The 70,387-nt window shown below is 47.2% G+C and overlaps 2 protein-coding genes across 2 annotated transcripts; both read left to right on the forward strand.

Annotated features, from left to right (window-relative positions):
• The first annotated feature begins 8,432 nt into the window (after window positions 1-8,432).
• On the forward strand, window positions 8,433-49,707 carry MRPS6 (mitochondrial ribosomal protein S6). The gene is made up of 3 exons (XM_085075344.1): window positions 8,433-8,568; window positions 36,042-36,181; window positions 49,070-49,707. The coding sequence occupies exons 1-3, from the start codon at window positions 8,524-8,526 to the stop codon at window positions 49,245-49,247; spliced, it is 363 nt and encodes a 120-aa protein (XP_084931470.1). The 5' UTR covers window positions 8,433-8,523; the 3' UTR covers window positions 49,248-49,707.
• SLC5A3 (solute carrier family 5 member 3) lies at window positions 8,440-29,555 on the forward strand. The gene is made up of 2 exons (XM_085075224.1): window positions 8,440-8,568; window positions 21,918-29,555. The coding sequence occupies exon 2, from the start codon at window positions 22,212-22,214 to the stop codon at window positions 24,357-24,359; it is 2,148 nt and encodes a 715-aa protein (XP_084931350.1). The 5' UTR covers window positions 8,440-8,568; window positions 21,918-22,211; the 3' UTR covers window positions 24,360-29,555.
• Window positions 49,708-70,387: the final 20,680 nt, after the last annotated feature.

Below are 70,387 nucleotides of genomic sequence, written 5' to 3' on the forward strand. Positions count from 1 at the left end.
TTCATTTTGCACTTTCAGACCTCCCCAGGGCTGAGTGGGAGGGCAGAAATCATTCCTCACATCCCAACCAGCCCGTTTAGACATCTCAGGACAATCCTTGCTTTCCCACATCATTAGTTCTCAGGGATCTTAAGCTCTTCCAAAATCCCCATGGATTTTTGTCCAGGTTTTTTTGCCTTGTTGGCTCCTTTCACTGGGGGTGTTTATTCTTATCTAAAACTGAGTTTACACCTGCACTGAATCCTGCTGTTTTCACACCATTTCCTCAATGGATCAAGATGTTAATCCTGGTAGAACTTTCCCACTCGATCCAAAACACAAGGAAAACAGGGAACAGCACAAACCCCGGGCAGAGCATCTGCAGAAGTCCTTCCCATAATTTTGCCATGCCAACAACAACCCTTCTCAGAGGATTTTTGATGTTTCAAACAGCTGAGTCCACCTCACAATGGTTTCATTTCTGTTCCCTCACAGAAGGCTGTGCTGAAATCTCACCAAAGTCAAGATATGCAATATCTATTGTCCATAAGAGCTGCTACTTGTCAGGGGAGGAAATGAGCCTGGCTCGGCAGGGTTTGTTCCTGGCAAATCATTCTTGGCCTCCACTTATCATTTCATTATTTCCCATGCACAAAAGAAAACTTTGTTTCATTATTTGTTTCCATAAATTTCCAGGAATTCAAGCTGGGCTGTTTTCTCCTCTGACATTCGCCAAGCTGCTTTGTTTTCTTGTTTTCCAAGCAGGTGCTGCAATCACCTGTCTCTGCTCTTCCCTTGCCCAGGTGTGGGAAAGGATTCCTTGTGGATTGCTCTAGGATTGCTTCAGCCTGGGTTGGTTTCTGTCAGGTCTGGCTGACTGGAAAAACCCCAACCCACTGAAATGTTCTGCTCTGCTCCCTCTGTTCTTTAGGTTGCTCAATGGACCATTGTTCATTCTCCTCGCTGAGGAGTGAGGGGGAAAAGCCATCAGTCCTTTTGGCATTCCCTGGGTCACCTCTTCCCATCCTGCCAGCCTTGGGGAAGAGCAGATCAGTTCTTCACTGCTGTCTTGCTCTAATTCCTAAAGGACAGAAACACCTTCCTGGTACTTTCTCTTTCCTTGGCTGATTATATTGATTTTACTTGTTTTCACTCTTCCAGGCTCCTGCTTTATTCCCCTCCCCAGTTTGCTGCAGTGTCTGGTCACACTGGAAGGTTAATGAGCCACTTTTTGGGATTGACTCAAGTTGTGGCCTGAAGATGGTGAAGATGTGACACAGGAACTGACATTGTGCCCGTGGTGGCTCTGCAGCTTCTCCTGCAGTCTCCCTCTGCCTGCTCTGCATTTGAAGCTGTTTAATCACCATGGAATCATGGAGTGGTTTGGGTTGGAGGGATTTTAAAGCTCATCCAGTGCCACCCCCTGTCATGGACAAGGAACATTCCACAAGGTTCCATATCCAAGCTGGCCTTGGACACTGCCAGGGATCCAGGGGCAGCCACAGCTTCTCTGGGAATTCCATCCCAGGGCCTCCCCACCCTCCCAGCGAACAATTCGTTCCCAATATCCATCCAATCTTATTTTGTATCTTTCTAATCTTATCTTGTATTCCCCATCAGCTACACTTTGTTACAATTACTTTTGGACTCCATCATTGCCTCTCTCCTTATTTAAAGCTTTTCTTAGTTGAGAGCTCTTTTTTCCTGAGGTCCCCCTGGCACTCAGCATTTTGGGATAACCCAGCTGAGCCTCCTGGTGACTGCACTTCCCAAACCACACTTCATTCCCAGTGTGCCAGAGCTTCATCTGGAAGAACTGGGCCCTGTCAGATCTCTCCACAGTCATTCCCACCACCACCCAGCCATATTTCCCAGAATCCCAGGATCCCTGAGGTTGGCAAAGCCCTCCCAGCCCATGCAGTCCCAGCTGTGCCCAATGGGCACCTTGTCCCCAGCCCAGAGCACTGAGTGCCACAGCCAGGCCTTCCTGGGACACCTGCAGGGATGGGGACTGCAAACCTCCCTGGGCAGCTCCTGCCAAGGCCTGAGCACCCTTTCCATGCAGAAATTCCTGCTGCTGGCCAAGCTGAGCCTCCCCTGGCCCAGCCTGAGGCTGTTCCCTCTCCTGCTGTCCCTGTTCCCTGGAGCACAGCCTGACCCCCCGGCTGTCCCCTCCTGGCAGGGAATTGTGGAGACTCCTGGTCCTCCCTGGCAGAGCCATTAACACACAGGGTTCCTCTCAGAGGGCCAGGGGGATCACAACAACTTTCCTGACCACCCTGGGTTTAGGTTTTTGGAGGGTAGGACACTTTTGGGATACCAGGATAAACAGCAGGAAGATGCCCCTACTTCCCCTTTCCATAGAAAAGAACAATCAGCCATAAACACATTTTGTTTCCTCTTAGGTGTGATGGGTTTGGGATGGGCTGGAATTACCTGCAGTTGAAGATTCTTTAGATTCTGGTGCCTCAGTTTGAGACAGTCAAGAGTTCAAGTGAATATTTCAAGAAGTTGCTGTGCTCCCCATTCAGAGCACTTCACATGTGTAGCACCAATTGAATTCAATCCATCTGGGATCATTCAGCACTTCTGCAAATGAGACCACAAAATGTCAATTCAGACACTCAGAAACTGAGAGAGTGAAATTCATGGCCACCTGCAAGAAGTGTGGTTTAACTGACTTAGCCAGCCTCGCCCAAGTAGGGAAGGAGGATTCAATCCCTTCCTAAGGCACTTCCCAGCTGGTTTAAACCCAACAGCTCATCCTTGTCCACATGATCCTGTGCAAATTTGCTGCTCAGCTTCCGTCTGCTGAAACAAACGGGGAAAAAACTTCTGGAGACAGCAGCCTCCTCCAACTCTGTCATCCTGACACAGCTCCAGAGTGGCTCCACCCTGAAAAATAAATGTGGCACTGAGCCCATGGAAGAGAAAAGTAGGCAATTATCTACTTTGCATATGCAGATGCAAAGGAGAGGAAGGAGAAATAACGCTCCTCATTATGTGGTATTGATTTTGCAACCTAGTCCTCATGTAAAGCAGATTGGATGTGTGCAATTATGCAGCTTTTTAAAAAGTAAACAGCGAAAAGAATCCCAACTCTGCATCGCCCAGCATCACATTGTGGCAGATGGACCTGGAGCTGCTGGAGTAATTCCAGAATTCCAGAGGAGGCAGCAGGATGAGCAGAGGGATGGAGCAGCTCTGCTGGGAGGAAAGGCTGGCAGAGCTGGGATTGTTCAGCCTGGAGAGGAGAAGCTTTGGGGTGACCTAAAGGAAATGCCTGAAGGGAGCTGACTAGAAAGATCACAGATCCATGGAATGGATTGAGTTGGGAGGGACCTTAGATCCCATCCAGTGCCACCCCAGCCATGGCAGGGACACCTTCCACTGTCCCAGGCTGCTCCAAGCCCCAATGTCCAGCCTGGCCTTGGACACTGCCAGGGATCCAGGGGCAGCCACAGCTTCTCTGGGAATTCCATCCCAGGGCCTCCCCACCCTGCCAGGGAACAATTCCTAATTCCCAAGATCCAATCTAAATCTATAATTGTTCAGTTTGCAGCCATTCCCTGTGTCCTGTCCCTGCAGCCCTTGGCAATTGTCTCTCTCCATGTTTCCTGCAGCTCCTTCAGGCACCAAAAGGCCACAATGAGGTCACCCCAAAGCTTCTCCTCTCCAGGCTGAACAATCCCAGCTCTGCCAGCCTTTCCTCCCAGCAGAGCTGCTCCATCCCTCTGCTCATCCTGCTGCCTCCTCTGGACACATAAATCCATGATTTTTCCTGTTCCCTTTTAGCTCATTCATCTTCCTACTACCCCGTCTTTCCCTGTCCTAATCTTCAAATCCATCCTTTCTTCATCCCAGTCTTTTTCCATCTATTCCCCTCCCTTTCCCTTTTCCCTCTCTTATACATCTTCTTATTAGGTCCTAGTCCTAAATCCTAAACCCACCTGAAGTGTGTGGTGTTCAGGGACAAAGCTCCTGGAGAAGGTGAGGAATAAAAGGGAGAACAGGTCTGGACCTGCACTACACCCCTGCCTCTACCCAGACAAACAAAACCTCACCTGGCAGGGCAATTCTTCATTCTACAGGCAATCCCTGTGTTCCACCAACACCTCTCAAAATCTCTCCTGATCTGGAGCTGGAGATAACCAACATCTCCTTTCTAAACCTGTGATAAATTTTATTTTTATATTGAGGAACATTTCATAGGTAGAAATTAAAGTATTTAATAAAAGGAGAGAATTGGCTCTTCTGTGGTGCACAGAGGACCTGGTGCAAAACAAGGTTTAGTCCAGCCTAATCAAGAGATTACTGAACCCCAAAATAGCTGTGGTTAGAGAGGCTCTGAATGGTGATTTTGAGCTTTTAAAAGTGCTATTTTTTTTCTTTCATTTTCCCACTTAACCATGCCATGCTGGGCCAGCTTCTTTGTCAAGGGTTCTGTGAGATATTGCAATACATTTTTTCATAGAAACCCAGAATTATTTAGGTTGGAAAAACCCTCCCAGATCATCAAGTCCAAACTGTGACCTCTTTCCAAGGCCTGAGCACCCTTTCCATGCAGAAATTCCTGCTTCTGGCCAAGCTGAGCCTCCCCTGGCCCAGCCTGAGGCTGCTCCCTCTCCTGCTGTCCCTGTTCCCTGGAGCACAGCCTGACCCCCACATTCCCACAACCCTAAAACTTTCCCAACCTCTTTTCCAAAGAAAACCTGTCTTTCCATGTGTAAATAGAATGCACGAGGACATATTTTTGTCTTTTGCTTTATTACAAAGGGTGATTTATTAAGGGTGAAATTATTCATCCCTGCTCTCTGGGATAGAGATGGGTGGGAAAGACACCAGGATGCAGAGAGGATGGTTTGCCCAAATTCCAGCATTAAAAAATCAGGACATTTTTCAAGACACTTATTACTTAAATAAAGTAAATCAGATCTCTATTAGAGGAGTTTATATTTCCTTACTGAGTACTCAGGGCATGGCCACAACCTGTTGTTCAGATCTCCTTCTCTAACCCTGTGCTTTGAAATATTAAATATCCTACAGTCTTTGGATGCTTTTGGAGTAAAACCAAGCTTGTGAGATTCAAGGTAGCTTGGACCTACATCAGTGGTGAAAGATTTGGGGATTGTCCAGAGCTGCCACAAAGGGATGGACAGGGCAGGAGTGGGCAGGGCTGCAGAGTGTCCAGGGCAGGGAACAGAGCTGGGAAGGGGCTGGAAAACTGCTGAGGGAGCTGGGAAAGACCTGAGGCTGGAGCAAAGGAGGTTCAGGGGAACCTTGTGGCTCTGCACAGCTGCTGCCAGGAGGGGACAGCCGGGGGGGTCAGGCTCTTCTGCCACATCCCAAGTGACAAATGAGAGGAAATGGCCTCAAATTGCACCAGGAGAGGTTCAGGTTGGAGACTGGAAGATATTTTTTTGGACTGAGCTGCCCAGGGAGGTTTGCAGTCCCTGTCTCTGGCAGTGTTCAGGAGCAGTCTGGATGTGGCCCTTGGGGACATGGTTTGGGTGATGCTGGTGCTGCTGGGGTGGCACTGGGTGATCCTGAAGGGCTTTCCCACCTCAGTGATTCTGGGATGCTCCATGAGATGCTCACACACATGTGACATTCCCACAGGTGTAGTCACTGCCTGTGCTGCTGATGTGCACAGCAGACCCTCAGGCACACAGATCTCATTCCAGTATTATCAAAAATCCACCTGGGAATGGGTTTGTGAGGTCTCAGGATCAAGTGTTTCTGCTGGGAGCAAATGGACAAAAAGCAGACTCAGGCTGATGTTTGGGGGGTCTTGAGACAGCTTTAAATACAGCTGTGAGTGGGATTAACAAATAGGGGGGGAGTTGGCCACATGCAGATGTGTGTTTTGAAGGAATTTCCATGTGGAATGGAGTCAGAAGTGAGTATGAACAGTGACTGTAAATTTATATCCAACTGGGAATCCAATATTGGCATTTGAAAGCAGCACTGAGAAGACAACAGGGACAGGGACTGAGTGTTTCCTTTTCTTCTGCCAGAGGAGTGTTTGAAGGAGGTACAGCACTGGAAGAACTGGGAATTAGAGCTCTCCTCACTCCTTTCTGCCCCTGGCCAAAATCTGACAGGTCCAAATGTGACAAAGAGAACATCATGGGTCACCTGGGGCTGTGCAAGGAGCACCTGGAGGGTGGGAATGGCTGGTGTGGGCACGGCAGGGATACCTGGGCATTCCCACCTCACCTGGATTTCCTTCAGAACTTGCCAGGCACATGTTCAGAATAAGGAAGAAGCTCAGGCCAGACAACACTGTATTAAAAAAAAAAAACCAAACAAAAAACCCAGGAAGCAAAGTAAAAGGAAGCAAACCCAGGGAGAGTTTGCACTGTGAGCACCAACAGGCAGTAAATTACCCCTGTCAGCTGCCTGGCAATTACTGCCTGAGCACGGAGGGGTGGGAGCTTGGGAATACCTGTAAACACTTCTGCACAGGCCATTTGTCTTGTAGCACTACCGAAAACAGCTCCCAGGGCTCCCCCAGCCCTCGTGCCTGGAGGGCACAGGACGTGTTGGGAGCCACGGGGAGCTCACACCTGCCTGGGCTGAGGAAGGCCCAGAGCAGCACCAGGGCTGGCTGAGCTGCAAGTCCTGCAGAAAGTGCTGGGAGAAGTTGTCCATTCCCACACCTGCCCTCAGGATCCGTGGCACCTCCCCGTGCAGCCAGAGCAAAACCAAACGACCCTGGCTAGGGAAAGAGCATGACTGGCTTCCCATGGGAGCTGTTGAGACCTTTCTGGGTGGGCTGGGATTCCAGAGATATCCCACTAAAGCTTTTTAATCTCGAAATCTGCTGCCTACTCTGCTTCCCCTTGAACATGGTGGGGCTGCTCTCTCATCCTTCTCTCCTGAGGACAAGGCTGAGCAATGATGGCTTCAACAGCCTGGACAGAAACTTGTCTCTCCTCAAAGCCACACTTGTTGGGCACAGGTGTGAGGGAAAGGGACATCCCGGAGGGACAAATCTCTGGTGTGGATGAGACAAAGAGTGTTCAAACAAACCCCCAGATGTCTTCCTCAGTGGGAGCAAGCAGTTCAGCTTCCAGCAGAGCCCCAGCCGCACAGCGGTGTCGGATGTGCTGCAGCCGGAGGTATCTGTGTCACTGACCTTGGTGGCTGCACGTGAGCACAACGCCAGGGCTGGGTGCCAGCCTGGGGAATGCGAGCCCAGAGCCTCCCTCGCTGGGAGGACACGGGCAGCAAGGCCAGACACACGGCTTTACCTCCATCCTGTCCTCCTCAGGCCTCCAGACCTGGGCACATCCACCCCAGAGCCTGTCACCCCAGGGGTGTGACTGGGGTGCTCTGAGTTTGGGGAAAGTCCTGGGGGTGTCCTGAGGAGCACTAAGGATCGGGAAGGTCCTCAGGGTGCTCGGAATTTGGGGAAAGTCCTGGGTGTACTCTGAGTTTGGGGAAGGTCCTAAGGGTGCCCTGAGGACAGGGAATGTCCTGAGTTGTGCATTGGGGAGTTCTGAGGATGAAGTTCTGGTGCTGCTCTGAGTTTGGGGAAGGTCCTGGAGGTGCCCTGAGAAGCTCTGAGGATGAGGAATGCCCTGTGTGTTCCTTGGGAAGTTCTGGGGCTTGGGCAGTTCTGGGGCTGCACTGACGGACTCTACAGACGGGGAAGGTCCCTGTGTGCCCTGCGCAGCTCTGAGAACGGGCGAGTCCCGGCGGTGCACCGAGGTGTGCCGAGGCCGAGGAAGGTTCTGGAAGGGGCCAGGCTGGCAGGGGCAGTGAGCAGCCCGCCCCGGGATGTGTCGGTGCCCAGGGCCGGAGCGCTGCTCCCCAGCCCCGGGAGGTGTCGGTGCCCAGCGCTGCTCCCCAGCCCGGCCAGCCCCGGTCGGTGTCGGTGCCCGTAGCGCTGCTCCCCAGCCCCGGGAAGCTGTCGGTGCCCGTAGCGCTGCTCCCCAGCCCCGGGAAGCTGTCGGTGCCCGTAGCGCTGCTCTCCCGCCCGCCCAGCCCCACACGCGCAGCCCCAGCCCGCCCGGCACGCGCGGGGCGCACGCGGCCATCCCGCCCCTCCTCAGGCTAGCGCGGCCCGGAGCGCGGCGGGGGGAGCGCGGGGCGGCGCAGTGGAAATTTCCACTCCCTGCAGCAGCGGCGGCTCGGCGGCTCGGCGGGGCCGGGGGCGGCGCCGGCCGCGGGGGCAGCGCGGGGTGGGCCCGGCTCGGCTCGGCTCGGCGCGGCTCGGAGCGGCGCTGCCCGCCCGGGGGTCCCGGCCCTCAGGCCGCCGAGCGGGGCGGCCCGGCCCGGCGGGGGCGGCGCCTGGAGCGGGCAGGGCCGGGCCGGTCGAGCGTGCGCAGCTCCTGCGCCCTTTAAGCCGCGCCGCCCCTGCCCGCCCGGGCGTCTGAGCCGCGGGAGCCGCGCGGGAAGGAGCCGCCACAGCGCCGGGACGCGCCTCGCTGCTTCTCCTCCTCCTCCTCCCGTCCCTCTGCTCCTCCTCTCCGGCCTCGCCGCAGCCCCCTCCTCCCCAGCCCGTGCCCCGCTCCTCCCGGCTCTGCCAGCTCTAAGATGCCCCGCTATGAACTGGCTTTGATCGTGAAAGCCATGCAGAGGGTGAGTGAGGGAGAGGAGACGGGAGGAAGGGAGGGAGGCAGGTGGGACTCGCAGACTCCCCTTTGCCCTGTGGTGTCGCCGCGGTGTCCCCTCTGTGTCCCCTCTGTGTCCCCTCGGTGCCCGCTGTCCCCGCCGCACCGCGTGGCCCGGCCTGCCGTGTCGCCCGCAGTGTCGCAGCGTGTCCCCAGCTCCGCGGGGCTCCTCCGTGCCCATCGCCCCTTCCCTGCCCATCGCCCTTCCCTGCCCGCGCCCTCGGAGCCTTGGCTCACTCGCTCCCCGCCAGCCGCAGTCCCCTCTCCCCCTCCCCTCCGGTCCGCAGGTAAGCAGATCCCACGCTTTCCGAGCCAAAGAGATGCGGTTTTCCTTGCCCATCCGCTCGCTCCGTGCTGGAGCAGGCGATCCCGGCCCTTGCCGTGCCCTGCCGGCGCATCCCCCTCTCCCTCTGCAGCACCAGCGCTCTCCATCCCCCTCCCCGCACCTGCGCTGCCATCCCCGGCTGCCCTCCGCTCGGCGAGCCTTGGGGCGAGGGAGAGCGGGGAGAGCAAAGACCTGCTCCAGCCAGCTCCCCCCGTGTGCCAGGGCAGTGCCAGGGCATTGCCAGGGCTGGGTTTCAGCCCGCACCAGTTGAGCGGGGCCGATAGGCTGGGCCGTATCGCCCCCGGGAAGGGGCGCTGGGGGTGGCAGCAGCCGTTGCCGCTGTTTTTTGGCAGCGCGGTGATAACAGAGCTCGGTTAGATGATGCTCTTCCCATTCGGCAGGAGCTGAGTCAATACGCGGGGGGGGAGGGAATGGGGGATGTGTGTGCGTGTGCGTAAAAATAATAATAAAATAGGGCCATCTCCGTGTGGATGGGAGGTTTATTTGGTAAATAGCAGCTGATGCTGGCCCTTCTCTAGTACCTTCTATAGCCTTTGTTTATCTGCTGCTTTCCAGCTTAATATGCAGTGCTGGTGTTGGAATGTAGCAGCACTTGTGCTGGGCTGGAGCCCTCTGATCCAGCCCGGCGTGGATACTCTGGGATTTACCCTTCCTTCCAGCCAGCACCGTTTCCCACCGAGCAGCAGGAGCTCCGCAGCGTGGCCGTGGTTTTTTGGGAATTACGGGAGCACGTCTGGTGTGCCGCATGCACTAGTACATTTCCATTCATTTTACATGGACCATCCACATGTCGGGGCTGGTTTCTCTCTCTTTTTTTTTTTTTTTTTTTTTTTAAATATATTTTTCCCCGTGTTTTAGCTGCAGAAGCTGTAGTAGAGACATCTCACCTGGGTCCTCTAGTGGAGAAATACAGCAGCAGGGAGAAAGCCTGGTGACATTGCTGCACCAGCTCGCCCGGGCAAAAAACGCTGCTTTTCCACCTGCTTGTCAACATGACATTTTGTTTTTCCGATTTTTTTTTTTTTTTTTCCCTTTCCACACCCCTCGCCATGGGTGGATAAGGCAGAGATGTTTTTTGCAGCCCTGCTGTTGGTGTGGGAGATGCTTTAAGCTGGGCAGGCACTGGGAATGCAGGGCAGGACAGAAAGCATAGCAAATCTGCCATCATACTGAGGCAGGAATAAACTGACTTCTCTGAAAGGATGCCATGGAGTGCTCTCTGCTGGAAAGGCTCTCTGGTTTCTAGGATCTGAGCACGGAGATGCAGGGATAAGCTTTTAGCTGTAAGATGCTTCTAATGAGCATCAGTGCACTGGGGATTTAACATCTGCAACCTTTGCCTCTTTGAAGTTGGACTCTCCAGCATGTTCTTTCCAGATGGATGTACCTTTAAGAGGTTTTTTTAGCTCTGTGATTGTGTCCAAACATTTCAGTTTGTGCTGGTGTTTTTAACCCCCCCTTGTTGTAACTCTAAAATTTACAGTCTGTCTGTAGGTGCTGCTATTCTTGTGCTGTTTTCAGTACACCAGGTCTGGGTGCTTTTTGGTGTCCCAATATCGTGCTGCTCCTGCTTTTCTTGTGCCATGAGAACACTTGGAAGTATTTTCTCTAGTGGTTTTATGCTCCGTGGTGCTGCTGGATCCTGGCAGGGGGAGTTGCTCTAATGACCCCTGTAAGCTGTGCATAATCCTGGCTGTAATACTGAGTTACAGAGTTAAGTGATACTGTTACAGAGTTAAGTGAGGCAAAATATGGGGCTAATAAGCCCCTCTGAAATAGTGGAGTGATTCCCTAACTCCTTCCTGTGGATGTTGGGGAGATCACACACAGAGGAATAAAGGAAAGCACCTGGGCAGGTGTTCCCTGTCCCGTCCTGTCAGTCCCTCTGTGGTGGCTGTGTGTCCTGGTGCTGTCTGAGCAAGTGCTGACTCTTCTCTTGGTGTCTGTGATGTCCTTCCTCACCTGTGGCAGCTCCTCTGCCCTCCAAAAAAAAAGCAAACCATTGTCACTTGGCTTCCCTGTGCTTTAAGGCTTGTCCTGAACTTCTCAGAGCTCACTGGCAGCTTGGTGCAAACCTCAGCCTGGAACTTTCCTGCCTCTCTCAGAGGCAAACTTGGTGCTTCTGTGGGGTTTTCCCCACCCACAACTATTCTTTTAATAGTTCCCTTGGCATCCTCAGGGATGCAGGCAGAACAAGTTTTTGTTACTTTCAACCCTGTTGCTCCCTAGCCCTGCTCGTCTCCAAGTTGGGGATCCTTTCCCGTTCTTTCCCTGTGTGTGGCTTCTGTTTGGAGTCTGTTGGGAGGATCCTGGGGCCAGCACATCCCATCCATCCTGCCCGATGCTCTCCTCAGGCTTGGCAGACTCCAGAGCCTCTTCAGCTCTCCTTTTGTGCCTTGAAAATGCAATCCCCAAGAGCTTTGGGAATGGTGGGGGCACGAGGGAAAACTTTCGCTTTGCACTGGTTTCACTTTCCAGCCTTTGTCACTGACTGTCTGCATGTACTTTCCACAAAAAGTCAGGATTTTGTTCTGAAGTCAAAGCTGAGCAGCCTTTCCTTGTCCTCATTTGTGAAAGGTAATGGACTTGGACTAAAATACTGTATTTTTTTATATACTAAAACACAGGATATTTTATACATTGTATATATATGTATAGACACAATCTTTTGTGGGCAGAGACCCCTGTTAGTGACTTTTAGGAAAACAATAATAAAAGTCCTAAAACCAGCCCCCAAATAAATAACCCCCACTACTCTGTGGTGTGTTTGGAGGGTGAGGGGCTTGTGTTGCTGTGTGTGAGTTCATGGAGGAGATGCTTTGGGCAAAGGAAAGCTTGAGTTCCGTGAAACGAAATGATGCATTTTGCCCACACGTGTTGCTTTCCACACTGCAGCATGGAAAGAGCAAATCCTGAGGGGAGCTGGAGGAGTTGGGTGGCAGATTTTTAAGGAAATTCTTATCAGCAGTGTCCAGGTGTTGGCAGACAAAACCTTACCTGCCCTCAGCAGCTCCAGCCAAACCTTGCAGCTGTGCTGGAGGTAAAGGTGCAAAATGAAGACACAGCTGTCCATGGCCTGAATTCCCTGCTCACAACAAAAGCTGAGTTTCTAATGATTCCTGATTTTCTCCCAGGAGAGTCACCTTTGGCTCTGAGTGGGGGGATTGTGGCAGGGCAGCACCTTCAGCAGGGAAGGGCAGTGAATCCTCAGCAGTGAATCCTCAAGAATTATCTGTCACTGGCTGGGAGAGGGGAGCTCTGCAGGGAGGATTCCCATTCCTGCTGAAATTCCCTGGGAGTCCAGGGAAGGGGAAGGAAGGAAAAGCTGGAAATGGCTTCCTGCTGCTCCGAGGATGCTGTGCAGAGTGACCATGGGGTGGCAATGCCAGACCTCTGAGGGCACTGGGCACAGTGTGGGAATCCCACGGTGCTTGAGCATGGAAAAGACCTCCAGGATTGAGTCCAACCTTTCACTGAAGATCCCCACCTTGTCACCCAGAGCACAGCACAGGGACATCTCCCCTCAACAGCACCACTTGGAAACTGGATCTGAATGGGCACTTTGCAAATACCTCCGAGTATTTCACCAAAAATGAGGAAGTTTATAAATATTTTGTTAGCAGTGTGCCCATCTCCCTCACTTCACCTGTAACAAAGATCAAATACAGTCAACCATACAACCCAATTACCTTTTTTTCAGCAAATACCTGGACTAGATCCATCCATCCACCTCTGTAATTAGTTTGGGTTGGAAGGGGCCTTAAAAATCCCCTTGTTCCACCCCCTGCCATGGGCAGGGACACCTTCCACTAGCCCAGCTTGCTCCAAGCCCCTTCCAACCTGGCCTTGGACACCTCCAAATAATAACAACAATAATAATAATCCTGCAGTGAATGTGGGCTCTCATTTCTACAGCCATGTTCTCCCAACACAACTTGTCTTCAGCTGCTGTTTGTTGCTTTTGGAGTGGGTTGCCGTGTTTCCAAAATTCCCTACCTGCTGTGTGGAGATTGTTGGCTATTTTGGGAAAGCCAAAGTAAATGGGCAGTAGTGTTGCCTGACATCTTGACTATTCCACTTAATTGCTGTGTAGGCAGCTGCAGCAATTGGACTTTTGATGTCTGGGTTGCCAGGAAGGAGGGGGGAGAAAGAAGCAGGAAGATACTGTGTTTATTTTATTTTCTTTCCTTTCTGGTGAACCACCTGTTCTTCCAGTGCATCTTCCCCACCCCTCTTCCCAACTGAGCAGGTTAAAATTACACTAAAGTTTTTTGCTCTGCTCCCACTGGCATTTTTAGTAGACTGTAGCAGGCCTGGCAGGGAGGGCTCCTGGAATCAGGGGTGGTGCTGGAAAGGAGACCAAAGCCTGGGAACTAAAAGACACGATCAGAAAACAAGTTCCAGTGTTGACTCTCCCAATGGAGTCACCTTTTTGTTTTCTGCCTTGAGCATTCCAGAAGAAGAACTGGATTTTGAAGCCTGGGAATGATACCCTCTTCCCTGATCTTTGCCATTCTCTGTCTTGGAAAAGCCTGAATTATTGCCAAGTGTGGGATATGTGCCAGGGGCTGAGGGGACACAGAGGGTTATTCTCTTGTACAAAATAATTTCAGTTCATTGCAGGCCTCTGGTGGGATTTCAGTGGGATTTGGCCAATCCCTCTTCAGGGGCAGAGTGGGGTTAACCTTTGAGGTACAACTTCCCTGCTACCTCCTCAGCCATGAACTCTTTGCTCCTGGTTGGGTTTTGTTCCTGAGGTGTTCCCTGGCTCTGGGAACTTCAGCATGGAGCAGATTCTGCCCCTCAACTCTTGGAAGGGAAGGCAGGAGAACCTGTTGTGCTCAAACAGCATTACTGCTCTCCATTGTTGGAAACCCCTCAGACGTGACTGACTCCTGGAAAAGTTGTCCATTGGATCAGTGAGAAAAAGCTGCTCATTCAGCTCCTGTGTGTTTGTGTTTGCTGTCTCCTGATATTCATACATTCCATACTTTGTAACGATGGAAGTTCTGATTTTCTCTGTGTGTTTTTTCAGGAGCTGATTTCTCCAGTTCCCTTGTCCCACAACCACAATTGCCACACCAAAATGCTTTGGTAGTTGTTACATTTTTGCTCAAGTAATTTATCTTTGTTTTTTTTTTTCTTTGCCCGGAGAAGCTGTGGCTGCCCCATCCCTGGAAGTGTTCAAAGTCAGGTTGAAGCAGCCTGAGACAGTGCAAGGTGTCCCTTCCCATGGCAGGGGTGGCACTGGATGAGCTTTAAGGTCCCTTCAACCCAAACCATTCCACGGTTCTGTGATTTATCAGGCTCCATCCATGGCAGGCTGATAATTCCTGGAGCCACAGGCACCCACATCTCCCTGGGTGCAAATCTGGGATGATGGAAGAGTTGTTCATGTGGAAGCAGTTACTTGATGGAGTGTCAAATCCCACCCTCTGTGTCCCTTGCAGGAATCTCTGGGCATCAGGTTGTTCCCTAGAAAAATTCCTGCCCAATGGAGCAGCAGGAATATCCCCAGTGTGCAGTGAGAAGCTGAAAAGCAGGGAAAAATAAAAACACAGAGACAGAGATGCAAAATCAAACTAATCTGGAGAAATGGAATGGGAAAGATGGGAAGTCAATATGTGAAAGTAAGGCAAGGTGTGAGGGATCTGTGCTGTGGCAGCACTGGTGCAAATATTGGTGCTAAAAATGAGATTCTACAGAAAATTCATCAGCCTGGTGAGAAGGGCAGGAAGGAAGTGGATGGTGTAAGTGGCAGGGTCATAAACCCAAGAAATAGGATTGAGGAACTGCATAAGAACTGTTCTGCTATTTTTTAAATCCTGGTTTGACCACCTGCAAGCCAATCCTTGTGTTCAGTTCTGCAGATATCTCAGGAATAGTAAAAAAATGGATACAGGGAGGGAATGTGTTCAATGGAGTTAGTTTTTTAGAAAAATAAATCAATGTTTGGTAGCTTTCAATACACATAATTACAAAGCTTGATGTAGAATATAATTAGTTGTTTTATAACCAACAGAACTTTATTTAACCCTTGTTTTGGTGCCTTGAAATCTCCAAGAAGGATCAGAAGTCTTGCAGTAGCACCAGTCTTGCAGCTGACTGGGAAGCCTGGAGACCCTCAAATTCTTGGATTATTTTTGGATTATCTGATTATCTTGGATTATCATATCAGATCCTGAATTTCTGTCTCACTTTTTCCATCATCCTTGTGACGCTTTATATTCTTCCAAAGATTGTGGGCAGCCATCAATGTGATGGGAATTTGGGGAAGTCCTAAAGAAGCTTAATGAGTCTGGTTTTATTTTTTTTTTCTGTTCTTCCTAGAAATTTGCAGAAGCATTTCCTCCTGGTATTTTGCCCAGTTTCATGGGGACTGACACTGCCATTGCTTCTTTCTCATTTCCCAAGTCACTTCTGCACCCTCCCAGCCAACATCCTCCTCAAGTGGGATGAAGCAGCACATTTTTTAGGCTGGGATTATCCAGTTCCTGCTGCCTGGTGATAACCACCAGCTGGATCACATCTTTGAACCTCCAGCTGAACTAAAGGGGCATCTTCAGCAGTGGCACAGATTTTGCAGCTCTTCTGATATTTGCTTCTAATAAGGTGCAAACTTTGTCCAGAGAACCAAAGTGCTCCCAGATCCACTCCAGAAATCAAATTCTTGGCTGTTCAGGTTTGTTTGACCCATTCTTTAGCTGCTGCTCTGGTGACTAAATACTTCATCTCCTTCATTCCTGCTAGAGGCAGCAAAATGTTTGTGCTGCTGGGTTTTGGGTTGCCAAGAGAAGGGATTGGAGCCTTGGGGCTCAGTGTCCCCCTGCACCTCCCAGAGCAGTGTGACCTGCCTGGGAACTCCTGCCTGCTGCTGTGTGATGCCAGAACCTTCCAGTTCCTGCCAGCCTCTTCCCACTTCTTGAGAATGTCTGCCTTTCCCTATTTGCCCTTGGTTTTGCTGCTGGCCACGTGTGTTGAGCACGTGTCTGCTCCCCTTTTGCTTTCAGTTCCTGTGGAAAAGCACTGTGTCCCGTGGAGGGGTGAACGTCACCTCTCTGTGGTTTCCTGGCTGGGCTTTGTGGTGACAAACGGAGCTCAGGAGGGCCCTGCTGGAGCCACAGCACGGGCAAGATGGCTTCTGCTGATTTCCCAGGGAAGAGTGGCTCAAGTCCTCGCCAGTTTGGGCTCCTTTCACAGAATTCCAGGCTCATTAAGGTTGGCAAAGCCCTCCCAGCCCATGCAGTCCCAGCTGTGCCCAATGGGCACCTTGTCCCCAGCCCAGAGCACTGAGTGCCACAGCCAGGCCTTCCTGGGACACCTGCAGGGATGGGGACTGCAAACCTCCCTGGGCAGCTCCTGCCAGCTCCTTTCCATGGAGAAATTCCTCCAGACAACATTTGTCACCCATGGAAACATAAACCAATTCTTTGGGCTGACAAGGGAAAAAGGAAGCTATTAACTCCTTATTTTCTTTAAATTGATTAAGTGATGGATTAATGTCAAGACCTGGCTAAGATGCTACATCATGTCTAGGTAGGTCTGGGGAAGACAGAAATTCTATCTGGTATCTCTGTATTTTAACAGCTAAAAAGGGACTTTGAGTCTCCTTCCTTCTGTCCCCAGCTTACCCCCCTTCCCCTGCAGGTGTTGGAGTTTTGGGAAGAACAGTGGAAGCAAATCAGTTCCTTATTCCTGGCTCTTGGCAAAGGGAACCAGCCAAGTGTGAATGTCACAGGCAGTGGCATGAAGTGGCTCGGGGAGGGTGATGCAAATTTAGAAAAAAATCCATCTTTTCTTGCTTTGCAAGACTTCTCTTGTGTTCACAGAGTGCAGGAATGTCCTTCCTCTGCCTTCTCCCCCCTCCTTCATTTGAACTTGTGGGACACAGGAATAGGTGTGTTTGCTTGGGATGAGGGGGAAAATGGTTAAAAAAGCCCAGAATGACAACTAAATGATCTCCTGTTCTAACAGTGTCACTCCCAGTGCCCTTGAGCTCCAGTTGGCATCGCATCATTCCAGTTTCTGCTCTGTAATTGTCCACTGAACATCCCATTGCTGACTGGCAAATGCAGTGAGTTCTCTGGGTTTTTTTGGCTCTGGGGTTACTTATTTCTCTCATGTCTCCCTCAGCAGTTGTGTAGAAAAGAATCAAGAAGAATTTCTGGTGGAACAAGCTGCTTTTTTCTGATGCTGCAGTAAAATGAAGACCAGAGCTGGAGTGATTCCTGCCCAAAACAAAAGCTCATTACGTGTTCATAACAACTCCTCTGAGTGAGTGACTCGGTCCTTGCACCTCAAATTGGATTTTTGTGGCAGTGATGATTTATGGAGTTGGCTACTGGGTTTGCCAGGCCAGCAGGAGGTTGATGTGACCATGCAGAGTGTGACCAACAGGTTTAGTCAGGTTGGCTCAGGTAACTGGGAAACGTGGCTCTGTGCTGCTGCAGCCTCCTGAGTTCAGCTCTGGCCTGGCATCAGCAGCTCAACTTATTTATTGGATGCTCCAGGTCAGCCTCTGCCTCTGCTGTCTGTCCCAGGGGGGTTCCTGGCATGTTCCTCTGCCCCAGCTCCTGGTTTGCAGGGAAAAGCCTGGAACTGCTGCCCTGGATGCTGAGGGCTCTGTTGAGCAGCTGCCAAGCATAGCCAAGGATAGCCCCTGCTTCCTCAAGGGCATGTGCTACATAATTTATGTATCACTTACTCCATGAAGAGCTTCAGTGCTCCTTTTTTGTGTTCTGGAGTGCTGCAGTAAATGGAACGAAGCTTTTCCTCCTTTACTTTTTTTTTCCCCTGAGATTTCTTTTTTCCCCTGAGGCTGCCCTGTGTTTATTGTGAAGGACTAGACAGGTAGGAACTCACAGATGTGTCCATGGCAGGAGTGTGAGGAGTCTGGAAAACACACACTGTACAGACCCTGCTCAAGGCACGAGACTTCTGTTGCTTATTAATTTTTTCTCTGGCAGAGAGTTAATATTTTCCATGATCCTGGCAATCTGGACAGATTTCTTCCACACAACAGAGTTGTTCAGTAGGTAAATGCTACAGGTTTGAGTTAAAATACTGCTTGAAGGTGGAGAGGGATAATGTTGTTTCCAAGAAAGACTCAAAGCTACTTGGAAATCTGTGAATTTGTACTTCATTTGCTTACAGCAGTAGCAGTGGATACTAGGTGGGGATAAACTTTTGGGATCTGCATCCCCAAATTAACCCTTAAAACACTGGGATTGGTGAGGAGAAAAGGGAAGTCAGCTCAGAAACTTCCATCTGCCGAAAAGCCGACAGAGCTGAGAACAAATAGTGGCTTCAGGGCTGGAGCAGTTGGGTTCTGGCATGTTTTAAACACCCTTTTTATTAGAAAAGCACTGTGGAGAAAGTTTTCCTTTAGAACGATCATACAAATTTCTCCTCAAAATCCCACCCTGGGTCTGCTTCACATTATGAAATCTCTCTTCAGGGACTTGCTTGGGGTTTTTTTTTCCCCCTTAAGGAGCAGGCTGGGTGTTGTAGAGACATATGCATTGTTTCACCAGAGCTGCAGCCTCTATCTCCAGACAAGAGGGAAGCACATTGTTTTGTGTCTTTGATATGATCCAGCCAGAAAACAGCCTCAGGGAAGAAAATTCCCAGTCCTTGGCAGCAGCTCTGTCTTTCTGTCTTTTTTTTTCTTCCCCCCTGTCAGTGCCATAATGTTCACTGTTCTAATAACTCAGGATTAAACTCACATGGGGCATCTCAAAAGTCCTTTGTAAGACTTGAGGTCAGAACTTGCTGAAAGTTCAGAGGGACGAGTCTCATTTTCCTAATGAAGAAAAAAGTTCCAGGGTTATTTTGGAATTAGGTCTTAAGAAACTGGTACAAGAAGCTACTTCAGTGCTGTAATTTAGTGACAGTGCAGCAAATTTGTGGTGTGGCTGCTGGAAACTTTCCACCTTCCAGCTCAGGCCAACTGAGCCCTGCAAAACTCAGGTGTTGGTCAAATCTGGAATTGGATTATTTCAGGTGCATGGTCTGGCTGTATCTTCCTATAGAAAACGCTCCAGGAACTTCACATGTTGTTTATTTTGGTTGGAGTGACTTAATTGAGGAATGTCACAATTTATTTGAGGGCAGCTGCATCTAATACTGACCCACTTGTCAGAGGGTTTGGATGCTGGAATTACAGGAGGTTTGGATTCCCAGGGACCTTCAGGCCCATCCAGTCTCACTCCCAGGAATGGTGCAGCCACAGCTTCCCTGTTAACATCCTGTTTATAGAAACACTGAACTGAATACTTTTGGGATCAAATAGAATTGGTTTTAGCAAATATTTTTGTGGTTTCTCCATATTACTCCATAGGATACCTGTGGAAGGTCATTGATGAACCTACAGGGAAGATGGTGGGGGTGAATTGAAGTTGAAATCAAACATTTTTCAGTAATGAGAAGGACAACAGAAGAAGGAAAATATAGATTATTACCACTTCTTTACCTTGCTGTTCTTGGGTTTTATGTAGAGTAGTTTTTCTTCTTTTTATCATGTCTGAGTAAAATCTCTTCTTCCCTTTCCCTTCAAATATTTGTAGTTTTGGTATAAACATACCGTAGTTGAAAATTTAGCTGAATATAGCAAAAGACACAACACTATTAAAGTGTTGCTCCAAAGTGCTTAAAACTAAGAATAGTCCATTAAACTTGGCTCTGACTGCGTCATCTGATGTGAAGTGTTTATAATTTTGGGTTGGATTAAGCTATTAGACCATTTAACTACTCCTGTATTTGCGGGTGGGGAGAAATGTGAATTCTTTTGTGGAAGAATTGAAAATACATCTGTGGTTTGAGGCTTCTGAGGAATGATAAATTTAGCCCAGTGCTGTAATCAGTCTGTTTTGTGCCATGTCTCCTTAGTCTCTCATTATTGGCTGTAATTCCAGCAGAAGGAATATCTCTATTCTCAAGTGGGTTTGTGGTGCTGGGGGGAACCCTTATTATTTTCTTTTTTTTTGTAAAATTATTCTCCTGAAAAACAGCTGGATCATGCAAATGACACGATGGTGGATATTTCTCCTTAAGGTTGAAGTTGTGGTTTGCTGGGAGCTATTTTTAAAATCCATGAGGAGTTGCACGTTTTCACCTCAACACCACTGCTACCTTCAACACAGCATGTGCATTTTCAGCCTTAACTCTCTTGGAATTTGAAATGCTTTTATTGACCCTTTAAATAAACCCAATATATTACAGGGATGCTAAATGAGAAACCGACCAAATATTAGAATATGTTATCAGGCTGTTTGTATTAATCATTAATTAATGGGGAAATGGGAGCTTCAGCCTCGTGCCAGAGAATGAGCTGGAAAGGGATGCCTGGAGCTGATGCCTGTAGGACTTGTGAGACTTTATGGGGTTTTTGTGCCTTTACTGGTGTGTGGGAAAGGGGAGTGGAGTCAGACCCTGTTCCTCACCTCCTGTAGTAATCTCATTGTTACTACTAAAGCTTTGTGTTCTGATCTTTAGACTAAACCTGTTCTTTGCTTTGGTCTTCCCTTCCCGTGGCCATTGGGTGTGGGAAAGAGAAGAATGCTGTGTCAGCTCTCTCTAAACCCATCAAAAGCTTTTGGGTTCATAGAGGTGAACGAGGCCCTGGGATGGAATTCCCAGAGAAGCTGTGGCTGCCCCTGGATCCCTGGCAGTGTCCAAGGCCAGGCTGGACATTGGGGCTTGGAGCAGCCTGGGACAGTGGAAGGTGTCCCTGCCATGGCAGGGGTGGCACTGGATGGCTTTAAGGTCCCTCCATTCCAAACCATTCCATGATTTTGTGATACCTCCCAAGGCATCAACAGGAGACAGGAGCACATCCCAAATCCGTGAGGGAGGTGGGAGCACCGTGCAGCTCCTCAGTGCCCCTTCCTCTCCCACCTCTCTGCCACCAAGTCTTTATTGTCCCCTTCCCTCCACTTCCAGGCTTCAGTCCTCCTTGCCAAAATGAGTTTGGTTTCCCTGACATGCTTTGGGAGACTGTCAGGTGGGATTGGGAATTCGGGAAGAGATTGGCAGGGGATGCTTTGCCTCCATACCTTCCACCTCTCCGTGCTGGGAATGGGAATGGATGCTGGGAATGGGAATGGATGCTGGGAATGGCCCTTCCATGCATCTTCCCAGCTGTGACTGCTGCCAGAATCCACCCCAGTGCTCCCTCCTGTGTCTCTGATACCCACAAAATCCCAGGCATGAGTATCCAGAGGCACTGGCTGTTAAATGGGATGTCAGGTGGAGTTTTTCTTCTGCTTGAATGGGATGTTTTCTCCCCTTGGATCACCTGGGATGTGTGTGGAGAGCTTTCCAAGTGAAAAATAACCCTGTGGTTATCTGTACCCCAGACAGGAGCAAACTCACCTCAAAACCTGCGGAATAACCTTGATTCTCCAGCTGATTTGAAATGGATGTTGTTCTTTGACAGCGCTGTGATCTCACTTTGATTTTTTTAACAGCCAGCTGCTGCCTCAAGTGTATTCCTGTGGTGCCAGGATCTGCCAGGCTTTGGGGGGTGCAGTGCAGGAAATGCTGAGCCAGGTTTGGGCTCCGTAGTGGTTGTTATTTCAGTTGCTTTAATTTTATTTTCCTAAGATTGCTTGAAAGAGGAAGACCTGGTTAGCAGTTTGAGAAGGAGACTTGTGAGACATCGGAGTTGAAAAAAAAAAAAAGAAAATGTGTTTTTGTTGCTTGCCTTGTTCTGGGGAATTTGGGTCACTCAATCCTCCCGAATTGCTGCGTCTCTGAAGGTACCTGTAACCATTGAAGTTGACTTGCAAAAGGCTTTTACCACTTAGCCCTACAAATATTTAATGATGTCTGTTATGGATTGCAGGAAATATAAAGGGGGAAAAATCTGTGGTGTTCAGTGATTTGTTTTACTACACTTCAAATTTTTTCTCATTACTTCATGAAATTCCTCTCTAATTCAATCTTTGTCTTTTGTCTTTGCTGCCTTGCAGGGTTGGTACAGTAGGCCTCACTAAACTTAGCTGCAACTAAGAATTTCTCCTACATCAACTGAGTTAAGGCTGATGCTCTTGTGGAATGTGGATTAAAAGTGCGTGCTAAGTTCCCAAATTTGAGAAGCGGAGAAAAGTAAATGTACCACTGCCACCAGCATCAGGACAGCAAACCAAGGGACAAAGAATTTGACCCGCTGTGTTGATTTTGGTTAAAACTGGTTCACGTGGTGCTTAAGAGACGTTGGCTGGGGGGCGAGAAGTGGACGTCAGCGAAGGCTTTTTGGTTACAAAATGAGGGCTTCTTTGGAGGCAGCAGACATTGCCATTGTGGCCCTGTACTTCGTGCTTGTAATGGGCATAGGTTTCTTTGCCATGTGGAAAAACAATCGGAGCACCGTGAGTGGCTACTTTTTGGCAGGGCGTTCTATGACCTGGGTAGCTATCGGGGCCTCGTTGTTTGTGAGCAATATTGGAAGTGAACATTTCATTGGGCTCGCAGGATCTGGAGCGGCGAGCGGATTCGCCGTAGGCGCGTGGGAATTCAACGCCTTAATGCTTTTGCAGCTTTTGGGATGGGTCTTCGTGCCAGTCTACATCCGGTCGGGAGTGTACACCATGCCCGAATACTTGTCCAAGCGGTTCGGAGGGCATAGGATTCAAGTCTATTTTGCAGCGTTGTCTCTAATTCTTTATATCTTCACCAAACTCTCGGTTGACTTGTATTCAGGGGCGCTTTTTATCCAAGAGTCCCTAGGGTGGAACCTCTACCTGTCGGTGATCCTGCTGATCGGAATGACGGCGCTGCTGACCATCACCGGAGGGCTGGTGGCCGTCATCTACACGGACACCCTGCAGGCCCTGCTGATGATCATCGGGGCCCTCACGCTCATGGTCATAAGCCTCATAGAGGTCGGCGGCTTTGAAGAAGTCCAAAGGAGGTACATGCTGGCGACACCCAATATCACCTCCATCCTCCTAACCTACAACATCTCCAACACCAACTCCTGCAACGTCAACCCCAAGCCCGACTCTCTCAAAATGCTGCGCGAGCCGACGGACGAAGACATTCCCTGGCCAGGATTCCTGCTGGGACAGACCCCGGCCTCGGTGTGGTACTGGTGCGCCGACCAAGTCATCGTGCAGAGAGTCCTGGCCGCCAAAAACATCGCTCACGCCAAAGGCTCCACCCTCATGGCCGGCTTCCTGAAGCTGCTGCCCATGTTCATCATCGTGGTGCCGGGGATGATCTCCCGCATCCTCTTTGTGGACGACATCGCCTGCATCAACCCCGAGCACTGCTTCCAGGTGTGCGGCAGCAGGGCCGGCTGCTCCAACATCGCCTACCCGCGCCTGGTGATGCGGCTGGTGCCCGTGGGGCTGCGCGGCCTCATGATGGCCGTGATGATCGCCGCCCTCATGAGCGACCTGGACTCCATCTTCAACAGCGCCAGCACCATCTTCACGCTCGACGTCTACAAGCTCGTCCGCAAGAGCGCGACCTCCCGCGAGCTCATGGTCGTGGGCAGGGTGTTCGTGGCCTTCATGGTGGTCATCAGCATCGCCTGGGTGCCCATCATCGTGGAGATGCAGGGCGGCCAGATGTACCTCTACATCCAGGAGGTCGCGGACTACCTGACCCCGCCGGTGGCCGCCCTGTTCCTCATGGCCATCTTCTGGAAGCGCTGCAACGAGCAGGGGGCTTTCTACGGCGGCATGGCCGGGTTTGTCCTGGGGGCTCTGCGCCTCATCCTGGCCTTCGTCTACCGCGCTCCCGAGTGCGACAAGCCGGACACCAGGCCCGGCTTCATCAAGGACATCCACTACATGTACGTGGCCACGGCCCTGTTCTGGATCACCGGGGCCGTGACGGTGGTGGTCAGCCTGCTGACGCCGCCGCCCACCAAGGAGCAGGTCAGGACCACCACCTTCTGGGCGCTGATGAAGCGCAGAGCGCCGGAGAGCTCCGCCAAGGAGGAGGAGCTGTACCAGGAGCAGGAGAAGAGGGTCCTCAAGTGCAGCGCCAACCACGTCATTCCCAACGGGAAGTCGGAGGAGAACATTAAAAACATGAAGCCCGAGGACATCAACCTCTTGGTGACGTCCAGGGATGACAGCAACCCGGTGAGCTCGGTGAGCCACTCCGAGGTGGAGACGCCCGTGGATTGCTATTCCAACGGACAGGCGGCCCTGATGGGGGAGAAAAAGCAGGAGGAGGAGGAGGAGGAGAGGGAGCACACGGGGAGACATTTGAAATTCATAGATTGGTTCTGTGGCTTTAAAAGTAAAAACATGAACAAGAGAGTGGTTCGGGAGGTCGAGGAAGAGACTGTTTGTTTACAAATGCTGGAAGAGACTCCAAAAGTTAAACTATTACTAAATACTGGACTGGTCTGTGTCTGTTCGCTTGGAATCTTCATGTTTGTCTACTTCTCTTTGTGAGTGAATAGCGAACTTTTAAGGGTATGGCTTAAACATACAGAAGTTGATACAGGTCTCTGGAGGTTTTTGGTTTTTCTTTATTTTTCTTTTTCTTTTCAAACAACATAACCACAACCCAGGCATTGTTTACGCTATAATTGTAAGATCAACTCAGCTTTAGCCTATTTCGAGACCATTTGAGATGTGTTGTCCTCCCTCTGCTGAAAGCAGAACCTGTCCTGTGGTGGCTTTTTCTTTTTTCCCTTTTGTGTTGTTGGTTGTTTTTTGGTTGTTTCTTTTTTTTTTTTTTTTCCATTTGCAGCACTAACCTTTTGTTTTTCTGTGTATAAATATACCAAAGGCAGGCAGGTGGCTGTGTTTGAAGTCAGGCAGTTACAGCTCAGTCAGCATTAAGTGAAGATAACAGGCAATCAGTTACCAGTGTGTAAAATCTGAGTGATTAAAGCTGGGCCAAAAGATTATTAAATGCAGAGCTGTGATGCACATTTATAAAAGAACTATTACCCTGGCCAACTTAGCACTTTTTATTTACACTCACTGCTTTTTTTTTTTTTATCTTTTCAGTTTCTCATTTCTCTTCTGGCAACAACAGGAAGCTGTTGTGTCTCATTTTATAGCACTTAAAACATGATAGCTCTTAGCAGCTTTCTGCCTTTGTTTTTTTATTCTTTGTAAGGAAATTTTTATCTTTTGATTTTTATCCACTGTAAATTCCACGACTGAAAAAAGTTGCTGTATTTAAAAAAAAATAAAAATAAAAAACCCCAAAACTCCAACAAAATAAGCCTGGAGATGACAAACTGTCAGTGGACGAGGAGGAAAAAGAAATACCCTTTCTGTGGGGTTTGTAGTCCGTTGAAATTGAAGAATCCCAGAATTTTTAGGGTGGGTTTGGGATGTCTCTGGAAAGGGAGACTCCAGCCCCTCCCTGGGCAGCTGTTCCAGGGCTCTGCCCCCTCCTCGGAAAGAAACTTTTTCTCAGGTTTGGGTAGAACTTCTTGAATTTCAATAAATGGCCAAAAAGATTCATTCAGCCTCCAAACCTTCAGGACTTAGTTAGGAGTAAGTAGCCTCATTTTGGGGGAAATCCTGCTTGTAGTTTCTACCCCATGGGAAAAAGAGAACTGAAAAACTTGTTCACCCTGCAGAAGGGTTTTCCTCTGCTGTGTCTGGGAGGAATCTCTGCAGTCCTGGTGCTGCAAGGGGAAAATAACAACTGGGAAGGCAAGGAAGGGGAAATGGGGGAGGGAGGTGAGAGTGCTCCTTGTTTTCCAGAGTCCTTCTGCCTCATGTCTTCTCCCACTTCCCCTTTCACCTTGGTCAGACCTTTTTGGGTTTTTGTTTTGAGCAATTCCAGAATGCCTGAGCTTGGAAAAGCCCTCCCAGCTCACTGAGTTCAACCTGTGCCCAATGCCCACCCTGTCACCAGCCCAGAGTGCCACATTGCCTGGCCACCTCCAGGGCTGGGCAGTCAGCCCCTTCCCATGAGTGACCTTTCTGGGAAGCAATTCCCTCCCTCCTCAGAGATATCCCCAGGGGTTCAGTGGCAGGGGACAGGGAGTGCGTGCAGCCCTAATCTGTGTCACCAATTGAGGTCTGTCCTGGCCTCGGGATTTTTCCAAAACAGTGCATTCCTCCCAGGCAGTCACAGCTATTTGTAGGTCTCCAGGTGCTGAGGATGTTTTCTCCTGAGGGTTGGATGGCCAGGCAGGGAGGAGCAGTTCCCAGGTGTGGAGGATGTGTGTGCAGCACACATCATGTCGGTGCTCTCATCCTTCCCCAAGGTTTTGGGAGCTGCACTTCCAGGATGAAATCCTTCCCTCTCCAAGACAGAGCTGTCATATCCAGGCTTTCCACGGAAATAATTCCTCCACTTGTCTTTGCTCCTGAGCTCATCAGGAGAGCAGGAACTGGCTGGGCCAAAATCAGGCTGAGGGACCATTTGGAGTGCTCACCAGAACCAGTTCAGGGGTCCAGCCACATTTCCTTGGCACATAAACACGAATCAATCCCTGGGGGTGAAACCATTTTGTAGAGGTGAATTTTGGGTCAATCCTGCCTTTGACCGCTGGAGAAAGTTTGCTTTTCCAGTGGTGCCATCCACGTGGCTTTCAGTAGATCATTCACATTTTCAGATAAAAGGATTCACTTCTATTTTTGGGGTGGTTTTGTTTGTTTTGGTGGTATTTTTATATCAATAGAATCTCATTCATTCCAGAACTTTGACCAGAGGCTGAGTTGCCCCACTTTCTCCACTTGGTTTACTTGTTGCTGCTGGGAAGTAGAGCTACTCCCAAGTGGAGAACTTGGAGTGTTGTTGCAATATTTGTAGAAGAGGAGTCACCACATCAGGTGTTGACGTTGCTGCCAATGTGATAGGACACATTTTCGTACCATTTGTGTGGCCAGCTGGGTTTGGAAAAAATATTTAAAATCCGATGTGAAATAATGGCACCTCAAGTTACTTCATCAGTGGGCTGAGCTGTGAGGGATGATGTGATGTAAAAAGCAGGGAATTGTTTCCCTACAGGACAAAATAACTGAGGGCAACGTTTGATCATAGTGGGATGAAAAAACACCAACTTGTGGCGGGTAAAGAGAATTTCAGTCCAACCATACCTTGTGGCTCAAAAGCCTGATTTGCCCCAGGGAAGGAGACTGAAGTCCCTTTGTCACGCAGCACCGATCCCAGCGGCTGGCACTGGGATTTTCCAGGCTGCTCCTCTTTGCCCTCGACTTTGCCACCACCTGGGACGCCAGGTCAGCTCAGGGACCCTTTGGCTTGGCTCCATCGCCCCTGCCCTGTGCTGTTCCCCAGGGTGCCTTACCAGGGTGGGTGGGCAGCTGAAGGCACGGCTGGAGGAGGCTCTGCCAGTGCTTCCAAAGGCTTCTCCCTGGTGTCATCCCTCTGCCCCTCCCCGAGCCATTTGCCCCTCAGAGAGGACATTGGAAGGGTTAAAGGACAGGATTCCCGTGTCCTGCTCGGTCAGATCCATGGGGAAATACCCTTGGCTGTGGAAGGAACTCGAGTCCTTCCCAAATGCACTGTGGAGCCCGAGATGCTCCATCTCCCCCTTGGTTTCTTCTCCCTTGTGCTCCACTAACGAGCTGCCACATTAATCACCCTGCTGATTGGCAGGCAGGATCACCATTAATTACTAACCTGCCTCCCCAGCCCATCTTTGGACCTGGTCTAGTGAAGCTTTCAAGGCAACTCTTCCTGCAGTGCTTTTTCTCTTCAGGTGTTCTCCGTGCTCCTCTGCAGCCTCATTCTGTCCTAGAGGTCCTGGAAGTTGCTGATCTTCTTTGCTGCATAAAAACCACTTAATCAAAAGCCTTTATTATTAAAGAAGAGATATTTCTAAGGGTTCCAAGCAAGCTGCCTGCTGGTGAGAAGGACCTTGTGTAGGAGAAGGGATTTTTTATAGCGTAAACAAGCCTTTGCTGAGGGGGGGAAGAAGTTGATGAATTTGGGGTGAAACACCCAATTTTTTGGTCCAGCAGAACCACAGAGTGTTTCCCAGGATGGACAATCAGCTCCATGAATTTAGTTGCCTGGCCTCCTCCCCCTGGGTGGGGCTGGTTGTGCTTCTGTCTTGCAGCAATGGGTTTATTTATTATTGCCTTGAGCTTAGGATGACAAGTCTTGGAAAACTGAGTTTGGAATGACAGCTTTTTTCTTTTTTTTTTCTTATTATTTCCCTTAACTTATTTTTCTGGTAAGATGTTTGAATTTTGCTCCTGGAAATGGTAGAAGCCTTTTATTTAAAAAAGAAAAAAAAAAAAAGGAGAGAGAAAAAAAAAAGAAAAAAGAGAAAAAAATTTAAAAAATAAAAAAGAAGAGGCTTCTTGAGAGTTTAATACATTTTGGGAGACTGTTCTTATTTAAGTTTTTTTTATAACTGATTTGATGCTATTCTCTGCCAAAGTTTAGAGGTTTTTTTGTTGTTTTTTTTTTTAAATAATTTTTCCTATTTAGCTTTTAGGGAAAGGAAACGGTGCGAGATTGTAAGAAATAAAAAAATGGCCTTCCTTATCTTCCGTATATTGTGTATTTTTTACTTCTCCACTTGTGTGTGTTCCCTGATCCCAGAAGGGCCAGGATGAGACTTCTGATGAGAGTCATGAGCCCTGTAACCCAGGAGAGAAAAAGGATTTATTTCCACGAGGTTACAGTGGAGGGGGCAGAGCCACCCAGGCAGCTCTGCCAGCGCTTAGGAGATGCTTGCGACTTTAAAACAGCTTTATTTTTTTTATATATCTATTTTTTTAAATCCTGAGATAGAGGAGGTGTTGGGAATTGTTCCCTTTCAGAGAACAGGAGATATGGAAGAAGAAGCTGGAGTTGCCAAGCTCCAGCTTTTTTGAGGAAATCTTTGGATTTAGCATGTACAGAGAAGCAAAATTACTCATCTGTTAATTTGGTATTCTGTATGTTCTGTGCCCTTAAATGTAATTGTTTTGAAAATAAAACTAACCTTGTTATGTGATGTTAAAAGCAGACTTCTGTGCAATGTTTTAATTTTTTTTTTTGTTTTGGTTTTTTAAAGAAAATGTTTGTATATAATTAAATGGTTTAATGTGCTTTAATTGGCCTAAGGTAAAGAGTAGTCCTAGAATGTAAAACATATATAATTAGAATTTCTGATTTCACTGTGAGATCTCTGAACTCTTGGTTTGTTTTCTGGGGTTTTTTTTGTTCTTTTTATGCAAAAGTGATTTTGTTTTGTTTACAAAACACTTTCTCTTCGATTTCTTTCCTGGTGTTGGTTTCAAGGCATTTGCTTCACTTCTGTTCCAATCTTGAACTCATGGTATAGTGACATCTGGTGACACTTGGCATTCTCAGTTCCACTGTGTAAAGTCAGACACTTTGAGCAAAAACTGGCGGTGAAATGACAATTCTGTGTCTAGGAATATACACGTTTTTAAAAATGAGGTGGTTATAAAAATAGTTGCTGTGCAAAATGTTAGTAGTCTTCTTCAAGAAGAAAGCAAAATTTTCTAATCTCACTCGAGCAGTCTCTCCATTCATCATCTTCTTTTTTAAAGCACAGTGTCAAAGTGATGCTGCTTTACCTTGTATCTCTGAGACAAAAAAAAAATAATGTTTTTTTAGATATCTGTGAAGTATTTTTGGGTTTTGTTGCTGTTGTATTTTTCTGCAGATTTTATATAAAATACCAGTTAACGAACTGCCTTTTTTTGTTGGTTTTTTTTTAAACTCTCTAAAAAAAATACATTTCAGACCAAAACCAAATGATATCATATAGCATTTGAAACCTGCCTTTTTCCTTGTCCCTTGGTTGTTTTTTTGGAAATAAGCCAAATGGGCATGTAGATAAGATCACTATAATGGATCCAGGTCTCTTTTGGTAAAGTGTTATTTAAAGGTCTGTTAAGATCTTCTAAGACAATATACTGAAGAAAAAAAAAAAACAACTTTACTGTAGTAGGAATATAGATTTAGAAGTGTTAATGAGATTAATACAGCTTAATTATATTGTAAGTTGCTACTGTCCTTAATGACAAGCTTTTTGTCATAGAAACGATGTATGATAAATTAATTTTGGTCTAGTGTATAGAATTATCATATTGCTATCAATCTTTGAAGTAAATCTGATGCAAAATTTTCATAGTTAGCATTGCTGGCCCTGTGTATACTGTTCTTTGTATACTGTATGCATATTATTTTGCCTCCTGCATTAGTCTTCAAACTAAAACTCTTATTAGAGAGTATTTGGATACTTCAGACTGTGTTTCTTGCAGTTTACATTCCTTTACCATGGCATTTTTGTCCTGTCTCAAAGTATTGTATGGAAATGTTTCAAAACTTCTGTACAAAGTTTCAATAAAAATAGAGAAAAAAAAAAAAGAAAAAAAAGAAAAAAAACAAAACCAAACTGACCAACCCACCAGAACAGAGATTTGTGGAACTGTTTTGGAGTATTTTGCTTTCAGTAAGCTCTGCGTCCCTTTAGGTAAAGATATTCCCATTTTTCCTCGTTTTTCCAAGGCAAAACCAAACTGGGATCTTCAAAAGAGCAGGAATGACTTCAGGATCCCAAATTTGGCTGTTGTGGGGAGGTTGGGCTGGGCTGGGCTCTGGGCACAAAACAGGAGTGATCCCCACTTTGGATATTGTGCAAATTTCCTTTTTTTTTTATTTTTTAACCTTTAAAGGTCCTGTTCAGCTGCTGCTAAAGCAGTTCTTGAGTGGGAGAATAGATTCTGGAGTTCAAACATCAGCACAGCTGTGTGAACAGCCCAAACCTGACTCTCCCTTCTCCTTCTCATCCCTGTGTCCCTCAGAAGGAGATGATAAACTTGGTTATCATGGTGGGAATCATGATTTCCTTGTCCAGTGATGATGGTTCAGCAAGGAGCAGGCCTGGTGTTTAATTAGGAATTCATGTTCTTTTGGAGATGGCATGTTGGCAAAAACCGTGGCAAGGCTGCTAAATCCACATTTTCAGCTGCAGAGAAAATGAATTAGTCCAAATGATTCCTTTATTCTCTTCTTTTGCTGCTGTGATGTAAGAGAGAAATTGAAGTTTGGCTGTTGTTTGCTTCCAAGGGTGGGTAAGAAACATTTCTGGAGATGAGGCTTTGGGTTTGGGATGAAAAATCAGCATGTTCCTGCCTGCAAACTTGGTTTGGACTTGTGATTTCCAGGAGGGAGCGTTTTCATGAGTTAACTATTAATTAACTGGTTCCCTAATTAGTTCATTAGGTGTTTATTCAGCGAGCAGCTTTCCAGGTCAGTGCTTTTCCAAGAGGTTCAAGCAGCCTCTCTGTCACCAGCTGGTTCTGTTTGTGTTGGCAAAGTCCCTCTCCCCAGTTTCCTGATGGTTGAGATTTCAAGTTTCTCTGGGTTTGGGGTCCTGCCCCAGGTGGGTTCTGCTGCATCAATACTGGTTTTTCTGGAAAATCCCATGGAGATGGTGGCAATGAGTCCTTTTTCCTGCAGGGAATGAATTCCCATTTTGGGATGTGGCTGTCCCAGTTTCCCTGTGGATGTTCTGGTGCTGGGAAAGGGAACAAGCAGGAGGTTTCACCTCTGGGCTTTCTCTCTCCACTTTAATCAGGTTGTACTTAGGGATTTGCTTTTTGGGTGTTTTGGGCTTTAGTTTTGGGGTGTTGGTGGAGTGAGGGAGGAGGATGGTTATTCAACTTCATGATGTTTATAACTCTTTGTCAGCAATGATTTTTAATATTTCCCTGAACCCTGTTTGTGAAGTAGCTTTGTGCATCCCAGGATTTATCAGGCAGAATTTGAGCAAGGAATTGCCCAGGTTCTCTTCACTTGGTGAAAACCCTGTGACTTCCACCTTAAACCTTCTTGCTTGAACATACAAAATAAACCTGACGAAATGTATTCACATCCAAAAATCAGGGGAGGAACACAACTTGGAGTTCCTGGGGAGCTCCTCCTCACCAGCTTCCTCATAAGGAGAGTTCTGCAGTGTTACATTGAAAGCCTTGTTAGGATTTATTGTGGCTGGGAGAAGAGTGTGAGTTTCTAATTGGCGTTTTAAGGAAGGTGTTTAATTAATTCTGAACCTGAATTGGTTCTGAATTGATTCTTCCTGGAATGTTGAGGACTCCCTATTCCTGGAAATGCCCAAGGCCAGGTTGGACAGGGCTTGGGACAACCTGGGACAGTGGAAGGTGTCCCTGGCAGGGGGTGGGACTGGATAATCCTTAAAATTCCTTCCAACCCAAACCCTTCAGTCAAGCTGTAGCCAGTTGTTTAACTATTTCTAGTAATAAACCATGGAAATGACCCTAAATCGTGGAGAATTTGGTTGCTGTTTATTTCAGATTTAAAACACACCTTTTAGGCTTCTTTTTGAAAACTCTCAAGACTCTCAGCTCTCTGAAATGACTGAAATTCAGTGTTGGGACTGACATGTTAATTTAGCTGTGACTTGGTACTTGCAGAGTACTTGTATTCCTTGGATTTAATTTCTTCTATAATTTCCTTTAATCTTAAATGTTGACTTAAAAATAAAGATCCATCCTAGAATTCCAGGCAGGTATTGAGAGTCCTCCCATTTCCACTGCTCAATTTCCAGCACATCCCATTTTTCCCAGAGGTTCAGCACAGCTCCCCCATCTTTTGTTTCCTTGGAATGCTGCATTTATCTGTATTTTGATTTTTCCTGACTGCCCTCATTGGCTGTGCCCAACCTGGGGCTGCTGCTCTGGGCTCTTGATGCTTTTATGGTAATTGCAGGGTTTTTAATCATTTTCACTGATAATTTTTAATGTTTTTATTAAGGAGCAAATGACAGCAAGGAATTGGGTTTTCCGCTTTGTTTTGCTGCTTGGAAATGCAGCTTCCTTCTAAACATAGATTTTGCCATCCTTGATTTCCACCTCAGTAAATAATCCCAGACCAACCTTCTGTAACTGCTGACCAACCAAAAATACATGTAATTCTATCCTGCTGTTCCTACATTGAAGGGATAATCAAGAAATTAGGGTGGATTTATTCCTATTTATAATTCGGGATGTGCCCACCGACTTTAAATGTTTCCTGTTGGACAGAGCAAGTGGCCAAAAGCACTTGAGTGCTGTCCTGGCCCAAAAACTGTGCAATATTTGCTCTCTGCGTCCTTTTCTCTCTCCAAAGACTCTTCTTGGAGGAGTTTCTGGTGGTTGACAAAGCTGCTTTTGTAGCCCAAGCTGTATTTTCTATGCCTTGGACTTTTCTTGAGGAAAATGGAAATGGCAGCAGAGGTGCTGAGTCCTTTCAGGTGGCTCTGCTTCCAGGTGGGTGGCTCCTTGTTTTTTAGGAAGTATCATCATTCCAAAAGCTTTATTTCCATGCTGGGTTTGTCTCCAAGCTCTTCATGGCTGATGAGCTCATGCCTGAAGGCACTTTGCCACCAGAGTATTCCCATTTTTTTCCCCAGTTCCCATGTCTTTATGCTCTTCCTGGTTGTCAGGGGAGTTCTGTGGGACTGGTAAAACCCTGGCTATCATTTTTATTCCCTCTGACACACAACATTCCCTCAGGACAAGGTGGTTGGTGCTGCTTTGATGGTTCTTGCGGGGAATTTGTGGCTTTAATCCTGGGGGGAATGGATGGGACATCCCCAGTTCAGCTTCCTGCTCTCCTGGCTGGGATTGGGCTGAGCTGACAGACTGCTGAGAGATAGGGAGAGGTGGAAATCACAGAATCACAGAATTGGTGAGGTTGGAGAAGACCTTTAAGATGATCCAGTCCAACCACTGCCCAGCACCAGCAGCATGCTCACCTTTAATTCTTTATTTTTGGGGCCACAACCACACATTCCTGGGACACCTGCAGGGATGGGGACTGCAAAGCTCCCTGGGCAGCTCCTGCCAAGGCCTGAGCACCCTTTCCATGCAGAAATTCCTGCTGCTGGCCAAGCTGAGCCTCCCCTGGCCCAGCCTGAGGCTGTTCCCTCTGCTGCTGTCCCTGTTCCCTGGAGCACAGCCTGACCCCCCGGCTGTCCCCTCCTGGCAGCAGCTGTGCAGAGCCACAAGGTTCCCCTGAGCCTGAGCTCCAGGCTGAGCTCTTTCCCAGCTCCCTCAGCACTTTTCCAGCCCCTTCCCAGCTCTGTTCCCTGCTCTGGACACTCTGCAGCCCCTCCAGGGCTCTCTGGCCATGGGGACCCAGAACTGGACACAGGCTTCAAGGTGGGGCCAACCAGAGCTGGGGACAAAGTGCTCAGCTGTCCCCTCACCTGTGGCTGGGGTGACACCTGGGGCTGCATTTCACTTGGCGGGGATCATGGAGTTAGGAGGTTTCTTCTGGCAGCTCTACATTTAGAGTGGGGCATGGAGGACTGGGGGATTTGGATCTGCAGATTGGAGTCCTTTGGTTCCCTCTGGCAGGGCCCTCAGCCCTGCCTGTCCCTGGTTGTCCCTGGCTGTCCCTGCCTGTCCCTGGCTCCCAGCAGGCCAGGCTCTGCTCCGGGGGCAGCAATGGCACCAGAGGGACAGCAGGGACTGAGCCCAGGGAGCTCCACTGCACAGGAGACACAACTGCTTTACTGGGAGTGACAAGCCCTGAGCAGAGCCCAGAGAGGGCTGCAGTCTCCTCCCTGGGGATATTCCAGAATATCCACCATCCTGTGCTCTGGGGTGACCCAGAGGTGGCACCAGGTGACCTCACTGTGGTCCCATCCAGCCTGACCCACCCCAGCATTCTGTACCTTCCTAGAACAAGGTGCCACACTGTGGCTGACTGGGATGGCCCAAGGTCACCAGTGAAGTTCACCAGGGGTGAAAGCACTTGGGAATGGCTCTGGTTTGACACTGGAGGCAGAGGAGCATCCAGAGCTGGAATTACAAACCAAACCTTACGTGCTCTTGTGAGCTCTTCCTTCTCCCCTCTGCAGCACTTCCATTGTCTCCTTGTCCCTCCCCAGTCTGGGGGACTGGAATTAGAGCTGGTCTGTGGCACAGGAATTAATGCTGGCTGTTCAGGAAAAAATGTTGTGGCAGCCGAGCTGGGAGCCAGGCAGAGCCATTTCCTCTGTCCCCAAGTGGGCTGGCTTGGAGGCAAACCAAGGAACCTGTGTCTGTGGATCTCTTGGTTAGCAGAGTTCAGCCTATTTTTAGTTTGGGTGATGCCTTCAGGCAAGCCAGGATAAACCATGGCATTTTTGGGAGAGGGAGAATGACAGGGATTACAGTGACAAGCTTTCCAACCCAACAATTAGTTGATGTTTTCAGAGCACGGCCACAAGTGGGGAAGCTTGCAAATTTTACAATCCTGCATGTAGAAATCTGTGGCTTTCTTTTCTTGTTCTTTCTCCCTGGTTTTGTTTTTTAAATACATGGGGCTCGAGCCTTTGGCTTTGCTGTGTTCACAAACTGCACCTCACGCTGCCCTTGCAGCCACTTGGGGAATGTGCTGATTGCTGGGCATGTGGAAAAGAGACAAAAACCCTTCTGTGTCATCTGGGGCGTGAGGGATGGAGGGCAAAGAGTTTACCCAGCAATATTGAATCGAATCGAATTGAAATCTGAATTGGAAAAAATTGAAATCCACAACTCCCTGCAATGAGAGGCTGTGGAATGCCAGAGCCCCAGGGGTGCACTGGAAGGGATTTTTGGGGGGTCTGAGCAGGGCCAGCAGCTGGATCCATGATCCTGTGGTTCCCTTCCAGCCCAGGATATTCCATGATTCTCCAAGTGTTCCACACTGCAGTGTAAATAACAATATAAATAACAATATATATGAGTGTACTGCTAATTGTTGTCCCCACAACAAGCCATGGAGTTTTGCTCTCCCCACACCTTTCACTTTAAATATTAATCACCAACAATACTCCAAGGACCCAAAAACTGCTACCAATCCCTCATTTTCCTTTGCTAGGATTATTTCCTTGTGCCAGGCTCAGACCAAGTGATTCCAGGTGAGTTAAATCCACGAACCACTTTCATTTTGCTGGGGCCTGACTTGGAAATGGCAGGCAATTTTGCTGAGGAATTACCTCTCCCTAAAAATCCTCTCCCTAAATCTCCTCTCCCTAAAAATCCTCTCCCTAAAAATCCTCTTCCTTAACGCTTCCACTTTATGTTTTTGGGTTGCAGCACCACCTCTCCAAGTGCTGAGCTGTGCAAGCACAGGTGGCCCTTTTACCCCCTAAAATCAGCAGATTCCTATAAATTTCTCCCTTTCCTTTCTTTCTTTTCAAGCCTGAGACTGCTGCCGTGCTCAAGCGCACTGTTGAGGCTCTGATGGAGAGAGGAGCCATCGTGAGGAACCTGGAGAACCTGGGGGAGAGAGCTCTGCCCTACAAAATCTCCAAGCACAAGGAGCGCCACAAGAGAGGAGGGTATGTGCTGATGCTTCTTCCTTCAATCCTTGCAGTGCTGCTCCTGGGAAATGAACGTCTGGAACCAAAACTGGTGCTTTTTTTGGGGTGTTTCAGCAAGGTGTTGTGTGGCTGTTGGTCTGTGTGTCCTGCCTGGAGTGTTTGGTGTGTTTTATTCTGGGTGCTCTCAGGTGTTTGTTGGGTTTCAGTTGTGTTTTTGTAGCCCCAGAGCTACTGAACTTCTTTCCCCAACAGAAACAATACTATGATTTTTTAAATAACTATTTTTAGGCTGTTTACTGATAAAAGCTGAATTTTAATTTGCTGGTTGCTGGTTGACAGGATGAGTTCTTTTTCTTCAGTGTTAATTCTCATCTGTAGGTGCCTTGGTTGTGCTTCTGACACAGATTTGGGTCTGATAAAGTCCAGAATCATGGAATCATGGAATGGTTTGGATTGGAAAGGACCTTAAGGATCATCCAGTGCCACCCCAGCCATGGCAGGGACACCTTCCACTGTCCCAGGCTGCTCCAAGCCCCAATGTCCAACCTGGCCTTGGACACTGCCAGGGATCCAGGGGCAGCCACAGCTTCTCTGGCAATTCCATCCCAGAGCTCCCCACCCTCCCAGGGAACAACTCCTAATTCCCAATATCTCTTCCATCCCTGCCCTCTGGCACTTTGCAGCCATTCCCTGTGTCCTGTCCCTCCATCCCTTGTCCCCAGTCCCTCTCCAGCTCTCCTGGAGCTCCTTCAGGCCCTGGCAGGAGCTCTGAGCTCTCCCTGGAGCTTCTCCTCTCCAGGTGAACATCCCCAGCTCTCCCAGCCCCTCACTTCAGGATGTTTAAGGTAATCCTGTGGTTTATGGAAATGGGATATTTCCCATATGGAATGGGATTTGGGAAATGGAAATGGGAATTACCCCTGGGCTCCCCACAGTGCAGCAGGGAGGTGCTGTGAGGTTCCACCTCCTGCCCAGGCTGGTTTTGCTCCTTGAGGTCACCTCTGAAATGGAAGCTGCCTCTCCAGTGTTGCTAAGCAACTCCCACTGCCGGGGCTGCCTAATCCAAATATCAATTAGCAGTGAGCTGCTCCTGATCCTGCAGGGATCCTGTGGGCCACAGCAGCTTGGCCAGCCCTGCTCTGCCTTCTGGGGTGCACAGTCCATCCTGGATCAGCTCTGCAGGGGTGATTCCTGGTTTCATTCCCTCTTCTCAGCTCCTCGTGGTGCTCCTGCAAGGTGGGAATGGTGAGAGCTGCCTGGAGGAGACTGACAGAAAGGATGGGGAGAATCTCCACCACACTCCTGTTCCACCAGGCTGGGGAAGAGAAACTTCTGGGAGACCTCAGAGCCCTTTCCAGCACTTTAAGGGGTGCTATAAACAGGAGAAAAAAGGGATTTTCTCCAAGAAGATGTAGTGACAGACAGGGGGAATAGCTTCTTGCTGCCACAGGGCAGGGATAGATGGGATATTGGGAAGGAATTGTTGCCTGGGAAGGTGGGGAGATCCAGGTACAGATCCCCTGGAGAAATGGCTTCTCTTCATCTCTGCTCCATAGCTCTGGAGATGCTGCTTCCTCTCTTCTCTGCCTGTTGAAGAACCCAAAGGGTGATCCTCAGAAGTGCTGCCACCCAAGCCAGAAAGTGTCATCCAACCTCTCCACTTCAGCACCCAAAATCAGTGGAATTTCACCCCTCTGCCTTAGCTCCCCACTGGTGCAAGGAGAGTAACACCAGCTCCTTGTTCTGCCCTTGGAAAAGACTTTCATGTTTATAAAATGCCTCCACTCCAACAGCAGGATGAGGTAATTACTAATTCTGTCTCCAGACAAGAATTTCTCAGCTCCCAGGGGCATGCAACAGGATTTCATCCTGCATTGCAAAACTGGCAGGGTCAAGGCATGGTTTGAAAAACAAAACATGGAGCAGGAGAGCAAAACAGGCCTGGGCAGAATGGGAGTGCCTGAAGTAGAGTCTGGACTGGGTTGGGTTGGGAGGGACATTAAAATCATCCAGTGCCACCCCAGCCATGGCAGGGACACCTTCCACTGTCCCAGGCTGCTCCAAGCCCCAATGTCCAGCCTGGCCTTGGACACTGCCAGGGATCCAGGGGCAGCCACAGCTTCTCTGGGAATTCCATCCCAGGGCCTCCCCACCCTGCCAGGGAACAATTCCTAATTCCCAGTCTCCCATCTCTCCCTGCCCTCTGGCACTTTGCAGCCATTCCCTGTGTTCTGTCCCTGCAGCCCTTGGCAATTGTCTCTCTCCATGTTTCCTGCAGCTCCTTCAGGCACCAAAAGGCCACAATGAGGTCACCCCAAAGCTTCTCCTCTCCAGGCTGAACAATCCCAGCTCTGCCAGCCTTTCCTCCCAGCAGAGCTGCTCCATCCCTCTGCTCATCCTGCTGCCTCCTCTGCACTCTCTCCAGCAGCTCCAGCTCCTTGCTGTGCTGAGCCCCAGGGCTGGAGCAGCTCTGCAGGTGAGCTCTCACCTGAGCACAGGGACACAATCCCAATCATTTGCAGCTCTCACCCCAAAATCCTGCCAGGGATTTACCAAACAACTTCAATCTCCAGGCAGGAAGCCATCAGATGACAGTCACCTCCTCTGCTCCTCCCTCACCTCCCAGCTCAAGTGTCCCCAAATGTCCCTCTGCCTGCCCTGCCTGGGGCTCCTCTGGCCTTGGATGTGACAGAACCTCCCACGGACCTCCTGGCTGCTTGAAAGGGAGAAGGGATTGAGGGAGATGCTGCAGGAAATATTTGTGGGCATTTATTGGATTTCAAATTCCAAAATCCCACAGGGGGAAGCAGCTGGCAGTGTCAGAACCTGGGCATTGCAGAGGATTGGATTGCTGGAGATTTTCCAGGGCAATTTGCAGCTCCATGGTCAGCTGGGGTGAATTCCTGCTGGACCATCCAGTGTTTTATAGTGGAGAATAAAATCCTCAGGATATCAAACATTATCCATCCACAGGAAGTGAAAAGTCAGATCTTGATCCTCCTTATAAAATCAGGCAGCTCTACTTTATAGCAGCTGTAAAAAAAAAAATTTTTTTTTCAGTAGGACAAAGTTTTAAAAAAAATAAACAACTTTTCAAGGTACCTCTCTGATCTGCTGGACTTACCATGAAATCCTGGAGTCTTTTCTCCCTCACAGCCAACTTTTAATTCTCCTATGTCCCTTTGAGAGCATGTTGGTGTGAAGTGGGACATTGGATAATCCAGAATATTTCACCTTTCCTTACTCTGGGCTTGTTCTGAATGAATTTAAGGGGTTCTGTGAGAATTCAAATGTGTTTCTGGGGTGAAGAGTGTTGAATCTTCCAAAGCTTTTGATTATTTGCTTGTTTGGGGTTTTAATGTTATTTTAATTGTTAGTTTTAAATTTTTTCTGACTCTCAGAGCTTTAATTAGTTTATTTTCCTATAGTTGGAGATTTCAGATGAACACTCAATCCATTATTTCCTTGGACCTCCTGGCTGGTGAATTATGTGAAAATCAATCAAATACAATTATATAAAATTAATTAAATAGGCCTTGGAGTAACCTAGTGCAGTGGAAACTTCCCTGCCCATGGAATGATCTTGAAATTCTCTCCCAATTCCATGATTTTCAAGGAAAAACTGGTGGAGGTTTTGGTGATAATGAAGAGTTAAAACTGAAAAATACCAACTCATAAATCAACAGGAGGGATGGTTTGTCCTTAAAAATCTCTTTTTCCCTCAATTCTGTAATTCTCCAGCACCTTTTCTCTGGATATATTGGATATTGGGGATAAAGTGCATTCCAGGCACCTTACAGACTGCACACAATCCAAGAGGCTTCCCAGAGAAAGGGGATTTTCTGGCAATTGCTGAGTAAAGCTGAGATTTTCCCAAGGCTGCCAGAGGGGATTGTGCCTCTCAGCTGCCACTGGCAGGAGCAGTTTTCCTCTCCTGAAGACCTCAAATCCTACAGACAATGGGATTATTGCTTCTCAGGAAACTCTGCTCACTGAGGGGTGATAAAATTCAGGTTTTTCTCTCTTAAATGCATCTCTTTGGGCATCTTCCTCCTTCTATTCTTTTTTTTTTAGACCTAATATTGACAGGTTTTGCCTTTAGGTCATTATGAGCACAGAGATTTGGGAGTTGTGTGGATAAACCTAAAGAATCAAATTTACCAATCCCTGATTTACAGATATTTAACCTGAAGCTGAATTAGCCACTCATTCACATTTATTTAATTTGTAGCAGAATGTGAATATTTTGCTTTTCAAGTATTCCACAGCATGATTTGAGTAGCAAAATTGTAACTTTTATTTGTAATTAATTGTGATTTTTCTCTTAAATGCATCTCTTTGTGCATCCTCCTCCTTTTATTTTATTTTATCTTTTTTTAGAGATCTAATATTGTCAGTTTTTGCCTTTAGGTCATTATGAACACAGAGTTTTGGGAATTGTGTGGATACACCTAAGAAATCAAATTTACCAATCCCTGATTTACTGCTATTTAACCTGAAGCTGAATTAGCTGCTCATTCACATTTATTTGATTCGTATCAATATTTTGAATATATCAATATTTTGATTTGTATCAATATTTCGAATATATCAATATTTTGAGTCGTATCAATATTGAATATTTTGGTTTTCAAGTATCCCACAGCACGATTTGAGTAGCAAAATTGTGACTTTTCACCTTGTAGGTGAATAAAATGGGAGAAGGACCAAACTCCAGGTGTGGAAATTCAGGTGAGACATTGAGCCTGACTTACCCCTAGCCCTGCCTGTAAAAAACCAGGAGAAGAATGCATTTCAATAAGGATTTAAATAAAAATTCCTAACCTTTCCCTCCTGCTGGGCAGCAGATTGGTGCCAAAGATTTCTTCTGCTCACCACTACTTGTTATTAATGAGCTGCACTTGGGCTGCCTGGAAGGTGCTTTGGGTGGTTTTGCTCCCAGAGGTGTTTCTGCACAAAAAACCTGAATTATTTCATTTAACAAGGTGTGTCCAACCTCTGAATTCAGGAATGTTCAGCTCTGGCTTTCTTTGCTCTCTGAGATGCTCCAGAAGCACAGTTTTGGATTAATGATAAAATTTTCTAGATGGAGAACGCTGTGAACAAATGCTTTTTTTGAGAACTAAGGGTTCTGACATTTATTTTTTTTTTACTCACAACAGATTTTTTTTAGATGGAAGTGAAGAAAAAACGATTTATTTAACAAAATTACATCGAGTGCCTTGCAAGGCACAGGGGAAGGAGAAAACAGGGGAAAAGGAGTTATTAAATCTCTCCAGTCTTAAAGGGCTGAGCTGGAGTAGAATCCAACTGGTTGTAAAGTGATAGTAGCACCCTGGGGGTTGCACTTTGTGCTTCCCTGTTGGCTTTGGCCCTGCAAAAATGATCCCAAAACAGCTCCAAAACTGGGGAAAAAATAGGATTTACACAGTCCTTTGGGAAGGGAATGGCTTTGCAGAGCAGGGATATCAAACTGCTGGGGCTGTGAGGAGGAACTTGGAATATTGGGGGTTGGAATTGGAGAGTTTTTAGGGATTTTAGCTGAATATTGGGGTTGGAATTGGAGAGTTTTAAAGGATTTTAGCTGAATATTGGGGTTGGAATTGGAGAATTTTTAGGGATTTTAGCTGAATATTGGGGATTGGAATTGGAGAGTTTTTAGGGATTTTAGCTGAATATTGGGGTTGGAATTGGAGAGTTTTTAGGGATTTTAGCCAAATATTAGGGTTTGGAATTGGAGAGTTTTTAGGGATTTTAGCTGAATATTGGGGGGAATTGGAGATTTTTTAGGGATTTTAGCCAAATATTGGGGGTTGGAGTTGGAGAGTTTTTAGGGATTTTAGATGAATATTGGGGGTTGGAGTTGGAGAGTTTGTAGGGATTTTTAGCCAAATATTGGGGGTTGGAATTGGAGAGTTTTTAGGGATTTTTAGCCTCCCTGCAGTGTTGTTTCCACCCTAGTTTTGGTCTGTGTTGCAGCAAAGCTCAGCCTGGCAGGTTTGGGGATTGCTGGAGCTCCAGAGCCTTTCCTTCTCCTTGGCTTTGGGATTTGGGATTCCCCTGTTAAATCTACCATAATACAGCAACCTTTTACACTTTTCTCCCCACATTTTTATGATTTCATTTACTTTATTTTATTGAGTTGCACATTTATTTCTATGGAAGTGTCCAAGGCCAGGCTGGACAGGGTTTGGAATATCCTGGGACAGGAAAAGATATCCCTGTGGGGTGGAATAAAATGAACTTTAGGGTCTTTTCCAACCCAAACCATTCCATGCTTTGTGAGTTCTCCAGCTAAACTCTGATTATTCCTAACAATCTCCATGTTCTGTTTGCCAGTTTTTCATTGCCTTGTTGTTTTTCTTTCCCTTTCCCTTTCCCCTTTCAGATTTGCTTTTGAAAAGATGGCAATTTCCCTTTGTTATTTGCTTGCTTTGCCTCCTTCATCTTCTTGTTTTGCTCTTCACTCCCAGTTGTCTCCTCAGCCCCCGTGTGCTCTGAAATAGCAAACCCAGGGCTGCTTTTGTTCTGCTGAACGGCATTTGGGGAGTTCAGCAGGAATTGTCATCAGCCAGGAATTGCATTTTGGGAATCCAGCTGGAATTTTCACCCAGGAATTGCATTTTGGGAGTTTGTCGGGAATTATTATCACCCAGGAATTGCATTTTGGGAGTTCAGCAGGAATTATCATCCTGGAATTGCATTTTGGGAGTTTGTCAGGAATTATCCAGGAGTTGCATTTTGGGAGTTTAGCAGGAATTTTCACCCAGGAATTGCATTTTGGAAATTATCATTCAGGAATGCATTTTGGGATAATTTGGCAGGAATTATCATAACCCAGGAATTGCATTTTGGGAGTTTAGCAGGAATTATCATAATCCAGGAACTGCATTTTGGGAGTTCAGCTGGAATTATCACTCAGGAATTGCATTTTGGAAATTATCATTCAGGAATGCATTTTGGGAGTTTGTCAGGAATTATCATAATCCAGGAACTGCATTTTGGGAGTTTAACAGAAATTATTATACTCCAGCAATTGCATTTTGGGAGTTTGTTGGGAATTACCATAATCCAGGAATTGCATTTTGGGAGTTTAGCAGGAAAAGAATTATTATCATCCAGAAACTGCATTTTGGGAGTTCAGCTGGAATTATCATCCAGGAATTGCATTTTGGGAGTTTGTCAGGAATTATCATAATCCAGGAATTGCATTTTGGGAGTTCAGCAGGAAAAGAATTTTTATCATCCAGGAATTGCATTTTGGGAGTTTGTTGGGAATTACCATAATCCAGAAATTGCATTTTAGGAATTTATCTTCACCCCTGCCTGGGGGATTTCTGCAGGAGGTGAATTCCAGGCTCCCTGAGGAACAAAGGATCTCCAGCAGCATCCAAGGGCTCAGGAGGCAGAAATTCAGATTATTTTGCCAAAGCACCTGCCCAGGCAAGGCTCTTGTTTCCTGGGCCTGACCCTGCAGGAATTATTGAATTATTGAATTATTGAGAGGAATAATTCAATAACTGAGCATGGAATCATGGAATGGGTTGGATTGGAAAGGATCTTGAAGATAACTTCATTTCAACCCTGCACTGCTCCAAACCTGGGACACTTCCAGGAGGAATCCACAACCTCCCTGTTGAAAATATTTCACTCTTGTGGGGAAAATTTCCATGTCAGTTCTGCTACAAGCTCAGATTTGCCTCTCCCCACAAAGCTCACTTGCACAATTCCTTTTCCAACCCTCAGCTCGTGGCAAGATGAAATTATCCCAATTCCTTTTCAAACCCTCAGCTCGTGGCAAGATGAAATTATCCCAATTCCTTTTCAAACCCTCAGCTCGTGGCAAAATGACATTTTCCACCAGGAGAGGCTGAAGTGCCTCTGCTCATCCCCACTGCCATTGGGTTTGCCTTGATTCCTGAGGCTGCAATAAATAAATAAATGTTACCTGTCAGAATTGTTCCCTGGAGTGTTTGCAGCTTTGAACAGCTTCTCCCCACCCTTTATTGAACAGAAATTATTGCCAACCTAAAGCACTTTATTCTCTTTATTTGGCCTTGTTCAGGTCGGTGATTTCCATGGCTCTTGAAGAGCAAAGAGGGGAAAACAAAACCAGATGAAAGGAGCTGCAATTCTTCCTTTTTCAAAACCCCAAAAAGAAATTTAAATCCAACGCCCAGCCCAGGTCCTTGTGGCTGTTTGGATTTTAGATCACCTCGAGCTGTTTGGACACAAAGGTGTCCTTGAGGAGGACAAAAGCAGCTGAAATATTGGTGGGTTTTTGCACTTTTGAAGTGTTTTCTGCTCAGTTGATTGTCTCTTCCCACTAGGTGGGGCTTTCTCCATGGAGCACTTCAACCATGACTTTGCCTTTAAATTCTTTTTCCCCCACTTAAGTGTGGATTTGCCTCAAGCAGCAAAGCCCTGAAATGTTGGGGATTTTTATTTTTCCCTTTCCACCTTACCTGTGAAGTGCATTTTGGAATTTTGGTGCTTTTCAGAGGCTCTGAGCAAAGCTGGTGATGGGGAGGCACCAGAATCCACCACCAGCTGGGGGAGGTTGGTTTTCATGTCATCCTTTTCTTTCTTCATGATTTTGAATTGAATTGAATTTTTGAATTGAATTTTTTTGAATTGAATTGAATTTTTTAAATTGAATTTTTAATTGAATTTTTAATTGAATTGAATTTTTAATTGAATTTTTGAATTGAATTGAATTTTTGAATTGAATTTTTTAATTAAATTGAACTTGTGAGTTGAATTGAATTTTGTAATTGAGTTGGTTTTTAGCACCATGCACAGTTTGGTGCCTCAAGTCCAGCACTGGGGTTTGATCTGATCCTTCCCACATTTTCAAGGGATTTCCACTGCCAGATTTCTCAAAGCTAAAAGCAACATTTCTCCTGATCCTTTTGACAATCCTGAGAGTGAATCTGCCCTGCTGAGGAGGTGTGGCTGCCACAGGAGGTGGGAAGAAAAGGAAACTCCCCCATTGCTGTGGACCCAAAGAGAAAATGAACATTCAGGCAGCAAAAAAAAAAAAAAAAAAAAAAAGAATTTTTGATGGAGTTACCTTAATGAGGACAAGGTGGAGGTTTTCTCCAGGTTTTCTGCTCCATCCTTCACCTCTGGCTTCTCCTCAGCACATTTTCTTTCCCTTTGAGATGTTTTTGGGCCAAAACCAGGGATCTCCCAGCCTCTTCCCAGCCCAGCAGATCTTCACTCTTCCCCTTGGCTCAGAGTTCATTCCAGGAGCATTTCAAAGGGAATTTTCATCCATGTTCCTTGAGCTCCTTCCCATCTGAAAGCAACAGATTTGAGCATCCTTAGGACTCGAGGGTCAAACAATTTCTGTCTAAAATATGGTAAAATTGATAAATGAAACCTGCTGGGTTTTTTCCCCTCTTTTTTATTTCTCTCATATGCAAAGGCACGTTGTCCTTTATTCGAGAACCATCTCATATTTCAGTTTTTTTGGAGTTAATGCATTGTTTTAATGTGCTCCAGTCTGCTCCCCTGCATTTAAATCATCCCTGTGTTTGCAGTCGAGCAGGAGGACAAAAATAACTGTGGGCTCATGGTGAATCAGTGGAATTTTCCTGCATTTCTCCCCTGGTGACTCCTAGAGAGCACAAATGCTTTTTGCATTTCTGTTTGCAGGAACGAGGTGCTTTCCCTGCTGCATTCCTGTATTTTTCCCTGCCTGTGTCTCGCTGGGATTTGGGGTTGTTTACTCCCCAAGCAGCATTTTGGGGTCACAGATCACTGCCTGCACGGAAGGTTTGTGGGTTTAGAAACCCACATTTGGAAATGTGTGATTTCAGGGGAAGGGGTTCATTCTCCCCAGGGATTTCATTGTCCATTGTGCTGCTCATTGTTTTTCCAGCCCTTCTTTCTTTCCTGAAGAAATCCAATTTTTTTTCAATTTTTTAAAATATTTTTTTTAACGCTGATTCTTTCTCCCTCCTCATTTTTTTTTTTTTTTTTGTTGTCTGTGTGGCAGAGGGAAGCAATCCTGGTTGGAGAGAGGTGGTTGTTTTTTTCAAAGCCCCAGCTCTGTATGCTCTGATAAAATAAAATACCTTTTCCTGCGAGGAGTCATAAAGATCTGCTGGAACAGCTCATCCTCCCTTCCCCCCCTTCTCCTTGGCTTATCAACAGTGCGTCAGTGGAAATTTCCACCCTTTGCTAATGGCAGAGAAAGCACCAAGTTGAACAGCAGCCTGAGAAAGGGATGAAAAAATAACAACAACAAAAAAAATAACAACACAAAACAACCTTCTCGCGGTTTGAGGAGCACAGAGAGAGGCAGGGATGGGATGGGACTGGGGAGGGAGGAGTGGGGATGGCAGTGGGATGGGTGAGGAGGGAAAGGGCAGGAATTACTGGCTGGAATTGCTGCTCCATCCTCCTTGCTGGGAGGTGAGGATGCCTTAAAGCTGGGAAATGGGAGGCAGACCCAGTAGGATGGGGAAAAAAAGGTGTTTTTAATAGGATCCTAGGTGTACAACTCGGCAAAGGTGGAAACACCCCGAGAGCACACTGTGTGCAATGTGTGTGCAAAATTATGGTCCTCTCAAATTAGCATTTCTACCTAAAATCCCCCAGTGAGAAACTCAACAAATGATATAATTGTCCCCTTATTCTAATTACCCCCCTATGTGAGACTACAGCCTAATTTACAAAAACACTTTCCAGAGAGGACACTCCATCCAAGGTTAGAACCTCGATTTTTGAGATAATTATAAATGTTTCATCTTCCCACCCTGCAAAACCCCCAAACTAAGCTAAATCTCTGAGTACAAAAGTTACAAACATGTACGGCTAAGGTACAAGGAGTGTTTGTGAAAGGTACAAGGAAAGGGTATAAAAATGTACAAAAATGGTATAAAAAGGGTATAAAATGTATAAAAATGGTATGAAATGTATAAAAATTGTATAAAATATATAAAAAGGGTATAAAAAAAAATACAAAGACCCATCAGGCATTAGTGAGTGGATCTGCAAAGCTGCTGCTTCCCGAGGAGGAGAGTTGGAGTTTCATCTGCTAAATTCACCAGTGGCTTTTAATGGCTTTAGCAGAGATTCCAACATTCCCAGCTTTCGGGGGGTGAATCCCTGGGATCCTGCTGGGCTGCACTCCCAGCACGTTGTGCAGAGTGGTGGATGAGGAAAACTGTTTTTTCCATGTTAATTCTGCAATCCAGCAGCACTGCCTGGGTCACTGCTGGCCCCGTGGGGCTCCTGGGGTGCAATATTTGGGGTGGGAAATGAAGCCAGTGCAGCCTGAAGGATGAGTGGGGTTTGTCCACAACCTCCTGTGTTTCCTGTTCACATTCCCTTCAAAGTCCCTGCTGGCCTTGGGGACTTTCCCTGCAGGGTCACCTTTGTGCACATGGACTGGGATGCTCCTGCTGGAGTTGGCTGGGGAAGAACCCAAACTTCCTGCAGCTCAAAATCCTCTGCTAGGGGCTCTTTTGAAATGGATCTGTTTGATCCTGCTGGGATAAAGTGTTTTCATTTAAGGGATATCACCTTTGGGTTGTGTGATGCTCCATGGGGATGTGAGCTCAGAATTCTGGGATCCTGGAATGGTTTGGGTTGGAAGGACCTTAAATCCCATCCAGTGCCACCCCTGCCATGGCAGGGACACTTTCCACTGTCCCAGGGTGGAGCTGACAGGAGAGAGACTTGGGACAAGGAATGCAGGGACAGGACACAGGGAATGGCTGCAAACTGAAAAAGTATAGGTTTAGATGGGATCTTGGGAATTAGGAATTGTTCCCTGGCAGGGTGGGGAGGCCCTGGGATGGAATTCCCAGAGAAGCTGTGGCTGCCCCTGGATCCCTGGCAGTGTCCAAGGCCAGGCTGGACATTGGGGCTTGGAGCAGCCTGGGACAGTGGAAGGTGTCCCTGCCAATGGCTGGGGTGGCACTGAATGGGCTTTAATGTCCCTCCCAACCCAAACATTCTGTGATTCTGATTTCTGGCATTCTGTAGGATTGGCTCTGGGTCACTCTTCACTTGCAGGAGCAGTGGAAATGATCTTGGAAATGAATTTCAGAGACAGGACCTGACTGTGCCATCTGAGGTGACTCTGGTGCACAGGGTGTGTTTTGTCCCCTGGCTGGAACAGGGCAGGAAGTGCAGGACATCCCTTTGCTCCCTTGGAAAAACCTCCTGGGAAACTCCAGCTGAGCTCCTGAAGGAGCTGCAGCTCTTCAGCAAAAGGAATTTATCCCACTCAGGATATTCCATGATTCAGTCCCACCAAGTCAGCACTGCTGGATGCTCTTCAAACCCCAACAGATTAAAGATTTAATCCATGTTCATATGCCTGATTCGGGAGAAATCCATCTCTTTGCTTATTTTTATTTTTATTTCTTTATTTTTATTTATTTCTATTTCTATTTTTATTTTTATTATTTTTATTTTTATTATTTTTATTATTATTTTTATTTTTCACATTTCCATTCAACCCCAAGGCAGAGCTTTGCAGGAAGGAATCTCTGGGTGTGTGAATGAGCTGGAGATGTTTCCCACTGGCATCTGTTCCCCCAAAACCACGTCAGGGATGTGAGGAAGGAGCTGCTCCTGCCATCCCACCTTGTCCTAAAAACTGTTCAAGCCAAGATGTGGGAAGGAATGGAAGAGGAACAAGCTCAGGATATTCCATGATTCCAACAAAATTCACCTTTTCATAGTTGCAATCAAGCTAACATTAAGGGTTTTTTTTCCCCCAAACACTTCAGGTACCAAAATGCAACAAAAAACTTACAAACTCTCCCTTAAAAAACCCCACAGGAGCAGCAAAAACCTGGAATTCTCACTGAACAAACCCCCCAGCTGAACTGCAGCCCTTCCAGCCCTGAGATTGGGGTTGATCTGGTGTGTTCCTCATTGCAGGTATTTCCTGATCGACCTGGAGGCTCCCCCTGCCATCGTGTCCCCCATGATGGAGCACTTGGGACGAGACATCGACATCATCCGGAGGGCTTTTGTCAAACAGCCCCTGCAGCAGGCCCAGGAGTGCAGGGGAATCCCAGCCAGCCCTGAACTGAAGCTCACTGCCAGGAGAAACTGAAAATCCCAACTCTCTGCGACCTTTTTTAACCCGTTTTTTTATTGCTGCTTTGGAAACAAATGATGAGAACTCCTGTCCATCCCAAAAAAAAAAAAAAAATAAAAATCCCTTTTGGCTGTGGGATGTGTGTGTTCTATCACAGGATCTCCATTATTGTAACCACTGAGGCTGCTTTTTGTTTAAAATCATTGGAAGGGTTTTAATCTGGGTGTTTATCTTGCCATTTGACAACTCTGCAAATTGATTTGCTTTTCTCTGCCAGCATTACGTTGATGAATGAAGATTTCTCCAGCAGCAGGTTGCTATAAATAGCATTTTTCCAGAGATTACTCTGGAATATGGATATTTACAGAAGAGATTAAGAAGTCTGCAGTGTAAATATAGAAACAGAGGATGTGATTTGATGGGAGCTTCTTTTTGAGGGGGGAGAAATGCAATAAAAGTGTGGTTAAAAATAAAACCTGACTTTTTTTTTTTTTTTTTTTTTTGAAGTATGAGAAAATAAAAAAAAACACCTTTCACTGCCAACAGTCACCTCAGGTCACCTGTGAGGTAAATAATGTTCAAAGCACAGGTAAAAAATGCTCTTTATGAAGGCAAAAACCTGCCAGGTGGGAATTGGAGACTTCCCAAGCTTTTGTAGGAGCAGGGAATAAAAAATGTTTTGTTTTGCCACCAAGGGGACGTTTCAAACTGGGGAAAAGATCAGGACAAAAGTTGTCATGTGGCTTTGGTGTCTTTCTTTTGCTCAAAAGAGGAGGAAAACCAGTGATATTGTTGTTATTTAAATTTAAATTTAATGTTCTGATTTAAATCCAGTGGTTGGATCATTCCTGGGTGTGTTTGTGCTCCTTTTTTAACTTGGATGGGGAATTTTTGGAGGGAAAAAGAAATCAACCACTTCTTCTGAATATCTTCTTCTTTTTTTTTTTTTTTAATCAGAAAAAAGAGTAACTTTTTCTTTCTTTACATCTTTCTTTAAGAGATATCAATATCTGGATTTGTGGGGTTTGTTGGGATTTTTTTTTCATGTTTGGGGTTTTTTTTTAATTTAGATTTGATTTTCTTTTTTTTTTTTTTAAGTCTTTTTTTCCTGGGGAAAAAAAAAATCCTTGGAAGAATAGAGGGAATGACACTCCCTAAAGGTGAATCTGTATTAGAAGTGCTTTCATTTGGAAAAAAAGCACTTTGGAAATCTGTGCCTCAGCTTTGCCTCCCTGAGCTTCCTAGCTGCTGAAAATTCCCATTTTTGGAGTAAAAAGTGCCACCAAGTGCAAGAATTTGTTTCACTCAAAGGTTCCTCCAAAGGTTTTCCTAAACCCAGGAAATCAGCTGAGCTCATCTGCTTGTTATGGGATATATTATTTTATATATAAAATATATATAATATCTATATAAAATGTATAAAATATATAAAATATATAAAATGCATAAAATAGATAAAATATATAAAATATATAAAATATACAAATAGATAAAATAGAAAAATATCATATATTATTTGTGCCATTATTTGGTGTGAATCAGGACCATTCCAGGTTTGGGGATGTCAGGAGCCTGACTGGAGCTGTCTCAGCAGCAGGATTTATTTAAAAACCTCTCCACAGCTCCTTTTTTTTCCACAACTGATCATTTCTAATGTGAACATTTGGAATTTTCTGTTGGTTTACTAGGAGGTGGAGTGGGGCTTGGATATTTTGGGAAGTTAATAACAGCAAACAGGGGAAGGGAGGTTAGGGGATCAGACTGGAGCAGTCCTGAGCAAACAGTTGTGGAATTGGAAAAAAAGGGATTTTTGTGCCCTGAGGGATCAGAAATCCCTGTGGAGGAAGGGAAAGCTTGGGAAGTCTTCCAGCCTTTTTGATTGTCCATAGCTGGTTTGTCCCATGGGCTCTGAGAGGCTCTGGATCTCCAAAAGTCAAATTTCAGGACACTGGAGAGCCAGAGGGCCAAAGCAGGGCCCAAAATATCCCATTTTCTGGACATTCCCAAAGGCCTGAGCAGCTGGAATGCCAGGATTTGGAATTTTGTTTCCCGAAGAATCCGACAGGAAAGCTCAGCCCTTCCTCAGGTGATGTTTCTGAGGGTATAAAATGAGTTTTCTGCTCCTAAATCCTCTGGGTTTCTTTGTGGACTGGGGGGAAGGTTTTGGGAATGTCATCCACTCCTTTTTCCTGATCTTTTCCATGGCTGAATCCAGAGCTTTCTCCAGCAGACTGAGGGCACTGCACCATCAATAATATCAATAATATCAATAATTCCATCAATAATATCAATAATATCAATAATTCCATCAATAATATCAATAATTCCATCAATAATACCATCAATAATTCCATCAATAATCCCACTGCCCTTATCCCAGCACTGTTGTGCACGCAGGGGTTTGCTGCCTGGATCCAGAGTGCACCCAAATCCCATTTGTGAGCATAAAGAATTCCAGGATTTTCTGGTTTTAGTGTCACTCTGGGAATCCTCAGGGAATGTGTTGCTTGGGAAATCATCCAGGGAAGGTTGGGAATGGCAAAGTCAGCCTGGCTCAGGGGATCCTGTGGAAAATCAGGAAATTGATCCCTGAAAGTCATCCCTGTCCTGGTGGGATCAGCTCTGCTGAGCTGTTGCTAAGGAAGGAAGGCTTTGGGATACACACCAGGGCTGTAGGAGGCAGGGATTTCTCTGAGGATGTGACCATGTTATTGTGGCTCAGAGCCTGCCAGGATCTGTCCAGCACTGCCAGATCTCCAGCAGAAATGTTCATCATGGAATGGTTTGGGTTGGAGGGATTTGAAGGATCATCCCATTCCCATCCAGGGACACCTCCCCCTGTCCCAGGCTGCTCCAACCTGGCCTTGGACACTGCCAGGGATCCAGGGGCAGCCACAGCTTCTCTGGGAATTCCATCCCAGGGCCTCCCCACCCTGCCAGGGAACAATTCCTAATTCCCAATATCCCATTTAATCTCCTCCCTGTCAGTGTAAATCCATTCCCTGGTCCTGGCACTCCATCCTGGTATAAAATATCTCTCTCCACCTTTCAGGCTCCTTTCAGGTTCTGGAAAGCTGCAATTGTAAGACAAAGCCCACAGATATTTTGAGCTCAGGCTTAAAAACCATCAGCATTGTTTAAAATCTGAGGGTATTTAATTGGCCTTTGAGTTTTTATGATTCACTTCTCTCCAGCTTTGGTGCTGGCAGGATCTCCCTGTGCCATCCCACTGAGGAGCCTTTGGAAAAACAACTCCAGGGAAGGAGCTGCTTGGTAAAGAGGAACCACTGGTGGGAGAGGGGGAGCTTGGCAGTGACAGATTCCACTCCTGAAGGAATTTCAGTGGGATCTGTCCAGGTTGCTTTCCTCAAGGATGTTGTACTGGGAAGGAATGGCTGCTGGGAACTGGGAGAGATGTAATCCCTGTTGGGGTTGGGTGGAGCTTGGGCTGCCAACTCAGGGGTGTGTGGAGGATGCTGCTGGCATGGAGGGAATGTGGCTTGGGAGAATCCTGAGGGGAGCTTGGTGGGATGGTGAGATTCCACTGAACCTAGAAGAGACCTCTGGCTGGGTTTTGTAGGAAGGGAGGAGCTGGGGATGCCCAGGGAAGCTGTGGATGTCCAGGGAAGTGTCCAGGGCTGGGCTGGATGGTGCTTGGAGCAGCCTGGGATGGTAGAAGGTGTGAGGGATGGGAAGGGATGGGATAAAGGGATGGGATAAAGGGATGGGATAAAGGGATGGAATAAAGGGATGGGATAAAGGGATGGGATGGGATAAAGGGATGGGATAAAGGGATGGGATGGGATAAAGGGATGGGATAAAGGGATGGGATAAAGGGATGGGATAAAGGGATGGGATGGGATAAAGGGATGGGATAAAGGGATGGGATAAAGGGATGGGATAAAGGGATGGGATGGGATAAAGGGATGGGATAAAGGGATGGTTGAAGTTCCCTCCAACCCAAACCATTCCATAATTCTCTGTATCCTGACAGTACAAAGCACTTCCTCCCAAGGGGAATCCTTCAGCCACCCCAGCAGGGTCTGAGAGTTGGGAATTCTGTTGAAGACTCCCATGAAGCTTCTCTGCAGGGTCTGCTGGAGACAAGTCCAACATTCCTTGGGGAATTTCCAACACATTCAGGGCTCTCCAGAGCTGCTGGCTGTGCTGCAGAGCTGAGCTCAGGGAGTGAAGGATCCCCCAGGCTGCTCACTCTGAGGCAGGGCAGGATATTCCCAGCTGTTCCAGCCACTGGGAAGAGCAAAGGCTTTGCCTTGGCAATCCCTGGAATCCCCTGCAAATAATTCCCTCCCCTCTGCTGAGGAAAAACAATCCCAGAAGAGCTCCCAGCCCAAAAGGGAGAAGAAATGAAACCAAAAGTGACCTGGTGCTGCTCAGATTCCTCCCAGCTGCTTTAGGAGGGTTGGGATTACAGTTGGGATGATAAGGAACATCAGCAGGGAGGCAAAGCTGCAGAACCTTGGGCTGGAAAAGGAGTTTTTTGGGAAACTCCAGAGGCTTTGTGTGTTGTGCAGTAAACAGGCAGGGCTGGGAGGTGGCAGTTGGTCACACTCAGCTCCTCATCCCTGGCAGTGTCCAAGGCCAGGTTGGACATTGGGGCTTGGAGCAGCCTGGGACAGTGGGAGCTGTCCCTGCCATGGCTGGGGTGGGATGGGATGAGTTGAAGGTCCTTTCCACCCAAGCCATTCCAGAGCTGTGCTGTTCATTGGTTTTTGATTTCTTTGCTCTCTGAGCTGTGCTGCTCCCAGAGCTGCTCCACATGACCTCCCTGGCCAAGGTTGTTCCCTGCTGGTCTCCTCTCCAGGCTGGCTGGAGGTTCTCCCTTCTCTGGGCTGTGTACCACTGGTTTGTGATGGATAAAATTCCTGGTGCTGGGACTAATCCAGAGCTCTGCCCTGATCTGTGCATTGTCAGCCATCTCCTGGAATTATGGAGCCATGGGATTGCAGGATGGATTGGGTTGGAAGAGCCTGAAGGAACATCCAGCTCCAGCTTCTCTGCATTAGGTGGCAGGGACACCTCCCACTGTCCCAGGCTGCTCCAAGCCCCAGTGTCCAGCCTGGCCTTGGACACTGCCAGGGATCCAGGGGCAGCCACAGCTTCTCTGGCAATTCCATCCCAGGGCCTCCCCACCCTGCCAGGGAACAATTCCTAATTCCCAATATCCCATCTCTCCCTGCTCTCTGGCAGTTTGAAGCCATTCCCTGTGTCCTGTCCCTCCATCCCCTGTCCAGACTTGCTCTCCATGATCCCTTTAGGTGCTGATTTCCCTGATTTTTCTGAGCTGGGCTGGTGAATCACTGCTGAGAAATACAACATTTCTCCCTGTGTAGGTTTTCCTGCTCCTCAGCCTCTGCTCTCTCTGAGTAATCAGTGACTGGGAGAGGATTGTAAATCCCATCATCCCAACCCTGCCTGGGACATTCCTGCCGACCTCGGGGAGCTCTAAAAACAGCTGTGGTCTGAAACCCTTCCCTAATTGCACTGTGAGGAGCACGAGCCCCCTCCCTGGGTTATTCTGGTGGGAATTGCACAGTCCCTAAATGCTGGCATTGAGGAGAGGACAATAGTGGTGTTCCTCATGTGAGAATCCACAGAAATGTCATGGCTCCTTTCAGTGGGCTCTGTGGCCAAACCGCACGGACCAGCTGGAGTCCCATGGCACAGGGTTTGACCAAAAGTATTTGCTGAGGGATTTTTGGGAGGATGAAACCAAGTCCAGGGGTTCACCAAGGTGCCTCATTCCTGCACACACGTGCACACGCTTTGTTTTCACAGAATCCCAGAATCCCAGAGGCTGGCAAAGCCCTCCCAGCCCATGCAGTCCCAGCTGTGCCCAATGGCCACCTTGTCCCCAGCCCAGAGCACTGAGTGCCACAGCCAGGCCTTCCTGGGACACCTGCAGGGATGGGGACTGCAAACCTCCCTGGGCAGCTCCTGCCAAGGCCTGAGCACCCTTTCCATGCAGAAATTCCTGCTGCTGGCCAAGCTGAGCCTCCCCTGGCCCAGCCTGAGGCTGTTCCCTCTCCTGCTGTCCCTGTTCCCTGGAGCACAGCCTGACCCCCCGGCTGTCCCCTCCTGGCAGCAGCTGTGCAGAGCCACAAGGTTCCCCTGAGCCTCCTTTGCTCCAGCCTCAGCTCTTTCCCAGCTCCCTCAGCACTTTTCCAGCCCCTTCCCAGCTCTGTTCCTGCCCTGGACACTCTGCAGCCCCTCCAGGTCTCTCCTGCAGGACCAGAACTGGACACAGCTCTGGAATGACCTCTCAGTGCCCAATCCCTGCCCTGCTCCTGCTGGACACACAATTCCTGCTCCAATCCAGGATGTTTTTGACCTCCATGGCCACCTGGGCACCCTGGGCTCATCCCCAGGAATCCAGGAACAGAACATTCCTCAAGCAGCTCCCTGGCCATTGCCAGTGACAGAACCACCCAGTTAGAAGAATTCCAAAGAGCTGCAATTGCTTCAAGAATGCACTGAAGGAGAGATGAGAGAAGAGGAGATGAAGAATAGGTGGAAATTAATTTAATTATAGGAGACACCTGCTGCAGCTTGAAAGCAAATTAATGCAAGGACCCCCAAGGTGCAGTTTCCTGTCGTAGGAAGAGGATTGACAACTCCTGCTGGAAATGCTTTGGTTCCTGACAATGAGGCTCAAATTGAAAACTAAAATTGAACTTCTTTGTAGCCAAAAACAAAAACAAAAACAAAAAAAAAAAAAAAAAGAATTGGAGAAAAACTACAAAAAACTGACCAAGGGACAAAAGAGGATCCAGGCATTTGCATTTCAGTCCTGTCTGAGCTCCCAGGAAGGGCCAGCACTTTGAAAGATGTCCCAGACAAATGGCATCTGTTTATCTGAACTCAGAGAAACTCCTCTCCTCTCCTCTCCTCTCCTCTCCTCTCCTCTCCTCTCCTCTCCTCTCCTCTCCTCTCCTCTCCTCTCCTCTCCTCTCCTCTCCTCTCCTCTCCCTCTCCTCTCCTCTCCTCTCCTCTCCTCTCCTCTCCTCTCCTCTCCTCTCCTCTCCTCTCCTCTCCTCTCCTCTCCTCTCCTCTCCTCTCCTCTCTTTTGGAGAATTCCTTCCATTTCTGTAATTTAGCTTTTTTACAAAACCCTTCTTCCTCCAGGTGGGAAAAGTGGGAACCATGGAACGCTTTGGGTTGGAAAAGACCTTAAAACTCATCTCATTCCAACCCCTTGCCATGGGCAGGGACAACTTCCACTATCCCAGAATTATTTATTATTTTTAATTTTACCCTTTTTATTCTCTTTTAGTTGCTCAGGACATCAGTTTGGAAAATCCTTGTAGGGCTTGGTGGATCCTGGGAATGTGATGGTGGCCTCACATCATTTCCCATATTCCAAAGGGTGTTTGAATGCCTGGAAACCTCATTTTAATTAATTAATTAATTTTGTCAAGCCTAATTAAAAGAGCTCCAGGAGCGTTTGGACAACACCCTCAGGGATGCCCAGGGTGGGATTTTGGGATGTCCTGTGGGTCTCTTCCATTCAGGATATTCTGGGATATTTTCAGGACATTCTGAAATTCCATAATATTCAGGTATTCCATAATTCCAATATTCAGGTATTCCACAAAAACCTTTCCCTGCAGATGAAGACTCCCAGAGAGGCTTCATCTTGATTCCAATCCTCTTGGAATTTGAAATTATCCCAGAGTATCCTTCAGGTCACCTGCAGGTCATTGGAGAAGCCTTGGAGAAAAGGGCTGATTGTTCCTCAGCAGTGACACACAAGTGTTGGAGAAATCAGAATTTGGAATAATGAATTTTTTAATCACTTCCTCCTCTTTGAGGGAAACAATTCCCAAGCCAATTCCATTTTTATTGCTGCTCTCCCAGAAGCTTCAAAGGGAAAGGATTTTATCACTCCGGTAGAGTCAGATTTGGGATCAAAACTCGCCGCAGAATCAAAGATTGTGGCTCTTTTCCTCCTGCTGCACTTTTTGTCTGGGAAACAACCTCCTTTTGCATAACTGGACTGGTTTTTGCATTTAAAAATATTTTTTAATTCTGTTTTACTTCGTATTTTTGACAGTTTTCAACTATTTCTGGGAATTGTTTGGGAAACAACCTCGTTTTATATAATCCTAGTGGGTTTTTTCATTCAAAAATATTCTTTATTCTCCTTTATTTTATCTTTTCCATGGTTTTCAGCTATGTCTGGGAATTGTCTGGGAAACAACCTCATTTTGTATAATTGTAGTGGGATTTTTAATTTAAATTCTTTAAAAAATCTTCTATTTTATCTTTCTCATGGTTTTCAGCTATGTCTGGGAATTGTTTGGGAAATAACCTCATTTTATATAATCGTAGTGGGTTTTTTCCATTTAAAAATATTTTTCATTCTCTTTTATTTTATCTTTTTCATGGCTTTCAGCTCTTTCTAGGAATTGTTTGGGAAATAACCTCGTTTTATGTAAATGTAGTGGGCTTTTTAATTTAAAAATATTTTTATTCTCTTTTATCTTATATTTTTCATGGTTTTCAACTCCTAGGAATTGTTTGGGAAACAACCTCATTTTATATAATTGTAGTGGGTTTTTAATTTAAAAATATTTTTATTCTCTTTTATTTTATATTTTTCATGGTTTTCAGCTTCTAGGAACTGTTTGGGAAATAACCTCATTTTATATAATTGTAGTGGGTTTTTCATTTAAAAATATTTTAATTCTTTTATTATATATTTTTCATGGTTTTCAACTTTCTATTATTTGTTTGGGAAACAGCCTCATTTTATATAATTGTAGTGGGTTTTTTTCCCCTACATTAAAACATTAAAAAATATTATTTATTCTCTTTTATTTTATATTTTTCATGGTTTTCCACTCTTTCTAGGAATTGTTTGGGAAATAACCTAGTTTTATATAATTGTAGTGGGTTTTTTATTTTAAATAATTTTATTCTTTTATTTTATCTTTTTCATGGTTTTCAGCTATGTCTGGGAAGTGTGTGAGAAATAACCTCCTTTTATATAAATGTAGTGGGTTTTTAATTTAAAAATACTTTTTTAAAATTCTATTTTATCTTTTTCATGGTTTTCAGCTATGTCTGGGAATTGCTTGGGAAATAACCTCATTTTATATAATCGTAGTGATTTTTTTTTTTACATTTAAAATATTTTTTATTCTCTTTTATTTTACTTTTTTTGTTGTTTCTGGGTATTGTATGTGGTGTTGTACACACAGAATGACACCCAATTCAAACATCCCATCACTCCCATATGATTTTTTTATTTAATTCTCAATATAATTTAGACTAACTCCAATTGAGAGCTGACTGAAATAGTTCATCTTCCTTTCTTCTCCGTGTCAAAGCACCAAACTATCCTACTAGAGAGAAAAAAAGCTGTTTTGATCAGTGCCAGGCAGCAACTGCCCTTAATGGTGTTAAAAATAGCATTTTTGGGGTAGAATAGGTGGATATTTAAATGCTGCTGTGTCATATTGTGACATGCTGGTATTAGTCAGTGCATAATTCCATTGATTTGTCATGAAATATCAGGAAAATAAGAGAACTTCCATAAAATAGGATGTGTTTTCAATCTTCCCTCCCAACCCAAACCATTCTGGGATTCCAGCTGAAGGCTGAGCTGCAGATAAGCAGAGAATTGTGCTGGAAAAGTCACCACATTCCTCTGATTTCTCCTTTGTGCTGGAATTCTCATGGAGTCGATGTCACTGCAGCTGCAGCTGTGCCAGATGGATCATCTGGGGGAAAAATCTCTTTGCATCTGGATTATAGAAATATGGAATTGTGGATGGGTTGGATTGGGTTGGGTTAGGTTGGGTTGGGTTGGGTTTGGTTGGGTTGGGTTGGATTGGATTTGATTGGATTGGATTTGGTTGGGTTGGATTGGGTTGGATTGGGTTGAACTGGGTTGGATTGGGTTGGGATGGGTTGGAAGGACTTCAAAGCCCATCCAGTGCCACCCCTGATTAGGGACACCTTCCACTGTCCCAGGCTGCTCCAACCCCAATGTCCAGCCTGGCCTTGGACACTGCCAGGGATCCAGGGGCAGCCACAGCTTCTCTGGGAATTCCATCCCAGCTCCTCCCCACCCTCACAGAAAAGGATTTTTGTAGGACAGAGACTCCATTTGAGTGAAGCTCTGGGAACATCTTGTTCTCTTTTTTAAAACTGGTTTAACTACAAGGTCTGCTGGTGTTTGACTTGGTTCAGCTTCCTGAAAAAACTCCAGGACTGTGCAGCCTCCCAGGCATTGACACAGAGCCTGCTTTGGATGAATTTATTTATTTCTCTGTGTCCCTGAGGTGATTTCAGCCACACTCAGCAAGGTAAACCTGCAGAGTGCTTTAAGCTCAGTGCTGGGCTGGAGCCACAGCTGCTGGCACAGGGTGGGTGAGGCTGGGAGGGACAACAGGGGTCACTTGGGATCATCCCAGAGCACAGGATTGTGGTCATTCTGGAATATCCCTAGGGAGGAGACTGCAGCTCTCTCTGGGCTCAGTCCCTGCCGTTCCTCTGGTGCCATTTCTGCCCCCAGAGCAGAGCCTGAGGCCTGCTTGGAGCCAGGGACAGCCAGGGACAGCCAGGGACAGCCAGGGACAGCCAGGACCCAATCTGGGAAGGATTCCCATTGTTGCTCCAAGCCAGGAGCAGAGCAAACCAAGGGAAGATGAAGAGCTTTGCTCTTCTCCCCTTCTCCTGACCTGAATCAAGACACAAATGGAGAAAACCCTGCACAGACCTTGAGCTGATTTGTTTGAATTCTTTGGGCTATTTATTTTTCAAGCTCCAGTTTGGCTCTCCTGATTTCCCTCCTCTCTTGTGCTCGCAGTCATTTATCATTCCCTTCATTAGGAGGAGTTTTCCAAACACACCACAGCCTAAATAACCTCCTGGAGTTTCCCATGGAGCCAGATGTTCTTTCCTGGGGCTTTTATTAATGACCTCCCCTCGGTGATGACTCGGGGTGGCCCCAGGTGCCGTTTGTGTTCCCTAATTTCCCTGATTTGTGAGGCTGAACACAGAGTCCCCATGCAGCTCCCCTCCCTCCCTCCCCCCGCAACAATTGGCCATTTCTGGATGTCTTTGTCAGAGTTGATTATTTCAGGCTTTACAACCATCTCGTTCCACAAGTGTTATTTCTCCTCTATTGTTCCCTGGCTCCTTGTTCCCCTTGGCTGGGAAGCAAGGCAGGACAAGCAATTACTGTCAGCTGCTTCCTGGCTGGAATGAGGGCATGGAAGGATTGGAAGGAGCTCCTCAAGTGTTCCAGGAGGTGGAGCAGGACTGGGACACTTCACCTGGAGGGAGAACCTTCCTCAGGTTCATGTCTGCTGTCACAGTGCAGGATGAGTGTAGGGAAGGCAGCTTAGGAAAAGTCACCTTTTCCAGAATCTCACACTGATTTGAGCTGGAGGGACTTTAAATCCCACCCAGTGCCACCCCAGCCATGGCAGGGACACCTTCCACTGTCCCAGGCTGCTCCAAGCCCTGTCCAACCTGGCCTTGGACATGAGAACTCATCCAAATTCCTTTGATTTTCACTCAGAGGTTGTAGAAGACATTTGGGATTTGCCCTCCTTGGCTGCCCCTCAGCTCAGACCTTTCCAAGCTCCCTTTCCAGAGGGCACAGATTCCTTCGGAGGTGGATTTGCATATCCCAGCCTGGCATTTGCACTGCACAATTCCATGGCTGATTGCCTGGGAACAATTCCCTGAGCTGTGGCCTCATTGGTGCTGAGCAACTGGGAAAGTGCAGGCAGGAGTCCTGGGGAGGACTGGATCCTCATGGGAAAATTCTGGTAGTTCTGGCATCTTCCTGCTCACCCTTTGCAGCCTCAAATCCAGAATGTGGCAGGTGGAGAAAGACCTAAATCTGAACTCCCAAATTTTACCATCAAATCAAAACTGCCTCATTTTCCCCAGCACAGCAAGGAGCTGGAGCTGCTGGAGAGAGTGCAGAGGAGGCAGCAGGATGAGCAGAGGGATGGAGCAGCTCTGCTGGGAGGAAAGGCTGGCAGAGCTGGGATTGTTCAGCCTGGAGAGGAGAAGCTTTGGGGTGACCTCATTGTGGCCTTTTGGTGCCTGAAGGAGCTGCAGGAAACATGGAGAGAGACAATTGCCAAGGGCTGCAGGGACAGGACACAGGGAATGGCTGCAAAGTGCCAGAGGGCAGGGAGAGATGGGATCTTGGGAATTAGGAATTGTTCCCTGGCAGGGTGGGGAGGCCCTGGGATGGAATTCCCAGAGAAGCTGTGGCTGCCCCTGGATCCCTGGCAGTGTCCAAGGCCAGGTTGGACATTGGGGCTTGGAGCAGCCTGGGACAGTGGAAGGTGTCCCTGCCATGGCTGGGGTGGCACTGGATGAGCTTTAAGGTCCTTTCCAACCCAAACCATTCATGATTTTATAATTTTAGGCCTGCCTGTCCTCCTGAGAACATTGTTGGGAGCACCTGTGGGTTGGGTTTTGTGGCTGGAAGGCACCAAAAACACATTGGAATTTTGGCTTTTGCCTGACTCAGCAAATCTGTCAGGCATTTAAATTCCATTTAAAAAAAACCCCTTTGGCTGGGAACTAAAAAGTTCTGGTAACTCCTGGTCCAGATGAGTGTGCTTGGGGTGAGATGTCTCCAGGAGGCAATTCCTCAGGTGTTTTCCATGCTTTCCATGTTTTCCCTGATTCCAGGGTGAAGGATTTCCAGAGCACTGAGGATTATTTGGGGATCCCAGCAGGGCAAGGTGGGAATTTTGGCTCCTGCTCTTCCTGCTTGTCCCTCTGTAGGTGCTAGTGTGTGTTTGATCCAATTCCTGGGAATGCTGGCTGGGATAATTGATCCCAATTTTCTTGAATTTGGCTCTACTGAAGGCTGGGCAGGCAGAGGTGGAGCAGACAAGGCAGGACTCATTCACTCCTTATCCAGCTGGGTATTCCCAAGGAAATTGCTGCTGCTCCAGGTGCTGCCAGCTCCTCCTCTGATCCCAGGCATTCCCAATCTTCCATCTTGCCTGGATTTCTCCTGTTGTTCAGTAGGAAAACTGGAACAAGCCCAGGTTTCCCTTCCAGCTGAGCCTTTACTGAGGGAAAATTGAATTATTGTGTTCATTGCTCCTTTATGGGCTGATAAAGAGCTGTCACAGCACATGGATTAGTCCTTGTAATGCTGGATTTTTTCCCTTTTTTTTTTTTTTCAATTTCCTGAGGAATCTCAAGCCTCACCCAAAACTCTTGGGTTTTTTTCCCCCTAAATGAATGAGGTATCACTTGAGGTTGAAACCCAAACTGCTGCTCCCCTCCCTTGCCCCCGAGGAGAGGTTGGATCCAACTCATCCTCTGCACTCCAAACCTCAGCGCCTTGGACATTCAATGACATTCCAGCTGGGACCACACCAGGAGCTCTCCATTCCAGAGCAGCCTTCTTCTCCCTGCCATCCCCCCTGTCATGTGGGCTCCGTGGTGCTGGAGGGCAATGCTTGACCTACAAAACGGAGGAATTATTTTCAGATGTCCCCCAGGGTGGCACTTCCAGCCCTGGCGGAGTGGTGGCATCTTGAAACAATCGACTGGTGGCAGCTTTCCCAGAAAACTGCACGGCCTGGCATGGAGCTGGGGGAGTTTTCCTTGATCAGGGGGAGAATCCATGTGGGAACTGCCAGGGGACAGTGGGCAAGTGGGGTTTGGATGGTTTTCAAGCCCCTGAACCCAGGAAATGAGGCGGGAACTCTCTGCCTCTGGCTCAGGCAGGGAGGAGGGATGGATGGAAGAGCTTCCTGAGGTTCCATGATTTGGGTTTGAAGTCCTTTTCTGAGCTCTCCTCACCATGTGCTCGACCAGCCAGGGGTTCTCCTTATCCAAGTGCCTTTTTTCCTTTTTTTCCTTTTTTTCCTTGCCCTCCATGGCTGCCCCTCAGCTCAGGCCTCAAGTTCCTTTTTCAGAGGGATTTGGAGGTGGATTTGCATATTCCACAATTTGACAGTGATGATCTGGGAACAGTTGTGATTATTATAATCTTTATTATCATTATTAATATTATCATTATTGTTGTTATTTATATTATTATTGTTGTTACTATTATTATGAACAACTTGATAATAACTGGATAATAACTCAACAGTAACTTGATAATAACTTGATAATAACTCCACAGTAACTAGATAATAAATTGATAATAACTCCATAGTAACATAATAATAATAGTAATAATAGTCATAATAGAAATAGTAAAATAATAATAATTAATAGTAATAATAATGAATTATTACCTCAGTGGTGCTCAGGAACTGGAAACCTGCAGGCAGGTGTCCTGATAAGAACTGGAAAGGACTGGGAGGATTTTCGCTCTAACCAGTTGGGTTTGTCCCCTGGCCTGGGCCAAACTCCACGGGGATATGGAGCAGGGAAAGGGCTTTTCCAGCCTCAAGGATTTTGGGATTCTACAAAACTTCTCATTTTCAGCCTCTGTTCTATGTGTGGGCAGAGAATGGAGCAGCAGAGCTGGGCTCAGCTCCATCCCTCTGTCCCTGTTTGCTATCAGCTCATTCTCAATCCTATTGCTGATAACAATTCCTGCACCAGCCTGGGCTCTCTGGGCTTTGGGCTGCACCAGAAATCCTTTTTTAAAGCAGTTTTTCACATGCCATTAGAGCCCAAGAAGGCACCAAGTTCCTAAGAAAGCCAATCCCACAAAATTTAGCATTTCTGTGAACTCTCTCCCGACGCTTCTGGGATTTTTCAGTCCCTGAACTCCATAAACATTTTACCTCTGGCTCACGCTTGACCTCAAACTTCTGCAGAGGCTGAATCCTGCCCTGGGCTGACTCTGCCAGGCTCAGTGGAAATTTTCAAGTAGGTTACATGAGATGTGAATTTAGACATCACCAAGCAGAGCCCAGTGCTGGATTTTTGAGGCTTCCTCTTCTCATGAAAGGCCCCAAAAGGACTGAAAAAAATATCTGTGTTTCCCTCTTCCTTATCTCCAGGCAAGTCCAGAAAATAATCCTGCTTTTTACAAAATATGGTTGTGCTCTTTATCCCGAGGAGTTTCTGTGGTGGAAAATTCCCCAGGCTGGTTCTGGATTTCTTTGGGAAGTATTTCCTTTCACTCATCCCAGATGGATGGAGCTGGAATCTCCTCCAGGCTGTGCCTGTGGCTCCTGTGTGATATCAGGGGGTGCAGGACTGGGGGTATTAATGTGGGTTTTATCATCTCCTGAGCAGCAGCAAAGCACAAATCTGGTGAGGAACGAGTGATTTCCTCCAACTGAATGGAGTTTTTCAATCTTGCTCTAATCCTGCTCTTAAATCTCATCAGCCAGGATGACTTTTTAATACCATTTGTGTCCAGAAAATTGAAATCTAGAAAATAGCAGGGTTTGGTTTTTTTTTTTTTTTTCTTCTGGGGGAGAGGAATGAGTTAGAGAAATGCCATTAGTGTGCACCCTGACTTGTGGCCCTCTCATCCCACACACTCGTGCACAGTCATGCTGCAGCTGGAAACCCAAATATCATGATGGGAAGCCTTTATTGAATCACTCGTGAGGTTTAAACTTGGAATTAAATCCATTTCTGGCCAACCTGTGACAATACAGCACCATGGGAACTGCATGGGGCAGGCCCAGCTGCACTTCAGGTGCAAGTCCCAATTTTTGCTGCATTTGGCCACAAATTTTGGTGCAGTTCAGGCCTCATTCCAGTGTCAGCTTGGTGGCACAGAGATCTTGTTCTTCTCCCTTTGTGCCCCAGACTTGTTTGCTCGGATGGGAAAAAGCTGTGTTGGCATCCAGGTTAGTTGTGTGCAGATTTCCTGCTGGCTGTGAGCAAATGCTGGGGAGTTTCAGTGGTGGGGAAATGGCAGCTTGGGAGAATCATGGAATCATGGAATGCTTTGGGATGGAAGGGTCCATAAAGGGCATCTAATTCCAACCCCTCTGCCAGGGATGGAGATGCCACTCAGTGTCCCAGGCTGCTCCAAGCCCCAATGTCCAGCCTGGCCTTGGACACTGCCAGGGATCCAGGGGCAGCCACAGCTTCTCTGGGAATTCCATCCCAGGGCCTCCCCACCCTGCCAGGGAACAATTCCTAATTCCCAAGATCCCATCTCTCCCTGCCCTCTGGCACTTTGCAGCCATTCCCTGTGTCCTGTCCCTGCAGCCCTTGGCAATTGTCTCTCTCCATGTTTCCTGCAGCTCCTTCAGGCACCAAAAGGCCACAATGAGGTCACCCCAAAGCTTCTCCTCTCCAGGCTGAACAATCCCAGCTCTGCCAGCCTTTCCTCCCAGCAGAGCTGCTCCATCCCTCTGCTCATCCTGCTGCCTCCTCTGCACTCTCTCCAGCAGCTCCAGCTCCTTGCTGTGCTGAGCCCCAGGGCTGGAGCAGCTCTGCAGGTGAGCTCTCACCTGAGCACAGCAACACAATCCCAATCCCTTTCCTGCTGCCCATGCTGGGCTCAGCCCAGGGCACAGGGGGTTCTGGGCTGGGGCAGCTCCAGCTCTCCCAGGGCTGCTCCATCTGCTCATCCCAGCCTGGGTTGACCCCAGGGTTTGTCCCAATCCAGGTGCAGCACCAGCACTTGGCTTTTCCCAAAGGATTTGCAGGCCCAGTGGCTCCTGTGGGACAATGTAGTGACAATAAAGTGCCACCCAGAGCAATTCCTGTCCCTCTCCAACTTGGCATCCCCTCTGCCCAGACACTGCCATCACTCCATTTTCCTAACGAGGGAACAACATTGTCTGCCCTGCCCTGTGGGAAGTGATGTGAAAATAAAGGAGTGGGAGTTGTGGAAATAAAGGAATTGCAGTTGTGCAAGCCAAGAGAAGCAGCTTTTCAGAGGTGTTTATTCAAATACAGACAAATATGCAGGGCAATGGAAGCAAACACTCCCAGCAATGCTGGGCCTCATTATTCCAAACTCCATTTAAACCTCTGGCTGCATTTCTGGGCTCCTGAAGAAATTAGGGAGTCTTTAGGCCTTGGAAAAGCCTTGGAACGACACACAAAGAGAAATCAGTAAGGAAGTGAATAAATGTAGATTTAAGGATATAAGGAAGTTTACTGTGGGAGATAAGGACTTCCTTTGGAGGCAGTCGGAATTGTGGGCTGTAAATGATGTTTGCTAACTCCGGATGGTTGTGGGAAAACAAACGATGGAAAAGCTGTTGGGAGAGCATGGCCTGTGCCACGTGTGGGGGAAATACACCATGGGGTTGTGTCATTAAAACCTCTTATCTGAGGGTGGTGATAGAGAGAGGGAAATGAGGATTCTGCAGCCGCTCTGCAGGTTTGGGGGGAATCATTCCCTGGGCAGATTCCTGGGCTGCTTGGAGGAAAATGGGAAAAATGGGAATTGTGTGTCAAGGTGGAGGCTCAGCTTGGCCAGCAGCAGGAATTTCTGCATGGAAAGGGTGCTCAGGCCTTGGCAGGAGCTGCCCAGGGAGGTTTGCAGTCCCCATCCCTGCAGGTGTCCCAGGAAGGCCTGGCTGTGGCACTCAGTGCTCTGGGCTGGGGACAAGGTGCCCATTGGGCACAGCTGGGACTCCACAGTCTTGAAGTTCTTTTCCAGCCTCAGGGATTTTGGGATTCCATTATTATTTATTGCTGAAATTGAGGAAGTCTCTCCTAAGGATGTGTGTTTTCCATAAGATTTATACTTAAATCCACTTGGACCTTGATAGCAGAAGGTAAAATCATGACAGAGATACACTGAATTTCAATCTTCTGCTAAATTGTAACATCCTGGGAATAGCAAAGCTCTCCAGAGGGATATTCCTTCCAGTGGAGGGATAATTTACAAACTCCAACTCTCATCCTGGGAAACAGCACAGTGAAATTGGCTGAACCAAGAGACAGAATTTTACCTGAGTTCAGTGCCTGTCACACCAACTTTCAGCCCAAATTGCTGAAGCTTGAGGAGGTGACAGATCCAGAAAATCACGTTGTGCTGTGTCACTCCTTGGCAGCTCCTCCCCATCCCACTTGGACTTGGTGGATGTTGTTTCATTTTCCAGCTTCCCCCTCTGCAGAACCCTTGGGATTTGAGATGCTTTTCAGAATTTAGCTTTCCAAACTCATGGCACCGAGTGGGCCTGGCTGCCTCCCAGGCCGTGTGGGTGAGAATTGCCTTTTTATTCCCATTTGGAATGGGGTCAATTTATAAGATCTCCCCACACCCTTTCTCTGCAGGAGTCACTTCATTTCTTTGTGAGCTTTGCTGTTAAAACTGTGCATAATTTGGGGTTTTCATTGTTCTCCCCTGCTTTTAAAGCCGCTTTGTGAGTTTTGAAAAGATGTTAATTTTCTTTTTGTTGCTTTCTGTTGACCACTTAATCCTTTCCCGTTCCAATTGTTTTTCTTATTGCTCTCCTCCAACTTTTCTGTTGTTTGAAATGTCTGTCATCCCAAACTCGCCTTTGTTCTCCCAACAATGATTTTGGGAGCCTCCCTGCTGAGGCACATTCCAAATGTGTGTGTGGCTGTGGAGGGGGATTTTGGCATTCCCTGCTCCTTGACGCCTCTCTTTCCTTCATTTTGGCTATCAGCAGATGCCAGCAGCTCCACTTCTTTCCTTGGAATATGATTTCCTTGGAATATGATTCCCAGACAGCCAAGGTGCTCAGAGTCCCTCAGACTCCACCAGGGTGAATTTATTTGATCAGTTTTGGGTTAACCACAACTCCACCTGAGCTCAGAAAATGAGAAGAAGTCTCCCAAGCCTCCCAGCAGCTCTGCAAACATTCAGGAGCTGTGTCCTTACCCTTCCTACAAAGTGGAAGCGATCCAAAATTGTGACTCATTCCCTCAAAAAGAATGGAGAATAGGCTGAAATCCCTGGGGATATTTTCTGATCAGAGGGGAAGTCCAGATATTTATCAGGTACTAAAATGTTTTTTGTTTCAGTTCAAAGAATTTCACCTCAAAAGACCTTGGTCCCTCATAACCAGCTCCAAAGGGGTGGGAATCACAGCTGGGAGGAATTCTGAGAATTTTTGGGGTGGCAAGGGCCAGATTTTACAGATATTTGGGTGCCCAGGGGTTAGATAACAGCAATATTATCTCCCTGAGCCTGAAGTGGAGATCCTTAACTCATCTCCACTTCAGGGCCTGCAGGAATTCAATGACTAAAGATGAAACTTTCACTAACTAACTGGATGAAAAAGGGACAGAAATGCTCCATTGTTGTCTCCAGGTGGATGAGTGGAAGTGCCAAACAGGAGGAGAGGATTTAGGATTGGACTTCTCATTGCTGGCTCTGTAAAGAGCCAGGTTTCTTGGGATGGGTGGGATTTAAGGAACCTGCTTGGAAGTCCTTGGAAGCTCCTGGGAAACTTCTTGCTGTTGGATTTGTTTCCATGGATATTGAAGCAGCAGGATATGGAAGTCTTGGTACCAAACCAAAATTACAGCTTCAGTTCACTGATTCAACAGCTCAGCGATTCCAGGGGTATTTTATCCTGGGGGGAAGTGGCTTGGGAATGGGAATCACTGAGATGAACCAAAAAATGGGCTCCTTTAGGAGAATTTGCCACCCACATTTGCCATTCCCACCCCAAATGGTTTCATTCCTGTGAAAGCAAATTTGGGATTGACCATGAGGCTTTTGAATGTGTGACCTTTGACCAAACCTTCCTGGACAAGAGTTCCCGAGGGAATGCTGCAGAACACCAACCATTCCATCCAGGATCTCTCTCAGGATTCCAGAGGGCAGTTTTCTCCCTCACCAAAGGAAACTGGAAATCCCGGGAGAAATCCAGTTTTTCCAGGATCATTAACTCAACAGTTGGGCTTGGAGCAACTGAAGTTGTGTCATTGTTGTCACTTCTCCTCACTGGCCCAGTGCAATTCTGCAGTGTCACGGAATCATGGAATGGTTTGGAAGGACATCCCATGGCAGGGACACCTTCCACTGTCCCAGGCTCCTCCAAGCCCCAATGTCCAGCCTGGCCTTGGACACCTCCAGCTTCTCCTACCCCACCACACCCTGTACACAGCTGGAGACATCTCACCTGCCAGGGAAAAGTCTTCTTCCCTAAGGAACCACCTAGCCCCGATTTGGTGAGTCCCAGGCGAGGAGCAACAACTTTCCCTGGATGAAACTTTTAAACCTGGTGGTGTCTCTGAGCTGGTGACAAACTGAGCTTTTAGAACTGAGCAGCAATTTTTCCATTATTCTGGTTCCATGGGAAGGGATTTTTCCAGGGCAGTGTCACAGAAACATGGAATGGTTTGGGTTTGGAAGGACCTTAAAGCTCATCCCATCCCAACCCCCAGCCATGGCAGGGACACCTTCCACTGTCCCAGGCTGCTCCAAGCCCCAGTGTCCAACCTGGCCTTGGACACTGCCAGCTTCTCCTACCCCACCCAACCCTCCACACAGCTGGAGACCTCCAACCTCCAGGGAAAAGTATTTTTCCCTGAGACTGTGTCAATTCCCTATGGATCCTCCCAGTCCTGATTTGATCCCCAGCAAGAAGCAACGACTTTTCTCTGGATGAAACTTTTAAACCTGGTGGTGTCTCCGAGCTGGTGACAAACTTTGCTTTCAGGAGAACTAAGCAGCAATTTCTCTGCGATTCTGGCTCCCTGGGAGGGGATTTTCCAGGACACAAGGTCGGGAATCACACCCTGCTGCAGCTCAGGAGTTGTCCTGTGGCAGATATGATCTTCTCTCAGTAAATTCATTAAGAGCACAAACACAAAGACTCCCTTTGGACAATTAGGACCACGAGGGAGGGGTTGGCAAGATGATTGTTCCCTCCTGGGAAGAGATGAAAGACTCCAGTGGGAAAGAGAAGAGATTTTTCCTGATAGATCTTCAGATTAAACCCGAGGGGCTGCTTGAGCTGGAAGCCTGCCTTCTGTTTTGTATCAATAACTGGATTTCAAATGCTTGGCTCCCACTCCTGTTTGTAGGTAATGGTTCTCTGTCGAGTTCCTTCTGCTTTCTGGGAGGTAGATTAGGACATAATTAAATATGAGGAACTCTAACGAAAACCATGGGTTTCTATCAAAGCGAATTAATTGCTGGGTCTGGTTTGGAACTCGGGAGGATCACTGCAAACAATGGATTTGTTACATCTTCCCTGAGCACTTCACTCCTGCCCTGGCTGTTTACAGCAAAATCCTTGGGATTTGCTGCAAGCAAACAGAAAAACATCATT

This window comes from Lichenostomus cassidix, chromosome 1, assembly GCF_008360975.1.
Source record: "Lichenostomus cassidix isolate B80296 chromosome 1, HeHo_3.0, whole genome shotgun sequence".
NCBI classification, from domain to species: Eukaryota; Metazoa; Chordata; class Aves; order Passeriformes; family Meliphagidae; genus Lichenostomus; species Lichenostomus cassidix.

Excerpts from the sequence above, each read along its gene's own strand:
- MRPS6 (XM_085075344.1), top strand. The coding sequence starts at position 8,524 with ATGCCCCGCTATGAACTGGCTTTGATCGTGAAAGCCATGCAGAGG. Across the intron at positions 8,569-36,041 it reads TCGTGAAAGCCATGCAGAGG|CCTGAGACTGCTGCCGTGCT; the intron begins GTGAGTGAGGGA and ends TTTCTTTTCAAG. Across the intron at positions 36,182-49,069 it reads GAGCGCCACAAGAGAGGAGG|GTATTTCCTGATCGACCTGG; the intron begins GTATGTGCTGAT and ends TCCTCATTGCAG.
- SLC5A3 (XM_085075224.1), top strand. The coding sequence starts at position 22,212 with ATGAGGGCTTCTTTGGAGGCAGCAGACATTGCCATTGTGGCCCTGTAC.